The sequence below is a fragment of the Perognathus longimembris genome, chromosome 2 (assembly GCF_023159225.1).
Source record: "Perognathus longimembris pacificus isolate PPM17 chromosome 2, ASM2315922v1, whole genome shotgun sequence".
Classification (NCBI taxonomy): Eukaryota; Metazoa; Chordata; class Mammalia; order Rodentia; family Heteromyidae; genus Perognathus; species Perognathus longimembris.
Genome location: NC_063162.1, coordinates 88,328,398 through 88,382,127, shown reverse-complemented (window position 1 = coordinate 88,382,127; position 53,730 = coordinate 88,328,398). Strand labels below are relative to the sequence as shown.

The following is a 53,730-nucleotide window of genomic DNA, read 5'->3' as shown; positions in this document are numbered from 1 at the left end:
AATGAGACTCTACTCTTCCCCACTAAAGTACTCTGAAAGCTAAACACATGCTAAGATTCTAACTAACTTTCAACAATTTCTGACATGTGCAATTCAAAGACACATCTTGGGTTTCTGTTTTCATAGTTGGACCCTGGATCCCATTCCAAAAAAACCCCCAAAACTTAGAAATTCAAAGTTCCCATAATGAAACAGCACAAAGTAGCCTCTTGTAGGTGATATTCCAGTGAAACTGATGAATTACTTATGCTGCCCATCTATGGGAAATTTAGATTTATAAAGGCAGGGCATAATTTTAAATCCTTTATTTTGAAGAAAAATAGCAGATCTTGACTTATTAGAACTCATTTCTTCTTCAGTCCAGTTTACAGTCCAAGCCTTTCTAGCCTACTGATCTTGTTTTAAAGGGAGGCAGAAAACTAGATAAGGCTTTTTTTGTTTTGATTTTTTTCAGCTGAAATTCCTAAAGAATCTGGTACCACAGGTATAGAAGAAAAGTACAAAACCTAATCTGAAATCTAATACAATGAAAATTAGTCCTTCTAAAACATTTCTCTGAAAACATTTAGTCCTTTTTATATGTGTGTGTAACATTTTACAATGGCAAATTTCTCTACTACATTCATTTATATAGAGATATATCAAAGATTTAGTTATATAGCAAATGGCTTAAAAACATAAAAGTTGGTAGTATGTTTTGGTCCTTATTGCAACTAAATTTAGTAATTTTCTTTTTGTTTGTTTGTTCTGGTGGGTTGTTTGTTTGCTTCTTTGTTTTGAGAGTCTGTGTCAGGCAGGTTGACCTCAAACTCATGATTCTCCTGCCACAAGCCTCCCAAATGCTGGGATTACAAATGGTGTGTAATGATCAATTATTATTAAATTGAGAATGCTGTCTTCCTAAAGGCAAAATTTTGTTTGAACTGAACTGAGATTTAACTGAGTATCAAAACTCAAAACTGTTTTGTATTTTGATATTTTTATTAATTTTGTTTATTTGGAGATATTGTGTCAATCATTTAAAGAACCCTCTATTTTTGAAATAAATTTTCCTTAGGTGGAAAATTATTCATATCTTATTTGTAATCTATGATGTTCTTCCTAGCCCTTTCAAGATTTGGAGAATAATATATCTTACAAAATGAAAATGACTTAAAAGTAACTAAACCTTACTTTCCAGAATGAATAAAGATATGTGTAATTTTCCATGAATCAGTGTGACACATATGACTAGTGAGAACCCTCCATTTAGCTAAACAACTGTATGGTCTCTCTTTTATAAATAGTCTAATTCTAATCTAGCTATTCAAAATTTAATACATAAAAATAATACTGACAAAGTTAGTCATCAAAGTGAGGAAACAATACCAGTTTGGTGATATTAGAAACAGGTAAGTTGCTATCATATTGTTAATATTTTGTCATGGGACAATTAAATACAGAATGATGCCCCCAGATTTTGGTTTTGTGTGTTGAAAAGTGCCTAGAATTTTGCTTGTTGGCTTGATTTCTTTACTTTTTATATTTCTTTTCTTCCAAGATTCAAATGACATCTTCATTTGTCATTTAAATGAATGGCATATACAAAAGAACTCAACCAAATTAAAAAATAAATAAATCTTAGTGTGGCTACCCTATAGGTGTGTATCTCTGTCACCCGTAAAAATACATTCAAACTTTTCAAAACCTAGAGCTTATGCTGTGCCTTTTAAAAACACATTGCCTTGAATTTTGTTTTCAATGTTAATAAAACCCAAAACTAAATTGAGTGTTTTCATCTAATGAAATAGTCCTGTTGGTCAAAGGCAACATTACTGTTCCCTCAACAACAGCAAGCAGCAACAGATCTGGCAGTTGAGGGCAGTTTTGTCAGTATGGAATGCAGCCTGTGTGTGCAGTTGAACACTTGAATGTCTACACTTATTCCTGATGAGATTCCCTTTGTGGCAATTTGTTAAGCAGCAAAGCAAGCCAGAACTTGTGTCCAAATTCTGGAGTTGCAAGTTAAAACAAGCAAGGTGAAGCATGATTCTGAAAGGATTTTTTTTTCCTAACCATCAGAATTCTGCAATATGATGGCTTATTAAAGCTGGGAGATTAAGACTAACATTGTAGACTGAACTAGAAATTAATAAACTATCAGTACACCAACTTAGCATTTAAACCATGCAAATGTTTTGCAGTTTGAATCTTTCTGGAATTTATTTTCTATTACAAAAGATTACATGTTGTTACTGCTACATAGATAAAATATCCAACAATGTTATTAGAACATAAATGTAATTAACTTTAAAAAACTGGTCATCTACTACAAAAATGTTAAATTTATCTACAGAAATGTCATCAAAACCAACATTTCTGTTGGTTTGTTCCAGCACTTCTATTTGTGCATAGAAGGCATATGTGGATACTTTCATATGAGTCAACAGGATTATTTGAGAAAAAGTCCTTATGGAAGAAATAACCAAAGATATTTCCCACTGCTGTGAAAACATCATTTTTTTAAAGTAAATATAGAAAGGAAACTCAGATTTTCTAAATAAAAGGAATGTCCTGGTTTATCTTTATTGGAGGTTCAGGGAACATGGATTGCACTGTAATGTCTCTTAAGGGCAAGGTGTTTTAATTATTATAAATGAACAATGAAATTCAATCAAATAATAGCATGTTCCTGTAACTACTCTTGTAAAAAATCCTTTTCCTTTGACTATGAAATATTCCTAAATTATTTCATTACAAAAACAGAAGGAAAAGTCATACTTTATTAGGATAACAAATATTTTTAATACCTGGAGACTTTAAACAGACAAAATGACTTGCTTTTTAAATAAACAAAACTAATTTTGTTACAATAAGTGACACATTTATTTTGTCAGTGTTCTGTTAGTACCATAATGAGGTGAATTACTCTTCTGTGGGAATTGAGAGAAATACATTACCACCAAGAACAGAGAATGCATTTAAAATGAAGCAAAAAAAAATCAAAACTATCAGATTTATGAAACTCTTTCATCTTTTGACTAAGCTAAAATGTTAATTTCTTTTCAAAACCAAGTTTGTTGAACACACCTAGTCTTTATTGTTTAAAACCGCTAAGTTAATATTTTAATATGCAGTTAGTATTCTGAGAATTCTTTGTACTTTCATGTAGTATAAGTTAATGTGTGATTTAAAAGTACTTTATTTTTTGAACTTTTCCTATGCTTACCGTGAACTTAAAAGCATGCAAGTTAAGCTAAAGATTATTACTTTATAAAAATTTGTTATCTATGAGTTAATCTGTGAATGCTTAGAATATAACCTACTAAAAGCCAATATAGTTAATGGATTTATAAGCCCATAAAACAAACTTTGCTGATTTCTTTATTTAAAAATTTAACTGGAACATAAAAACAGAAATTGTATACAGAAATGGGGTAAACTGTGATGAGTTAATACATATGTGCACTGTGTAATATTTAAATCTAGTTAAGTGTACCTATCTCTTCAAACATGCTAACATTTCTTTATGATAAAAACATTGAGAATCTGTGTTCTGTATCTTTGAGATGTACAGTACACAATTGTTATCAACAACACTGTAGTATCACACAGCCCTTCTTCGTCCTGTGACGGTACTCTAGTGCCCCTCGAACAACTGATTGATCGAATTCTTTTTTTCTTTAAGCTTGCAGGTAATTTAAAGACATTCATTGGAGAATTCGGAGTCATGTATATTTAGCTTATTATGGGCTGGGAATTCAAACAAATTCATTTTGAAAGCAGACTCCTAGGAGATGACATTATATTTGGTATTATTAAAATAATTCTGCAAACTCTTGAGCCACCTGCCTCAAGCCCACCATGTCCTTGAATGACGTACTCTCTCTCTGTCTCTCTCTGTCTCTCTCTGTCTCTTTGTCTGTCTCTCTCTCTCTCTATATATATATATCAAATCCCTTGCTTTGCCATTTAAAGCAAAAAACATCTGCAATAGAATATGAAGTTGTAGATTCTGAATTTTGAATCCTGCTATGGATATAGCTTTATCATTTTTCTGTTCTCAAAAGTGCAAGTGAAATGCTAGCCAGTGAGGTCAATGTTAAAAACTCATCTCACAGGGAAAGGATGGTGAACCTAAAAGTATCAGAATTCAGTATAGTAAATAGTAAGTTACAATTTCCCTAAAATGTAGCATTTTGTGTGCTCTTAGCACTTTTTATTTAACATGAAGAGAAAGGTATTGTATACTGGATCATAGCACTAGAAGAAACCAAATGAAAAAATACATGTTCCAAACTATTGGATATGTTACATTTAAAGAAGCGGTTTATGCTAGGTACTGGTGGCTCACACCTATAACCCTTACTCAGGAGTCTGATATCTAAGGATTGCAGTTTGAAGCCAACCCAAGCAGAAGAGTCCCCGTGAGACTCTTATCTTCAATTAACCACTCAAAAAAAACCCACAAACAAAAACAAAACAGAAGTGGTTCTTGGGCTTGGCCATGAGGCTACTGTGTATGTTCTTGATACATTGTATATTGTATATATGTCTACCTGACCTAGAGAAGGGAAATAAAAACAGGGCGTAAGATATCACAAGAAATGTACACACTGCCCTACTATGTAACTGTACCCTTTTTTGCACAACACCCTGTCAAAAAAAATTGTGTTCAATTAATAAATAAATTAAATAAAAAAATAAAAAAAAACAGAAGTGGTGCTATGTCTCAAGTGGTAGAGTGCTAGGCTTGAGCACAAAGAGGCTCAGGAGTAATGCCCAGACCCTGAGTTCAAGTCCTACACCTGACAAGACAAAAAAGAAGCAGCATGTGCCAAGGGTAATCACCGTCATCCTAGTTACTCAGAAGCCTGAGATCTGAGGATGCTGGTTTGAAGCCAGCCTGGGAGGGAAAATGTGTTAGATTCAATTCCAGTTAACTAGCAAAAAGCTAGAAGTAGAGCTGTGGCTCAAGTGATAGAGAGCTAGCCTTGAGCAAAGAAGATTGGGGACAGTGTCCAAGCCCTGAGTTCAAGCCCCACAAATGTCACCAAAACAACAAAACAAAAAACAGCTTTTCAGGGCTGGGATGTAGCTCAGTGGTAAAGCGCCTGCCTAGCAAGTGCAGCTGAGTTTGATCCCCAGTACCAAAAAAGTAAAGCAATAAAAAAAAAAGTTTTTTGTTCAATATTGAATTACACAAGATATCTTCTCTTTAGTAAGACTTTCATTTGAACCCAGTTTATAAAATGGTTCTATCATTTGAAGGCAGGAAGAATGATTAGAGATGGACTAGCCACCCATTTCACAGCTGAGAAGAAGAGGCCAGAGGAGGTCTGGGCGGTTGGGGGGCATCCTACTGGATCAGGGGCAGGACTGAAGTGTGCACAGCTGATAATGTGTAAGGACCTGCGATGAGAGATAGATAGTAATAGCCTTTTATTTGCCTCTTTCTTGAAGCAAGAAAATAGACCAAAAGTTAAAGTTTGCTTAGACCCAACATCATTTCTTTTTATAATGAAACAAATGAAACAGAACATTTGTCTTGGCTAGAGAATCTTCCTTGTCATTGGAAGTCTACTTTTAGCTCAGTAATTTAGTTAGGATCTCATTTAAAATCTCCCCTAGGACCTGGGTGTATCTTGGAGGAAGCCTCTTAGTTCTGTCCCCAGTACCACAAAACAACCTCCAACAGGCAAAATCCTTTCAGTGTGATAGGCTGGTAGGAAAACACTCTCCTCCTCCTCCTCCCCTTTCCTCCTCCTTTTCTTCTTCCCCCCTCCCCCTCCCCCTCCTCCTCCTCCTCCTCCTCCTCCCTTCTTCTTTCTTCTTTTTTTGGTGCTGGTCCTGGGGTTTGAACTTAGGGCTCAGGAACTGTCCCTGGACATTTGTGCTCAAGGTTAGCACTCTACTTACTACTTTGAGTCATACCTCCACTTCTGGCTTTGGAGTAGTTAATTGAAGATAAGAGTCTCATGGACTATTCAGCTCAAATTAGCTTCAAACCACAATCCTCAGATCTCAGATTCCTGAGTAGCTAGGATTACAGCTACAAGCCACCAGCTCTTGGCTTCATTATTTCCTTAACCTGGGATCTCTTTCACATATCTCCAAAATCTTGATGTGGCCTTGAGTCCAAACACTACACTGCCTCTTCTCCCCTCCTCCCCCTCTAAAAAAGCTTGACAAATGGGTGGAGGGCAAGGATTATGCTCTACAGCCATTTCACTTGCCCTTAGCAGAAAGAGAAATTCCTCCTGAATCAACCTTGAAAAGTAATATGTTGATCTGTTCCTAACTAACAGTCAGTCAGACTGGATTTTATTTTTATTTTTACTTCTGCTCTAGTGAAAGGTGGTGGAGGTGGAACTGTGTAATTCTATTTACATACCTGTGAAGGAGAGCAAAGCTCTTCTTCTGCTCCTGTCTATGGAGAGTTGAAAGGTAGCTAGCAGAAATTGGGCCAGCCTGCCACCTGCTTGTCTAATAGGACGAGTGTTGCTGGCATCAACATACAATTAGACACATGCACTGAAAAGTAACGGGCCTACATGTAGGAGCTGAAAGCTCTTTTCTGTGTCTTGGAATTAGAAGTGTTCTTCCTGGGGCACCAATGGCTCATGCCTTAATCCAAGCTACTCGGGAGGATGAATCTGAGGATTGCAGTTCAAAGCTAGCCCTGACCAAAAAAAGTCCGTGAGAATCTTATCTCTAATGAACTACTCAGAAAAAGACAGAAGTGGTTCTGTGGCTCAAGTAGTAGAGCACTAATCTTGAGCTCAAAGAGGCCCAGGCCTGAGTTCAAGCCCCAGGACTTGGGGGGGGGGGGGCGGGGGAAGCAAGGGCTCTGAGTCTCTGAGTAGCCTTCAATAAATATTTGTGGAATTTAGTTTTCAGCAAACTGAGAATTAACTTATGACGGCTTCACTTCAAAGAAATTTTATAGAAAGTTCTCAGGATAGAGATTCTGAAAATGTTAGCTCTATTAAATTTTGAAACATCATAGGTGAAATCAGCAGACAATTTCTTTGTTTTGAGGAGGTCATTTTTGGCTTCCCCTCCAAAAAATTTTTAAAGTCCACTAACTGTATTCATCTTATTTTCATTTCATTCCATTTTATTATTTTATTTAGGGATAGTACTGGGGCTTGAGTTTAGAAACTTGTGCTCCTCCTTAGCTTTTTTGCTCAAGGCTAGAGCTCTGCCACTTGAGCTATATCTCCACTTCCAGTTTTTTGCTGGTTAATTAAAGAACCTCAGGGACTTAGCTGTTCAAGTTGGCTTTGAACCTGTATCCTCAGACCTCAGCTTCCTGAGTAGCTAGGATTTATAGGCATGAGCCACCATCACTGGATTCATTATTTTAAATAGATGAGAAAGAAAAATAGTTCCCAAATCATTCAGCTGCCTCTGGAAGATTTTTTTTCTGGGTAGACATTTCAAATGTCTCTTGCTATAAAATACAAGAGAAAAAGGAATTAAAATACCTCTTGGCTCTGGACAGAGAAGAAGGGAAGACCTAAGTAAATGCTATACAAAAGGAACAATTTGGAAGGAAAGAAGAGTAAGAACAGAAAAAGTTCCCTGTAAAGAAATCCCTAAACAATGCCAACACAAACCAACATCCTGGTCAAGAACTATAAGAAACTTGTCTCTGAGCAAAAGAGCTCAGGGACAATGTCCAGGCCCTGAGTTCAAGCCCTACAACTGATTTTCTAAAGTGTTCTAATTGCTTCTGTTAGATTCCTAAAGAATATATCTAGTTGGATATTTCTATCCTATAAAAATAAATTAAGTGGGGCACCAATGGCTCACGCCTGTAATCCTAGCTACTCAGGAGGCTGAGATCTGAGGATCACAGTTCAAAGCCAGCCCAGGTAGGAAAGTCCATGAGACTCTTGTCGCCAAATTAATCACCAGAAAACCTGAAGTGACGTTGTGGCTCAAGTGACAGAGCACTAGCTATGAGCTAAAGAGCTCAGGGATAGTGCCCAGAGCCAGAGTTCAAGCCCCATGACCACCACCAACAACAACAAAAAAGAGGGGCTGGGAATATGGCCTAGTGGTAAAGTGCTCGCCTCATATACATGAAGCCCTGGGTTTGATTCCTCAGCACCCCATATATAGAAAAAGCCAGAAGTGGCACTGTGGCTCAAGTGGTAGAGTGCTAGCCTTGAGCAAAAAGAAGCCAAGGACAGTGCTCAGGCCCTGAGTCCAAGCCCCAGGAATGGCAAAAAAAGAAAATAAGAAAGAAATTATATATAGTTAGAAGAAAGCCCAAGCCTATTGAGAACAATTGGAAGATATTTAGACCAAGCTAATAGAAAATAAATATACCAACAGATTTAGACTATATGTGTTGAACTTAACTTCAAGCACCCAATTAATAAAACAATGTTCACTATGATCCTTAGTGATTTCTAAGAATTGCTTAGCCAGGCACCAGTGGCTTATGCCTGTAATGCTAGCTACTCAGGAGGTTGAGATCTGAGGATCACAATTCCAAGTCAGGCCTGGCAGGAAAGTCTGTGAAACTTATCTCCAATTAACCACCAGAAAACTGGAAGAGACTCTGTCTCTCAAAATGGTAGACCTCTAGCCTTGATCAGAAGAGCTCAGGGACAGCACCAAAGCCCTGAGTCCAAGCTGTACAACTGACCAAAAAAAAAATCAGGAATATTTTCCAAAGAATTGAAGAATTTTTTAATTGCTTTTTTGTTATTTTAGAGGTGATATGCAGTGGGGTTACCTTTACATATATCAGGTGATACATACATTTCTGTCCTTTTGCTTAGGACCAGCTGTTCCCTTGTTCTCTCATTCCCTTTCTCCCATCTCTGCCCATGAGTTGCTTGGCTCACTTTCATCCATGTCCAGTGCAGCTGATGGGCTCCACTGTTGCACATTTCCACCCACTTTCCACTGATTCTGTACCATCCCCCACCTTCCCTCAGATGTGCACGTGTATACATCATATATGAGGTAAAGAATACAGACTCATCTAAAAATGATAAGACAAATTAAGAAAAGGTCTTTTGTTTCCTTATCTTTGGAGTTCGTTTCAGAATGTATGTTATTTTATATACATATGAAGAGGCGCTTGGGTATGACCACTTGGTGCTTTACTCCTAAGACTATCCTTTTTTGGTCTCACTGTAGATGGGTGACTAGAATCCTGTGTACTTTGTCATATCCCATTGCATTTTAAATCTAACTTCCACATATCAGAGAGAACATTCTCTTTCTCTCTATCTTGGCTTACCTTGCTCAGCCATTTCCCTGTGAAGGCCACAGCCTTTCTAATGGCTACGTAAAATTCCATTGTATATAGGTACCACATTTTTTTGGATCCATTCATCTATTCTGGGGCACCTGGGTTGTTTCCATATCTTCACTATTGTAAATAGTGCAGCAATGAACATGGATGTGGTGGTGTCCTTGTATCCTGGCTCATGCTGCTCAATGTAGATGCCTAGAAGTGGGATGGCTGTGTCATAGGGAGGAATTGAAGAATTTCAACATAGTTGCTCCTTCTTGCACAATAGCTTTTGCAGTAGTGTGTTTAAAAACACACTAATAAAATAATGGGAATACTGAGGGAGAGAGGGAAGAAAAGAGGGAGGAGGAGGAGAGAAAGAAAGTAGAAAAAGAAAGAAGGAAAGAAAGGAACAAAGAAAAAGAAAGGGTGTACCTTTACATATTCAAATTAAGTCCTATTATATTATGACTTTTGTACTCTATGAGTATATATGGGCATTTTGTTTGCTTAATTCTCATAAAATGATAGAGAGAGAAGTCTAACCAAGCAAGCCAAATTATTTAGGAACCCTTCTTTTTCACTTATTTAAAATACTATAAAGCCCAGAATGTAATAAATTGAAATTTATTCAAAGATTTAGCTGCTGGTGTCACCTATGGTCGTTTTCCTTTTTACAAAGACCAAAAATTTCAGAGTTTAAGCAAACTGAAGAGAAATTGTGCCAACATGTTTTGTGTGAAAGGAAGATCTTCAATGAAAAATTAACAGAAATGCTTATTTATCTTTTAGTTCTGTAAAAATGGTTATCAAAATAAAACTGTTATTGGGCACTGATGGATCACACCTATAATCATAGATGTTCAGGAGGCTGATATCTGAGGATCAAGTTCAAAGCCAGACCAAGTAGGAAAGTCCAGGAGACTCTTATTTCCAATTAACCACCAAAAGCCAGAAGTACACATGTGGCTCAATGGTAGAGTGTTAGCCTTCAATAGAAAAGCTCAGGGACAGTGCAGAAAAACTCAGAGACAGTGTCCAAGCCCTGAGTTCAAGCCCAGGACCAGCACAGGCACACACACACACACACACACACACACACACACACACACACACACACCAAAACTGCTTAGCCTGTCCCTTTTACTTCAGAGTTATGCAAGTATAGATTATTTTTTCTATAAACCTTTTATTCCACTTTAACAATTGAAATATGTTTATAATGAACAAAATCATTATGGATAAAACCAGAATTAATAAATTTAAAGATTCATTATTCTTCTTTATTAGCATACATTAGTTGTACAAGGGGAACTCATTGTGACTTTTTTTTGTCAGTCGTGGGGCTTGAGTTCAGACCCGGGCACTATCCCTGAGGTCTTTTGCTCAAGGCTAGCATTCTACCACTTGGAGCCACAAAGCCACTTCTGGTTTTCTGGTTTAATTGGAGATAAGAATCTCACGGACTTTCCTACCTCAACTGGATATTAGTAGTGAATGATATATAGAGGAATCCAAGGATTCCTCAGATCGCAGCCTCCTTGAGTCACCAGTGTCCAGCATTATTGTGACATTTCCATACATTCATACAATGTCTCCTGCTCAAACCCTCCCCTTCATCTTTTTCCTTCATCCTCTCTTTTAAAACAATTTCAGTCAATTTTGTTGTTCTGTTTTTCACACATGAATATAAAGGAAGAACTAATGATGTTTTGAAAACAAGAAAACCAAACATGTATCTATTCCTTTCATTTCTGAGCTATAAGTTTCTTATGTTGATAATTATTTGGAGCCATGAAACAGTCAGATGCCCACTTCAAATTTTACACTCACTTCCTTTTTCTTGTTTTTATCTTGTAATATAACTGAACAAGAAGTCATTTTGCACCAAATATTGAATAGTTTATACTTGTAGGCTGGTCTTAAGTGAGCCATTGTTTTCCATGAAGGTTTCTCTGATCCTCAAAGTAGAAATAACCTCTCCCACCCCTGATATCAGAATTTTAAAGTGTGACTGAATTTACCTAGCATTTGGTGCACTGTAAAACAGTTAAGAATTTTTTTCACACTTGTCTCCTCTGTTATGCTGAAGTTTAGAAACTGATTCAATTTTAAACTGATCAGCAACGTCTGATTTATCTAGGTATGAAGTAACCCCAGGAAGATAGGAATTCGCCCTTCCTTTCCTTTCATTCTCCCCACCCTCTCCTCTTCTCTCTTTCCCCTCTCCTCCTTTTCCCTTCCTTGACCTTCCCTTCCTTTTGCCTGACTTCCCACCCTTCCTTTCTTCTTTTCTCTGTTCATTCATTTGTTCCTCCCTCCTTTCCTTTCCTTCATTCCTTCCTCCTCTCCTCTCCTTTGTTCCTTTCTTCCTTTTCTTCCTTTCTTCTATGTGTTATTCACTACTAATATCTAAATACCTTAAGTTGTATATGTTTGCACAATGTATATATTCAACAAGTGTTTGTTGAATGAATGCAGGGTATTATTTTTTACATTTAGCTTTTTAGGCAGCAAGTTCTCAAAAAAAAAAGTGGTTGATGTTATTGCTAAGATTTGTATATGTGTGAAATGCATGTTCCATCTCATTACAGGCAGGAGCTACCAGCACCCAGCTCAATCAGTTTTTCAGGTGTGTTATTGTTTGTGCATGCACGCGCACGTGTGTGTGTGTGCGTGTGTATGTGTGTATGTTACATGCTGGTACTAGAGCTTGATCTCATGGTCTTGTTTGTGTGTGTGTGTGCCAGGCTTGAACTCTGTGCCTGGGTGCTGTCCCTGAGCTCTTGTGTTCATGGCTAACACTTCTGGCTTTTCTTTTCTTTCTTTCTTTTTGTAGTTATTTGGAGATAAGAGTAAAATGGACTTTGCTGCCCAGGCTGGTTTGGAACCGTGATGCTCAGATCCCAGCCTCCTGAATAGGTAGGTTACACATGTGAGCCCACAGTTGCCTGGCTTTTGCTTGGCTCTTTTTTTTTTTTTTTTTTTCAAACCTAAAGCTGGTGCACCATCACCTGAGCCACACCTCCACTTCAGCTTTTAGAGGTAAGAATCTCTCCAATTTCTCTGCCTGGGCCATCTTTGAATTTTGAACCTCAGATTTCAGCCTCCAGAGTAGCCAGTTACAGGCATGAGTGACGAGCACATGGCTACTACTCAGTGTTTTCTTTCATATTGAAAGTTTTGGAATTCACAGGGGTCATCTAATTTTTCCCATGGAAAAAGTCATCATATTTTCTGTGGAATATCCTGGCCGTCCTTTGTGCATGTCAGAATGCACATGTACCTTAGTCCCATTATGGGATTGATCTTTTGCTTAAATGACTACTAATTTTCTCCAGTGTAAAATTTAAAAGATTTTCCCTTCATACTACCTTATGAAAAGCCATTATTTTTCTTTCTTTCGATTTTTTTTTTTTTTTTTTTTTTTTTGCCAGTCCTGGGGTTTAGACTCAGGGCTTGAGCACTGGTCCCTGGCTTCATTTTGCTCAAGGCTAGCACTCTGCCACTTGAGCCACAGCACCACTTCTGGCTTTTTTCTATATATGTGATGCTGAGGAATCGAACCCAGGGCCTCATGTATATGAGGCAAGCACTCTTGCCACTAGGCCACATTCCCAGCCCTGGAGAGATATTCTAAGTGTGTGTTTCTTTGTCCCTATTAGTCTTTCTTCTGTCTACTAGTACTATCACTATAAAATGGTAATTATAGCTATTTCACTTTTAGATATCTAACTCATTTGTAATTTGTTTTATGGTATTGTATTATTATTAGGAATTTGTACAATGATTTTTACAAACATTTCATAAATAATACTTGAACTCGTTCTGGACAACCTTATTCTTCTAATTTTTTTTCTTTTTGGTGGGGCTTGAACTCAAGGCCTGGGCTGACCCTGAGGTCTTTTGCTCAAGGCTAGCACTCTACCACTTTGAGCCACAGCTCCACTTCCAGTTTTGAGTGGCTCATTACACATAAGAGTCTCACGGGGACTTTTCTGCCTGGGCTGGCTTTGAACTGTGTTCCTCAGATCTCAGCCTGCTGAGTAGCTAGGATTGCAGGCGTGAGCCTCCAGTGCCTGGCTATTTTTTATCTGTTGTACTGAGGAGGGTATTTGGGGTCTTGTGTAGGCAAGGCATGCACTCTCCCACTGAACTATGTCCTCAGCTTTTGCTTTATTTATTTATTTTTGTCAGTTCTGGGGCTTGAACTCAGGGCCTGAGCACTGTCCCTAGCTTCTTTTGCTCAAGGCTAACACTCTGCCACTTGAGCCACAGTGCCACTTATGGCTTTTTCTGTTTATATGGTAGTGAAGAATCAAACCCAGGGCTTCATGCATGCAAGGCAAGCACTCTACCACTAAGCCACATTTCCAGCCCAAGCTTTTGCTTTTTTTTTTCTTTTTTTTTTTTGCCAGTCCTGGGCCTTGGACTCAGGGCCTGAGCACTGTCCCTGGCTTCCTTTTGCTCAAGGCTAGCACTCTGCCGCTTGAGCCACAGTGCCACTTCTGGCCATTTTCTGTATATGTGGTGCTGGGAAATCGAACCCAGGGCCTCATGTATATGAGGCAAGCTCTCTTGCCACTAGGCCATATCCCCAGCCCTGCATTTTTTTTGAGACAGTGTCAACGTGTAGTTTAAGCCAACCTTGAATTCTCATTCCTCTTAATTAAGCCTCTCCAGTGCTGAGATTATAGGTATGAACTACAGTACCTGGCTTGTCTTGTGTGCATTTTTTCATATTATACCCTCACTCCCCTACCCCCGCAAAAAAAAAAAAACAAAAAAAACACCAACTTGAGATTAGTAAGCCATTAAAAGTCCTTCTCCATCTGCATGCAAATTTGGCTGCTTGTTCAATTTCTAGCTATGTCTTTGGCATTTCTGTAAATATATGTCAACTCTATTAAATTGATAAATTACATTGTAACTGGGTGAAACTAGAAGCATCTGATGGGATGTAACATTCTTTATGTGTTCCAGGAGCCTTAAAGATATAAGTGGTGGGACCTATTGCTGCCAAAGCTGGAGGAGTTCCTGCAACCTGATGTGGAGCTCATTGCCTCCTCATACCTGTGTAGTGTGTGAAAAGCTTACATTGGCCTCCTGTCCTTTATTTTCCTAAACATGTTAAATGGGGACTAATTGTATTTGTCCTCAATTGGGGCTTGAACTCAGGGCTTCATGCTGTTATTTAGATTTTCTTTCAAGGCAGAGTGCTCTACCACTTGAACTACAGCTCCACTTCAGGCTTTGTTTTGTTTTTGTTTTTGTTTTGCCAGTCCTGGGCCTTGGACTCAGGGCCTGAGCACTGTCCCTGGCTTCTTTTTGCTCAAGGCTAGCACTCTGCCACTTGAGCCACAGCGCCACTTCTGGCCATTTTCTGTATATGTGGTGCTGGGGAATCGAACCTAGGGCTTCATGTATAAGAGGCAAGCACTCTTGCCACTAGGCCATATCCCCAGCCCCCACTTCAGGCTTTATGCTGGCTAATTATGGGTGTCTCTAACATTTGGTCTCTGGGCCAACTTAGAACTAAGGTCTTCAGATCCCAGCCACCAGTAGCTAGATTTATAAGTGTGAGCCATCCTGGCTTGAATTTTTTTTTAATGGGGAGGTGGGGTGTGCTGGTACTGAGGCGCAAAGGGGGCAAAGGATACAGTGATTGTGAACATGTGCAAAGTACTGGGCTCAATCCCAGCAAAGCCTTTACCCACCTGGAAAAAAGAATATTAATCTTAAATTGAGAAACAAACTAAAAATTTTTGTTGTTTAATTACCAATGTAAGGTCTGGGACCAAGGTTCAAGTGGTAGACAAGTACAAGCCCCTTAGTTTTTTGGGCTTTTTTTTTTTTTGCCAGTCCTGAGGTTGAACTCAGGGTCTGAGCACTGTCCCTGTTTTTTGTTTTTTTCTTCAAATTTTTATTATCAAACTGATGTACAGAGAGGTTACAGTTTCATACGTTAGGCATTGGATACATTTCTTGAACTGTTTGTTATCTTGTCCCTCATAACCCCCCTCTTCCCCCTTTCCCTCCCCCCCCCCCCCGAGGTGTTCAATTCACTTACACCAAACAGTTTTGCAAGTATTGCTTTTGTAGTTGTTTGTCTTTTTTTACCCTGTGTCTCTCATGTCCCTGGCTTCTTTTTTTTGCTCAAGGCTAGCACTGTGCCAACTTGAGCCACAGCGCCACTTCTGGCCTTTTCTATATATGTGGTGCTGAGGAATCAAATTTAGGGCTTCATGTATATGATGAGGCAAGCACTCTTGCCACTAGGCCATATTCCCAGCCCCACAAGGTCCTTAGTTTAAATCTCTGCTACAAAAAAATAAATAAATAATAAAAAATAAAAATAAGTTACACACACACGTTTGTCTCTGCCTACACTGTTTTAAACTTTTTCCCCAGCATCAGTTGTAGGATTTGAACTCAGGGCCTGGGCACTGTCCTTGAGCTTTTCTAATTTTTTTTTTTTTGCTCGACTAGCACTCTACCACTAGAGCCATAGCTCTACTTCTGGTTTTCAAGTGGTTAATTGGAAATAAAGAGTCATATGGTTTTCTGGCCTAGGCTGGCTATGAACAATCCTCAGAACTCAGCCTCCTGAGTAGCTGAGATTGCAGGTGTGAGCCATTGGAGCACCCTACTCTTGCCTAAACTACTAAAGGAAATGTTAAACTTCAGTTAGAAGTTAATGAAAAATCAATGAATTTCAATGTCAATAATTAGGTTATACAATACTCAAAAATAAATTCATATTCCTTGTTAAATTTTAGAGAACATTTCCTGTGATGATCTCTCTGCACATCTTTTCTTATATCAAGTAAATGCTTCTTATCTGCCATAATCAGAGATCCTAGTGTTCTATATAAATGAATTTTCAAGGTGATTTAAGAACCAACACTTTTATGATTATTTTTAGCCAATGGATTGAAAGCCTCTCAACCCTTCAACACATTGAAAACACCTCAACCCTTCTTTAGGATCACTGTTAACTCCTTTTTCATACATACTCCCTTTGCCCTTCAGCTTTCTACACTGCCTTAATGAATGTGACAGAACATTCTAGATCATTACAAATAAAAATGTTAATAGCAATTAAGAGTAAATATAATGCCGGGCATCAGTGGTTCACACCTGTAATCCTAACTACTCAAGAAAGCTGAGATCTGAGGATCATGGTTTGAAGCCAGCCCTGGTAGGAGAAAGTCTGTGACTCCTTATCTCCAATAAACTACTCAGAAAACTGGAAATAGTGCTGTGGCTTCAAGCAGTAGAGCGCTTGCCTTGAGCAAAAGTGCAGGGATAGCACCCAGGACCAGAATTCAAGCTATAGTTTATTCTTGCCTTCTTTTCAGAGCTTATTCTGCCTTGAAGAGCTAGAGAATTTTTAAATGATCCCCAGAATTCTTCCCCCTCTGAAAATAGGTAAGTGGATGTTAAAAGTGGAAAGAACTGGGTGCAGTGGCTCACACAAGTAATCCTAGCTAAACAGGAGGCTAAGATATGAGGATCAAAGTGTGAGGCTAGTCCAGGCCAGGAAGAAGTCCATTAAAACTTATCTCCAATTAACCAGCAAAAAGCTGGAAGTGGAACTGTGGCTCAAGTGGCAGAATGCCCATCGAGCAAAAATAAAACTCAGTGACAGTGCTCAGGCTGAGTTGAAACCCCAGAACTGTCACACACACACACACACACACACACACACACACACACACACACACACACACACACTCTGTAAAAAAAAAAGTCATGGCTTCTCAGCTTTTTAGGGGCTTTGATTTTCAGGCAGGATTTTGCTTTTGTCTAGGGTTGTCATCTAAATGAAATCCAACCTACAGGGTGCATCATCCCAAATCTGGCATGTTGGTTGAGATGTCTCAACCTTTAACCTGGACTGGCCTCAAACCAAGTGCCTCCCAATCTCTGCCTTCCAAGTAATATTGATTATACATGTAAGCCTCCATGTCTGGTAGTATATTCTTATTTTTTTCCCCACAATTACTATTATCGCCAGAAAGTTTTAAAATCTCCTAATTGAAACCTGGAGAGCAAGGGAAGGGGTGACATTGTTCAAAAAGAATTTATACTTTTTTTAAAAGTCAGTCATGGGGCTTAAACTCAGGGCCTGGGCGCCCTCTCTGATCTCTTTTGCTCAAGGCTGGCACTCTACCACTTTGAGTCACAGCTCGCGCTTTGATTTCTGGTTTAGGTTGGTCAGTCTCAGGAACTTTCCTGCCTGGGCTGACTTTGAACAGTGATCCCCTCAGATCTCAGCCTGATCAGCTAGGATTACAGGCACGAGCCACCAGCACCCAGCTCAACATCCTAATTTTATCAAGGAAAAAAAAACGTGATTGTGTACTATAAATCTGCAAAACTTTTTGTGTTCAATTTTTTGTCAGTCATGGGGCTGGGCGCTGTCCCTGAGCTCTTCAGCTTGAGGCTAGTGCTCTACCACTTGAGCCAGAGCACCACTTCCGGTTTTCAGATGGTTAATTGGAGATAAGAGTTGCAGTGTCCTGCCTGGGCTTAGAACCGTGATCCTCAGATCTAAGCCTCCTGAGTAGCTAGGATTACAGGTGTGAGCCACCAGCGCCTGGCTGTGTTCAACTTTTCAAAGCCACTTTTCTGTGTCTAATAATGCCATTGATGGCACATTTCCAACATGGTATATTTTCAACCCATTTACCATTACTATCTGATGTGTTACATAGATTAGGGGGAAAATGCAGTTTTCAACCATCTGATTAATTTCAAATTAACTAGATGGGATAAAAATCCATATTCGGGACTGGGAATGTGGCTTAGTGGTAGACTGCTTGCCTAGCATGCATGAAGCACTGACTCCATTCCTCAGCACCACATAAACAGAAAAAGCCAGAAGTGGAGCTGTGGCTCAAGTGGTAGAGTGCTATCACCTGAGCAAAAGAAGCTCAGGGACAGTGCCCAGGGACTGAGTTCGAGCCAGGACTGGCCAAAAAAAAAAAATCATATTCAAATTAAAACAAAGCAGTGTCTGACATCAGATGGGCAAAGTCTATTTAAAATGAACAAACCTTTGCTTTAGCTGGGCATGTTGGCACACACCTGTAACCCCAGCTACTCAAAAGGTAGAGGTTGGCCAGGTTGGTCAAGTGTACAATCTATGAAAGAACTTGGGGGAGGGTGTGGCTCAATGGCAGAGGACCTGCCTGTCAAGTATTGGTTCCTAAAATTCAACCCCAAGAACTAAAAAAAACAGAACCCTTTAAGCATAAATGCTGAGCTGTTGTTACAACAACATAGCAACATTCAAAATTTGCGTTAATATCCAATATTTGTTTTATTCAGTTGCTTTCAATCTAGGAAGGTTATACAGAATCTGTATATAAAACTCTTCAATTCTTTTCAACTCCTCAGGTAATTATTCATCACTGGTATATTATACATCTTTTACACACAATTTACAATTTACCATTAATTGTATACAAATGTTTAACACGTGTACTTTTCCTTGAAAATAGATGGCAGTTTTCTCCCAGACTTTTAATGTCGCCATGTAGGAATCACTATGAAAAGGGGTTGAAAAACCAAGGCCCAAGTTTTTCATCCCTGAGAATTAAAAAGTCGTAAATATTATATGAACATTGCTGAATCTATGTCAGAGGGCAGTTTTCCTTATGCCAAGATCCTTAGATCTGCACCTTTTGAGTAGCTAGGATTACAGACATGAGCCATTGGTGTCCAAACTGCTACCTACCTCTTGGACACTGTACTTCCTGTAAATATAAACAAAGAAGTGGCATTGCTGGATCATATGGTACTTCTAATTTTTTGGAACCACCTTATCTTTTACAATGACTGTGTTAACATATATTTCTACCAACAGTAAGAATTTCTTTTCATACTTTGGGGGTGGGGGTGGACTGGACTTGGTGCTTGAACTGAGCTTTTGCTCAAAGCTAGCACTCTACCTTTAGAGCAACAAGTTCCACTCTGTTTTCTGATTAATAAGAAATAAAAAAAAAAAAGTCTCAGGGGCTAGTAATGTGGCCTAGTGGTAGAGTGCTTACCTAGCATGCAGGAAGCCCTGGGATCCATTCCTCAGCACCACATAAACAGAAAAAGCTACAAGTGGTGTTGTTGCTCAAGAAGTAGAGTGCTAGCCTTAAGCAAAAAGAAGCCAGGGACAGTGCTCAGGTCCCGAATCCAAGCCTCAGGACTGGGAAAGAAAAGTGTCATGGACTTTCCTGCCTGGGCTGGCTTTGAACCACAATCCTCAGATCTCATCCTCTAGAGTAGCTAGAATTACAAGCTCGTGGCCACCAAAACTTAGCCATATTTGTTATTCTGTTTCCCAATATATTAATGTCCCTCTTGATTCTCAGTGTTATTTATTGGTCAGTTCTGGGCCTTGAACTCAGGGCCTGAGCACTGTCCCTGGCTTCTTTTTGCTCAAGGCTAGCACTTTGCCACCTGAGCCACAGGGCCACTTCTGGCTGTTTTTTGATATGTGGTGCTGAGGAATCAAACCCAGGGCTTCATGTATATGAGGCAAGCACTCTTGCCACTAGGCCATATTCCCAGCCCTGCAGTGTTTTTAATAATCTTGGTTTTAAACAAAAAAACACTATATGACACATTTTTAAAACCTTTTGTTGTTGCCTGCCAGTCCTGGGCAAGCTCCAAGGCCTGGACAATGTTACAGAGCTTTAACTTTTGTTCAAAGTTACTGGTTTTCAGTAGTTAACTGCTTTGAACCATGGTCCTCAGACCTCAGCTAGAGTAGCCCGGCTTGAAAAGTATTACGATGTGTGACTCACATTCCCTTAAATTTGATTCAGGGAGTATTATAACTTTGTTACTGATACCTTAAAAAAAATAAAAGCAGGGAAGTCATATTAACTTTTGAAAAAGGTTCCTGAAACACCCTTCCCTTATATTGAAGTCAATGAAGTGTTTTTTTTTCTATTTATAATGAGCAATGATGTCAACTTATATTCATTAAAAAAGAATGGAAAAACACAGGATTAAAAAAAAATTAATTCAAGTGGTCATTCTTTAGTAGTCCAGGCAGATCCTCCTGTCTCTGCCTCCCAAGTACTGGAATTATAAGTGTATGCCTATCTTAAACCAAGGGTTTTTAAAGATCAAAGAGATGGAATTATACATTTAACCACAAGAAAAAAAGATAATATAATGGGGAGATATTAGGGAATTCAGAATGGGCAAAACTTTGTAAAATTACATACTGGGGAGAATGTGAGGAAAAAGAGTGGATTCCTAAATCAACCTAGTCATAATTTGTCACTGTATCCAAATAAAAGAGACAGTCCCATTTTCAAAGAAATTAACTTTTATTTGAATGGAGACTTTGTTTTCCTACATGTATCTTCTAAAGGCCCTATACTATACAACAGCCCACTTAACCAATGTCCCAATACTAAAATTTTGAAAAGCAAATTATACATTTACTCCAGGTAATAAATAAGGGTTGTCCTTCACTGATCAAGAGAATACTTCAACGTCAACAAACTTAACACAAACACACAACACAAAAAAAATCACACTTTAAGTTGTAAGGCTTAACAGATGTATTTCAAATATAACATGTTGAGTCTACAAGCTTTTCATCTAATTTTTTGGGTTCAAAATTTACATTCTTCAAAAGAAATGCCCAAGTGTTTTCCTCTATAGCTTCCAACTTCCTACACTCAACTATTTGACTACTCCATGCCATTGCAGACAAACCTGACGTGACTGAACTACTTCATGTGTGACTCTCTTCCTCAGAAGACAGTTTAAAGTCTGTCGAAAATACAGGTTTCTATTACAATGCCTACTACAATATCTGACACAAGTAATTTCTTTCCTCATGTGGTTAGCTAGGAGTTAATCTTTCATAAAGGCAAAGAAAAATCACAAAGCATGAATACTGGGTTCCCTTTTCAAGATGTTTGACTACACAAAATGACCACAATTACATCTTTAAGAGTATAACAGAAGTGGTGGGAAACAGCAACACAACTGACAAAGTGTAGATGCCAGTAAATCAGGATTTTTTTAAAGGAGTAGGAAAGATTTAGAAGCTTGGGGAAACCCAGGATTAAAAAAAAGAAAAGAAAGCAAAATAGCATCCTTAATTGCAATCATTCCATGATCAATAGCGTCCTGAAAGAGAAAGAAAAACAAAACAGTCAGAATGACGATTACCATCTGACGTACCTATTACCTTTCAACCTACTTACAACCCTCCCCTCACAGCCTAAAATAAGATATTAATTAGAAATGAGTTATTTTGTTGTTGCTGTGCTTTTTCTGCTGTACTTGTTTCCCTTTTAAGACAAAGGTCTATAGTCTAAGCTGACCTTCAAAATCACAGGCTGCCTCCCAAGTGCTAAGATTATATGTATATGCCTCATGATCCTTAAGAAACAAGATTTTAATCCTCTAAAAGCAAACTCACTTACTTGGGCTGTAAGAACGAGATCTTGATCGGGATCTGTATCGACTATAATAAGGAGAAGGTGATCTTCTTCTGTAAGAAATCAAAGACTGCTTAGCATAAAACATCACCACACTCAAATGCAAGTTAAACTCTATTCTGAAAACATCACATATATTTTATTTCATTTGGAAGGGCTGGGGATTGATTCCAGGGTTGAGTAATGCAAGGATGTTCTACCAGAGTGACACTCCTGGCCCTATTTATTTTAAACATCAAGTCTTGTTTGTCTTTTTAAAAGATGGGAGTCTATGTTGGGCACTAGGCTCAAGTGATTCCCTACCTCAGCTCCCTATAGCTGGGACTACTGCCACCTAGCAACGACCTAGTTAAATATAAAAGTATCAATAATACATGGGCCACCACCCAATTCAGAACAGAAATCTAAAAAACAAAATTACCTGTACCGATAATCATAATCTTCGTATCTGTCATACCCTCGATCATATCCTCTATCATAGTAAGAATCACGACGTCTGCCACCACCGCCACCTCCACCACCACCTCCACCGCCACCTCCACCACCGCTACTGTAGGAAAAAGAAAAGTTATACAGCAATGGAAATGACTAATGTTCCACCACTGCTACTGTAGGAAAAAGAAAAGTTATACAGCAATGGAAATGACTAATGTTCCAAGATTATTCAACTGAAAACAGAAGCAAAAAAGATAAAAACAACCCTTCATGACAAATGCACATCTTATTTTGCTGATTTCCATGATATTGTTTTTTAGTTGTGTATGTGTGTGTGCAAGTACTAGGGCTTGAACTCAGAGCCTGAGCACAGTCCTTGAGCTTCTTTGCTGAGACTAGCATTCTATACTACTTGAGCCACAGTTCCACTTCCAGATTTTTTGGTGGCTAACTGTAGATAAAGAGGCTCATGGACTTTTCTGCCCAGGCTGGCTTTGAATGGTGATCCTCAGATCTCAGCCTCCTGAGTAGTCAGGATAACAGGTGTAAGCCACCTGTACGTGGCATGCTTTGGTGTTAATTATGCCTATGAACAACTAAAAGGTAATTAAATATTAATAATAAAAAGTATAACTCTAAGTATTAAAGATGACTCACCCACCTTACATTGAGGTTCAGCACCAAAACTCCAAGGATCTGATATTCAAACCTCTGGAGTTGAATTTAAAACTTTGTTTGTGGGGCTCGGAATGTGGCCTAGTGGTAGAAAGAGTGCTTGCCTAGCATGCTCCAAGTCTGGGTTCCATTCCTCAGCACCACATAAACAGAAAAAGCCGAAAGTGGCACTGTGGCTCAAGTGGTAGAGTGCTAACCTTGAGCAAAAAGAAGCCAAGAACAGTGCTCAGGCCCCGAGTCCAAGCCCCAGGACTGGCAAAACAATCCCCTATCCCCTAAGCCTTTTTGTGTGGGCTGGTCCTGGGCTTGAACTCAGGGCATGGGTGCTGTTGTGCTCAAGTCTTACGCTCTACCACTTAAGCCACAGCTCCACTCTTGGTTTTTTAGTGGTTAAATGAAGAGTTTCATCAATTTTTCTGCCCAGGCTGGCTTTGAACCATCATGATCCTTAGATCTTAGCCTCCAGAGTAGTTAGGATTACAGGTGTGAGCCACCTGGCTGAATTTTTAAAAAGGCCTTCATTGGTGTTACTGCCTAACCACAAGGACACCATTTCCACTTTGTTTGCTGAAGGATCTTCTCATCTAAACCCATTTTCCTCAGAAAGGCTTCAACTAATATGAAAGCATTTATTCCATCTTTTGTTCTCAAATACTTGTTACAGTGTTTGGTTGTGTATTTGAAAGCATTTCTAGCCCCCATTTGTATTTTGCTCAATGTGAACACTGACAATTTCAAACATCAGAAAACACTCCCTGTTGCTGAGATGTGAGGATCGCAGTTGGAAGCCAGCCTGGGCAGGACAGTCCATGAGAGTCTCATCTCCAGTTAACCACCCAAAAAGCCAAAAGTGGAGCTGTGGCTCAAATGGTAGAGTGTTAGTCGTGAGCAAAAATAAACCAAAACTCTAAGGAACAGCACCTGAGCCCTGAGGTGAAGCCCAACGACTGGTACAAAAAAGAAAAAGAAAAAACAATCTTCCCTGCCTTACATACAGAGGACTCCAAAGTCATACAGGAACAAAAAACAGGTGAGAAAGCATGGTTCAAGTGACAGAGTTGCCTCGCAAGTACAAGACCTGAAGTTCAAAAGTAAAACAATACAAAGAATATATATAATTTAATTTAAATTTAATTTAAATATAATTTAATTAGCTTTTAAGTCTTACAGAAAAAAAAAATCATCGTCTGATTAACCACTGCCCCCCAGACCTGTGAAATTTGAAACCTTACTGAGTTGGTCTGCCCATGTAGATGCCTGGTGTAGGTGTATGTGCTCTCTTGGTGATAGAGTAATCCACGCGAATTCTTCTTCCATCCAGCTCCATTCCATTTGCTCTTTCCATAGCCTAGAAAAAAGATAAAGCCAGTTGCAACTCACTATCCTTAAAGTAACTATTAAAAACAAGCAAATCAGCTGGTCATTGTTGGCTCATGCCTATAATCTTAGCCACTCAAGAAGCTGAGCTCTGAGGATCAAGGTTCAAAGCCAGCCAGGGAAAAAAGTTCCTGTAAGACTCTCATTTCCAACTGTGGTTCAAAATGGTAGAGCATGGGGGCTGGGAATATGGCCTAGTGGCAAGAGTGCTTGCCTCATATACATGAAGCCCTGGGTTCCATTCCTCAGCATCACATATATAGAAAAACCCCGAAGTGGTGCTGTGGCTCAAGTGTAGAGTGCTAGCCTTGAGCAGAAAGAAGCCAGGGACAGTGCTCAGGCCCTGAGTGGAAGCCCCAGGACTGGCCAAAAAAAAAAAAAGCAAAAACAAAAACAAAAAAAACCTTACAGGTTTTATTCACAACCTTCTTCTATTCTTGTTCTTTAGTCCACAGTTCAATATGCTAGTAAGACACTATAAAGTAGCCAAGAAACGATAAACATGAATTTATGATAATACCCTTTCAGCTTCTTGCTGAAAATAAGTTAAAGATTCACAAATTTAATGTAATTCACAAAGACTTAATTTTTAAGCCCCCTAGGAGACTTCTGTTTTCTGTGTGGGAAGGAGATGGTTCTCTCACACCCCCAACCCCCAACCCCACCGGCAAATCTCTTCATTAACCCTGTCATACCAAAATGAGTCCATGCTTAAACTTAAAACCCAACAAATGACCCAAAAATCTCTAAAGCTGGGCATGGAGGGAGTATGCCTACAATCCCAACACTCTAGGAAGGAGTGCAAGATCAGACTGGACTAAATAGCAAAACTTTCAAAAGCAAGAAACAAGAAACCGTGAACACTGCCACCTAGTGAACTTCAAAAACAAAGGAATTTAACCTGCACACAAGTGCTTCTGTCTTTAACATGGAAATATGTGTATGTATATACACAGGATCTCTCAAGTGTAGTCTAACCTTGAACATGAGATCCTCATTCCTCAGTCTCCCGAGTTACTGGATTAAATGTTTCACAATAATGCCTGGCATGAAAAAGAGCTATCTGTACTTAATATATATCATTTTAGGACACATATCCCATTACTTCTAGATTTTATACTTACGTCCAAGTGCCTCTCTGTATTTATATTTATATAAAATAATATACATATTGAAGCAAACTCCACAATTTGGAGTTCTTTTTCTTTTTGCCAGTCCTGGGGGCTTGAACTAGGGCCTGAGCACTGTCCCTGGCTTCTTTTTCCTCAAGGCCAGCACTCTACCACTTGAGCCACAGTGCCACTTCTGGCCTTTTCTATACCTGTGGTACTGAGGAATCGAACCCAAGTGCTTCACGTATACGAGGCAAGTACTCTACCACTAGGTCATATTCCCAACCCCTTTTTTCCTGTTTTATAAAAAGGTTTTGATGATTCTGTTTTCTTTACTTGATGTATGGTATACCCAAACGTCTTTGGAAGGTTGAGGAGATGGAAAATGGGTGAAAACAGTGGAGCTCACTGGACACTGATGAAAGTGAACTATACAACTCATGGATGCAGATGGGAGGGTGGGACTGGGACAGAGTTAAGGGAACAGGAGACACTGTATGAAAGGAAATGTACTCATTACCTGACTCGTAACTGTAATTCCACTGTACATCATCGCTATAATAAAAAAGCAAAAAACACACACGCGCACAAAAAACAGTCTTGGGGCTTAAACAGGGCCTGGGTGCCATTCCTGAACTTTTGTGTTTAAGGCTAGTCCTCTACCACTTGAGCTACAACTGTACTTCCACCTTTGAAGATTAATTGGAGATGAGTCTCGTGGACTTTGTACCTCAGATCTTGGCCTCCTGAGTAGCTATGATTACAGGCATGAGCCACCAAATCCTAGCTCATCCAGGGTTTCTTAACCTTGGAAACTGATTCCATATTACAGGGGGCCATTCTGTGCATGATAGTAATCATGTTGCTGTGGGGATCTCACTGTTACCCAGGAGCCTCTTGATGATCTCACCTCAGCTTCCTGAGTAGTAGCGACTACAGGTATGCACAATACCAAGTGTACTATCAGATTATGGCATGTTCAGCAGCATTTCTGGTTTCTACCCACTCAATGCCAATACCTATTATTTTTAAACTAAATGCCAATTTTTATTATTGTTTATGTTGTACATATCAATGTATTATTTTCCAATTATAAAATAGATTGGTAAAACATAAGAACAAAGTTCTATATTTATAGATGGGTTCAGAACCAGTTGTAAGAATAAAACTTAATATAACACACACTTTACCTTTCCCATTAAAATAAACAGCTCTATTATTTATTATTTTGCCAGTCCTGGGGCTTCCACTCAGGGCTTGAGCACTGTCTCTGGCTTCTTTCTGCTCAAGGCCAGCACTCTACTACTTGAGCCACAGCGCCACTTCTGGGTTTTTCTATGTATGTGGTGCTGAGGAATCGAACCCAGGGCTTTATGTATGCGAGGCAAGCACTCTTAACACTAGGCCATATTCCCAGCCCTAAACAGCTATATTATGGCATAGCTTACTTTACAAAGAAGATTTCAATCAAGATAAAACTAAATCAAAAGAGCCTGCATTCTTAACACTTGAGAGACAGAGGATTGAGGACTCCAAGTTCTAGGCTAGCCTTGGCTGTATAATGAGGTTGTCTTCAAAACAAAACAAATTACATGTATGAAAATGGAACTAGCCAGGCTCTAGTGGCTCATGTTTATAACTCTCCTACCTACTCAGAAGGCTGAGAGTTGATGATAGCAGTTCAAAGCCAGCGGAGCAGGAAAGGGCATGAGATTCTTAGATTAACAACCAAAACCAAACCAGAACTGGGCATGTGGCTTAGTGGTAGAGTGCTTCCCTAGCTTGCACGAAGCCCTGGGTTCAATTCCTCAGTACCACATAAAGAGAAAAAGTCAGAAGTGGTGCTGTGGCTCAAGTGGTAGAGTGCTACCCTTGAGCAAAATAAGTTCAGGGACAATTAAGTTCAAGTCCTGGGATTGGTAAAAAAACAAAACAACAAACCAGAAGTGGAGCTGTGGCTCAAGTAGTAAAGTGCAAGCCTTGAGCACAAAAGCTCAAGGGCAGTACCTACTAGGCCTTGACTTCAAGCCCCAGAACTAACACAAAAACACATATACAAAGAAGGAATCAGCAGGGTTTTAAGAGGGGGGCGAGAATGATGTAAAGTGTGGCACTGATTTAGTCTTGCTGTATTCATAAACTGACATAAATTGAAGTCCTTTCCATGAGTAGCTAAAAAGATAAATTAAAAAACTGAAATAGAAACATAAGTGAAACTGGTCACTCTAACATTTTAACATTGATAGGTTAAGTTTAAATCAGGTTAAAGTTCTGTTATATTAGAACTAAATAGTACCACAATCCTACTATCATTCACTGAATAATCTTTCAAAATAAAAACAAACCTCCTTGGAGTCATCTATTCTCTCAAAATACACAAAAGCAAATCCACGTGATCGCCCAGTACGTTGATCATAAACCACATTGACACCACTCAATGGTCCGTATCGAGAAAATACTTCACGAAGATCTCTCTCTGTTGTGTACAAACTGAGGCCAAACACTCCCAGACAAGTGTTGGGATCTGGATTCGCCTATCAAATAAAGACAGTATTAAGTTTTAGTTAAAATCAAACTAAGACAACCTACATATAGAATATATTGTTTCCAGTCATTAAGAAACCTAAAGTAAGTAAACCTTATTATTTCATAATTCACAGGAACACCCAGACTTTCTTTGAAACATTTCATAGATACAACCTGAGCAAAAATGTTTCTAACCCAAGAATTTTAAGAATTTACTATTTATGCCCAATATGAGACTTATTTGGAGCCAATGACCTAGATATTTACACTTTCATTCTTTATCAACAATATTCTTTGAATGTTTCTGATTTTAAAATTAAACATAAATTATATTCTATTATGAAATATGACATACTCTACCATAGTTAAATGAGTGTTATCAGATAGGATAAGCAAAGAACTTTAGAATGACACATGCTCAAAGCTAGCACTCTACCACTTTGAGTCACAGCTCCACTTCTGGTTTTTCTGGTGGTTAAGTCAAGATAAAGTCTCATGGACTTCTCTGCCCAGGCTAGCTCTGATTCTAAATCTTCAGATCTCAGCCTCCACAGTAGCTAAGAGTACTGGTATGAGCCACTGGTACCCAGCTCCTAATTTTCTATAACATAACATCATAAAGATGCAAATTGTTAATATTTTTTTTTGGTGCCAGTCCTAAGGCTTGAAGTCTGGTCGCTGCCCTATCCCTGAGCTTTTTAAAATTTTTGCTACTCATGGGCTAGAACTCTGGGCGGTTTGGGTGCTGTTCCCTGGGCTCCTTCTTGCTAACAGCTAGTTCTCTACTATTTGAGCTACAGTGTCACTTCTGGCTTTTCCTGTGATTAACTGGAAGATAAGTCTCTCAAACTTTCTTTCCAAGGCTGGCTTTGAACTGTGATCCTCAGATCTCAGTCTCCTGTGTAGCTAGTATTATAAGTGTAAGCCACTGGCACCCTGTTCCTGAGCTTTTTTTTTTTGACCAGTCCTGGGGACTGGACTCAGGGCCTGAGCACTGTCCCCGGCTTCTTTTTGCTCAAGGCTAGCACTCTGCCACTTGAGCCACAGCGCCACTTCTGGCCGTTTTCTGTATATGTGGTGCTGGGGAATTGAACCCAGGGCCTCATATATACGAGGCAAGCACTCTTGCCACTAGGCCATATCCCCAGCCCTGTTCCTGAGCTTTTTTTGTTCAATACTAGTGCTCTACCTTGAGCCACAGCTCCACCTCTGGATTTATTTATTTATTTATTTTGGTGGCCAATTAGAAATAGTCTCTCCAACATTCCTGCCTGGGCTGGCTTTGAACTGGGGATCTCAGATCTCCAGCCTCCTGAGTAGCTAGGATTTAGCCACTGGTACCAAGCTTCATTTCTTTTAAACCATTCAGAAGTAAAGAAAATATAATCCCTTTGTAGCAGCTATCATGAAGTATGCAGGCTTGCTAAAACAATGGCATTTCCTTTATGGCACATCTCATGTTTATTTGGAAATCTAAAACAGCTAATTAAGGGTGTTTCTTGAGTACTACCTTCAACAACAATGGTCTAGCCAGGCACTGGTGGCTCACACCTATAATCCCAGCTACTCAGAGGCTGAGATCTGAAGATACTGTTCAAAGCCAGAGTGGCAGAACACCAGCTAGCTGTGAGCAAGCAAACTAAGCAAGAGGTTCTGCTCAAGCCTCAGAATCCACAAGCAAACATAAAAGCAATGATCTTGTTTGCATTTTAAATAAAAGGGGGAAAAAAGAAAGATATTAAGCCATAACTACACAAGAAAAAAAAAAGGTGGCATTAACCTTTATACCACATACCCTGCTGCCTGTATGTCTTCTCCGATTAGACATTGGAGAGTGACTTCGGCTCCTCCGTCGCCGGTATTCTGGTGTATAGGACCTACTTCGAGATCTTCTCCTGTGAGAGTGAGACCTGGATCGAGTGTATCGTCTATGAGAATGCCTCCTTGACCTTGACCTTTGATGGAAATAATTCAAGTAAAAAATATTGGAATAACCTATCATTTTTCTCTTCCAAGATTATATACATAGACCCCCAACTATTCTCAATTTTGTTTTTTTCTTTTTTGTCATAATGGAGATCAACAACATTCTACTAAGTTACACACTTAGTCTTGCCTTTGGCCTTTCTGGGAAAAAAAAAATCTCTCTTCAATCACTGTAACCTCTCCCTATTCCTATTCTGTCTAATCCCTTCCATGCTCACTCCATTTACATTACCTTCAAACACATTAAAAGCTTTACTTTCCTTAAAAAGGAAAACAAGGGCTGGGGATATGGCCTAGTGGAAAGAGTGCTTGCCTCATATACATGAAAGCCCTGGGTTCAATTCCCCAGCACTACATATACAGAAAATGGCTAGAAGTGGCACTGTGGCTCAAGTGGCAGAGTGCTAGCCTTGAGCAAAAAGAAACCAGGGGCAGTGCTCAGGCCCTGAGTCCAAGCCCCAGGACTGACAAAAAAACAAAAAACAAAAAGAACACACAGTCATTACCTCTACAGTAAAATTCTAATCACAATCTTCATATAGTTTTCTATGTGCTTTGTGGTTACGTTATCTTTTTTCAATTTTTCTTTGGCATGCTGAAAATCTAGTTATCTGCTTAATTTATAAAATCTAACTATTTTAGTACATTTCTAAATAAATTTTTTTGATGCTTTCTTCACCTTCCCACCCATTAATGTTTACTGCTGCTTCCCATTTCCTATCGCATACAACAATGGGCACGGTATAGCACAGCAGATAGGCCCAAGAATGTTAAAGCTAAGTAGGGAGCTTTAAGTGAAACCTGTCCCTACCCAATCCTGCTAAATTAATGAAAAAATTATTTATCTCATCATTTATGTGACTTATCTTTAAGGTTACCCAAACAAGTAATGTCGGTCATACTAAACAATTTACAGGGCTGGGAATGTGGCTTAGCGTTAGAGTGCTTGCCTACCATGCATGAAGCCTTGGGTTTGATTCCTCAGTACGACATTAAACAGAAAAAGCCAGAAGTGGTGCTGTGGCTCAAGTGATAGAGAACTAGCCTTGAGCAAAAGAAGCTCAGGGACAGTGCCTAGGCCCTGAGTTCAGGCCCCAGAACTGGGGGGGGGGGGGGGGGGAGGGGGGGAGTGTCTCATGGACTTTCCTGCCCCAGCTGGCTTTGAACCATGATCCCCAGACCCCAGCCTTCTGAGTAGCTTAGGAACTGATTATTAAAAGTAAAATTATTCGCTTCTAAATGCTACAGTCTGAGAAAAATTACTTCATGATTCTGAGCCTATGGTGAAGCTTATGTTAAAAAAATGGAGCCTTGGGGCTGGGTATATGGCCTAGTGGCAAGAGAGCTTGCCTCGTATACATGAGGCCCTGGGTTCAATTCCCCAGCACCACATATACAGAAAATGGCCAGAAGAGGTGCTGTGGCTCAAGTGGCAGAGTGCTAGCCTTGAGCAAAAGGAAGCCAGGGACAGTGCTCAGGCCCTGAGTCCAAGGCCCACTCCCCCCCCCCCCCGCCAAAAAAACGTTTTTTTTAAAAAAAATGGAGCCAATAGAGGGATGTGGTTAAACTTTACTGTGAAAAACTCTTGGAAAGCATTTTCAGTATGATTTCAAACTTACCTGGATTTTGATCTTGATCGAGAATGGGATTCAGAGTGTTTGGAAACCCTTGATGGACTACGAGATCCTGACCTGCTCTCCGATTTTACACGAGCAGGAGTACCCGTTGGAGATTTTGACTGAGAGCGAGACTCCTAACAAAGAAGACAGTATTACAAATGGCACTGGTCATATAGATGCCTAACACCTAACATTTAAAGTACCGTAATTATTTATATTGATTGCTCCTGAAAAACAAATGGTTAGGCAATACCCTCCAGAAAAAAATTTCAGCTCATTAATAGCCCATTGTTAATACTGCTAACTGTCCTCAGTAATTCCCTACTTGAACCAGATCACCAATTTTCTATTAACTAAGTAATCATGCAAATTCATCTACAACTTGATCATACAGACACTGGAACATAAACCATACATTTACTTAACCTAGGACCCATTCATTCTTCCAGATCTTTTAATTCTACTTCACTCTTGCTTTCTACTTCTCTTCATTCTTCATTGAGTTTTTCATTTTTCATACTTCGTGTATTCTTCCCCAATTCAAACAATTCAAAATAGCCTTAAAAATATTCAAGTGCTTCTATCTGACCAATCTTCTGTTCAAATTTTTCCCCCATTCAATTTTAATTTTCTGATCTTTAATACTTTTCATTAGCCTTCTTTTATCTTGATTTATCTTCCACATTCTTGGAAAAAACTCTTCAATTTCTTCACGAACATTAACCTTAATGGAAAAAGAACATTTAGTATATTTAAGCACGTGGGGATTATAAAACTCTGCTGGAGTTTAGAATGTTATCTACCAAATGGAAAGGCCAGCAGGTAAAGTGCAAATAACTAATTTATTAAAAAAAAAAACAATTTTATAGTCTTTAAAATTGATCAATGTGTAGTTTCTAACAGAATTCACTGAATTTCTCTAAATGAGGCTTTTGACCATACTTTTTTACCCTCCTCCCCTTTCACGCTCCATTCCTGTTCCTAAAAAGTAAGCAATTTTAATATAAATATTAAACTCAAATAGAAATCTAACAAACTGTACTTCCCCACTCCCACCTAAATACTGTTTTCCCACTGTTTTATAACCTGAAGATTCTTACTGATCTTAGAACAAACTTTCAATAAGTCATGCTAAGAATCAATATGTAATTAAAGCATAGCATCTCAGGCCAAAACCTTTGTATGCAACTATCTCAACCCATACATCATAGTACACATGCCAAGAATCAAAGTAAAAAAAATTAACAAAATTACTAACACCTCTCTTTCCAATTTTGACTATATTATCTTTGCTTATCCTGACTTAACCACAATGCTCTGAAGGCAAATATACTATAAAAGCTAAGGGGAAAGTGGAAGCACAATTCCTAAAATGTGCATCTTTGCCACTGTATCATTTTAAAATACTATACTGCCTGGGAATATCATAATGTATATGAAGTTACAAAATTTGTATCATGACCTCCGTCTTGATCCTACCTCTTTCATGCATGTATTAAAAAGTAATGTATTTATATGCACTTTTACTTTTTTCAGTGTATACTTCATCTGTGTGTACACTTCAGTGAACAAGTGTACATCTCCATGCCAAAGTTTACTGGTTTCTACAAATTTCAGATGCACATCAAAACTCTCCAAATAAAGAAACATAACTTCTTGTAAGTTTCTTTAATTTGACAGATAAAAGGCCCTCCTGACCAAATTGAACCAACTTTGGTTTTTCTATTCACTTATTACTTGATTATAAAAGTAATCGCCTCAAGTTCATAAATGCAATTTCACAGTAATTTTCATTTATACCATAAGACTATCATACAGCCTTCGTATAACAGCATCCTTAAAACCTTCCTTTCAAGTTTAATGTCAAAAGAATTATCAAGAACTGTATAATGCTAGTCTCTTCTGCAACTAAACTAAAATACCTTTCCCTCTATGGACTTCTCTTCTATAAAATAGATGCTCTGGCTTAACATTCAGCAGTGACTGGAACAATATGAAAATCACCAGACTTTGTTATGTAGATACAGCAGAAGGCTTTGCTCTGAGACACTAACACTTTTAACTTTAACTTACCAGGACAGAAATAAAAACTGAAATGGCTAGAGTTATTTTTGAATGTTTATACAACACTTTCTAATATGACAAAAGTTTAACAGTCCAAACACATGTTATTTCTAAATGTGCTATTTCTTATTAAAGTCTGCTCTCATGGACATAACTTGAATAGTTGCTAGAAACAACCACTTCTGAGTAATTAAACTAACTTGGTATTATCTTTTTTTTTTTTTTTTTTGGCCAGTCCTGGGGCTTGGACTCAGGGCCTGAGCACTGTCCCTGGCTTCTTTTTGCTCAAGGCTAGCACTCTACCACTTGAGCCACAGCGCCACTTCTGGCCATTTTCTGTATACGTGGTGCTGGGGAATTGAACCCAGGGCCTCATGTATACAAGGCAACACCTAACTCCTTTGTTACCCTTCTTTTTCGCATATCCAGGAAATCTAAATCTGCTTAACTTTTCTTCATGGAATCACCAATCATCAGATATCAAGGAGTTTTCTTATCCCAAATTCTTATTATCTTACAACTGTAAGTAAGCTTAGTTAACCTAAAGAACTACAAATATGAAGTAAACTTATTCTTCAGAAATACCTAACAATATCAAAATACTACTATAAGAACTGTGGTTGTCTTTACACAATGATCATACTAATATTAATCATTTTAAAGTAGCTTATTTCTTCTCAAACACTGTCATCAAATAAATGCCATTTTTCACTAAACTCTGCAGTAGAAATCCCAGATAATCCTATTTTCTTTGGCCTGCCTCTATTATGAAGCAAATTCAACATTTAATATTTTATTTTTGGCACCCGTCCTGGGCCTTGAACTCTGACTAGGTGTAGTCTCTTGAGTTTTTGTGCTCAAGGATATCATTGTCACTTGAGCCACAGCCCTATACTTCTGGTTTTCTTGTGGTTAATTACAAATGAGTCTCAAGGACTTTCCTGCCTAGACTGGCTTCAAACTATGATCCTCAGATTCCAGTCTCCCAAATAGCTAGGATTATAGGCACAAGCTATTTATTTTATGATGTTTATGAGGTGGACTCTCCCTTAAGTTGCCTACTCTCAAACTTGTGGGCTCAAGTGATCCTCCTGTCTCAGGCTCCTAAACAGCTGGGACATTACAGGCACATGTGATCACAGCTGGCTAATATTTTTTTTCTTTTTGTGGTGAGGAGGGCTGGCAATACTGGGGGTTGCACTCAGGGCCTGTAGTTTATTTGGCTGGCTTGATGCTCTGACTTGAGCCAAGCCTCCAGCCCAGCTTTGCACTGGTTATTTTTGGAGACTAGTGTCTTATGGACTTTTCTGCCCCAGGTGGCTTTTAACTGCAATACTCCACTTTCCTGCCTGAGTAGGTAGAATTACAAGTGTGCACAAGCCACTCTCCATTTTTTTTTTTTGGGCAGCATGGGAGCACTGATGGGAGCACTGTGTGTATCTGAACTCTAGCTCTCAGCCTTGCTAGGCAGGCACTGAATCAATCCACTGAGTCACATACCTCCAGTCAATTTACATGTGTGTGCACATGCACACATGCCAATACTAAGGCTTGGGTGTTGTCCTTTAGTGTTGTGCTAAAGGCTAATGTTCTACCACTTGAGCTATGGCTCCCCACTTCCAGCTTTTTGGTGGTTAACAGGAGGTAAGAGTCTCATAAACTTTCCTGCCTGGGCTTGCTTTTAACTGATTCTCAGATCTTACCCCCCTGCTAGCTAGCCTCCTGAGTTGCTAGTATAGTACAGGCCTGAGCCACTGTTAACCAGCTCCACTTGACTTTTTAAAACTAAGCCACTTAGTTAAAATGGGCAGATTAATGACTTATCATCAGCTACATCACAGATTGTACCTGGTGATATTTGGGACTGAATCCATGGTCCCTTTTATATTTTAACTTTTAACAGAAATTGTAAATAGGCTTCCAATCTACCTCACATACTATAACCAGAATAAACCAGGTAAAAAAGTTAGTTCTCAAAGCACAACTTGCTCTTTGTTTTGTAATTTACTACAGGCACAAGTTACTGCAGAACATGACTGATTCTTACCACAAGCAGTAACAGCAGTCTTTAATGCATCATAAAAAAATCCAAAACATGGAATTTTAATACTACAAATAAACACAAATATAAACACTATAACCCTTTTAATATTAAGGTCACATAAATGTATGCCAAATGTACTATGACTGTTTCCTACTACTTCATAAAACTGGAGATTCCTTTGACAGAGGGTGTGAGGTTGATTAGAATATATCATTTACGTGTGTTAAAGTGTCACAATGAAATCTCTTATACTACTAATTTATGTCAATAAAAAAAAATCAAAGAGATTCCTATAAAAATACACTAGTGAATTTAAACTGTATGTCCCAAAGACAGCATATTTAAGATTATCCCAAAACTTTACAAACCCTAAAGAATGAAACAACCTTTTCTATTTTCTCCATTTTTCAGCCTATAAAAGTAACAGTTCCATCTTTATTGTCTCAGGTAAAGCAGATACTTCTTTAACAAAAGCTAAGCTGATAAAAGAAATACTTCATCTCTAAACAACAATTTAAGATCACATGTGGCTGCTAAATAAAGAGTAATATAGTCTACATTTGCAAAGTGTCACAGATATCCTAACATTGTATGGCTGTATACCTCTAAAACTTAAGAGTAACTCTCCAAGCTTTTTAAAAAAATCATAAGTGACTTAGTAACTGGCATTCACAATCTTTTTTCTTTTTGTGTGTCAATAGCTGACTTAACTCAGGGGGTTGATGTTTTCTGCTCACAGCTCTCTTGAGATTTTTGTACTAGTTAATTAAAAATCTCTCAAGACTTTTCTGCCCAGACTAGCTTTGAATTCAACCTTCAGATCTCAAGCTCCTTAGTAACTAAGATTACAGGTATGAGCCACCAGCACCTGGATATATTAAAATTGAAACCAATGCCATAATGGTGAAGTTACCTGTAAAACTTCATCAGCTTTTGTACAAATTTTAAATGTGGCCCACAAGCTTGCCAGCTTATAACAAACCATCATATTGAAAAAGTTTCATGTACAAGTGGCAATAGTGGCTCAAACTAAACTATTAATAACCAATCATACCTCTGTCTACTAATGTTCCAGTGCATTGGAATATCATGAATTTTGTGTAAATCAGATGACAGGACTCCTGGTTTCAAAAAGACAAAAAACAAAAAAACCCAACCCTAACTTCTTTTTGGCAAGCCAGACCTGAACCACACCTTTGATGAGTATTCACAACTTCAGGGAGGGAAGAAAAACTTTACTTCCTTTCATCATTCTCAATTTAGTATTTACAAACCTCTGTGATTGCTACAATCTTCTTTCTTCTATTTGTCTTATTCAATCTGTTAGGACATATGAGAATACACAACTTTTACTAAGTCCCTGGGTCAATTCTGACTGCTGGGCCACTGCTGAGGTTTTCAGTAAGTCAGGTTCTAGGAAAACTACCAGGCTAATTATTCACACTAAATTATAAAAAGTAACTCTTACCTCTTACAAAATTAAATCCATATATAGGTTTATCATTAAAAAAATTATTCATCCCAAGATATTTAAATCCCTTCTTTCAGTTCAACTCTTTTCCCTCATTTTAGGAATGGGTCAAAGTATAAACATCTTGGACAAATCTATAAAATTCTAGCTGTACACTGTGGATATAATTGCACTACTTCTTTTCAAAAGTCTCCTTTTACTTTTAGTGAACAAATTAGCACCTCAATGTAGTAATACAAAATATAAGCTTTAGGATTTTTTTTTTTTTGGCCAGTCCTGAGGCTTGAACTCATGGCCCGAGCACTGTCCCTGCCAATTTGAGCCACACCACCACTTCTGGCTTTTTCTATATATGTGGTGCTTCATGTACATGAGGCAAGCACTCTTGCCACTAGGCCATATTCCCAGCCCAGCTTTAGGATTCTTTTTTTTTTTTTTTTTTGGCCAGTCCTAGGCCGTGAACTCAGGGCCCGAGCGCTGTCCCTGGCTTCTTTTTTGCTCAAGGCTAGCACTCTGCCACTTGAGCCATAGCGCCCCTTCTGGCCATTTTCTGTATATGTGGTGCTGAGGAATCGAACCCAGGGCCTCATGTATACTAGGCAAGCACTCTTGCCACTAGGCCATATTCCCAGCCAGCTTTAGGATTCTTTAAGCTTGCAAATTATTTCCTTGGATGGAGCAGTGGAGAAAGAACAAAACACTAAACTGGCTAAATGATAAGAGCTTAAAACTTTAAACCCAAGTCAAAAATAGAACTGATACTATCCCAACTACAAGAACAGCTCCCTCCCTTCTTTCAATAGGCCGATTTGAAAATGTATAAAATCAAACTGCTGGAGCTAAACTAAGTCTTTTTTTTTTAAAGCTATATAAATGTATTACATTTCTCCATTTATTAATATTTAAGGGGGTCCTGCAGCTTGAACTCAGGGCCTGAATTTCAGCCTCGTGAGTAGCCAAACAGTCATGAGCCACTGGTACTGGGTTCCAGCATTTTTTCCGGACTTAAACTCAGGGCCTCTTGTTCTCCCCCTTGGTGTTCTACCACCTGGGCTACACCCCTACCTCTTGCATTTCGGCTGATTAATTGGAGTAAGAGTTTCTTGGATTTGTTTGCTTTAGCTGGCTTTATTCTAAGATTACAGCCTCTTACTAGGATTTTATAAGTTGTGAGCAGCCAGTACCCAGCTAAATTAACACTTTTGATTCCACTTAGTACAAATAAATTCGTATTCCTTTTCACTTTGGGGGGGGGGGGGTGTCTGCCAATCTTGGAGTTTGAACTCAATGCTGGGTGCAGTCTGAGCTTTTTTTTTTAATTACTCAAGGCTAACACTATCACTTGGCGCCACAGATTCATTTCTGGTTTTGGGGCTGTTAATTGGAGATAAAAGTCTCAGGGACTTTCTTGTCAGGCTGGCTTTGAACCACAATCCTCAGACCTCAGCCTCCTGAGTAGCTGGGATTACAGATGTGAGTCACTGGCACAAGCTCTCCTTTTCACTTCTATCATCCAATCATCTCCACTCTTGCCTCTAGGCCATATTCCCAGCCCTCATCTCCTATTTTAAAAGGAGTAAGAACTCTAGGATCATTTAAAAATACTTCAGTTCTTCAAGGCAGAACAAGCTATGAAAAGGAAGCAAGAATAAACTGTATAGACAAACATTTTAATTGTGTGGGAAGCTGTATGTAGTAAACAGTTCATTCCTTTTTGAGAAGGCATGAAAAACATCACAGCCAACCTCATTCCTAGTTCCAAAAGGGCATTCCACTTAATGTTTTTTAGCTTCATAAATATGTTCTAAGGAAATTGTTTTAAGGTCCTATTTACCTCAATGGCACCATCACTCCCCTGGATCCCTTGAAAATGGTCTCTCTCTCTCTCTGGTTGATTGTGGGGCTTGAACTCAGGGCCTAAGCTAGCACTCTACCACTTTGAGCCACAGCTCCACTTCTGGTTTTCTGGTGGTTAGTTGGAGCTAGGAGCCTCATGGACTTTCCTGCCCTGGCTGGCTTTTACACCTGGCTGGTATGAGCTGGTGCCCAGCTTCCATTACTCATATGGCTATATTGTTTAGAGCAGAGTTTTCCCAAATATTTCAGAACTGTTTCCTGTTGCTAATACCTCAGTACCAATTCTTTACTGAACTCCTTTCATTATTCCCCTCCAAAATTAAGAGTTCAGATGGCTCCTTACTGGTTATTCCAAATTCCTAAATCTAGAATTCAAAAGCCTCCGTAGTCTGACTGCATATTTAGTCAAATGTATCCTTGGCTATTTCAATACAAGTTCCTGTCATGTCACAAGCATACACAACATTGCCTTATGTAATAAAAAAAAAATCCTAAGTTTTCCAATTCCTTAGCTCAGATTCAATTTCTGAATTCCTTACAAAACATAGCACATAGCACTCCATTAAATACTTTTTGCTGGTCCTGGGGCTTGAACTTAGGGCCCAGACTGGGGTCCTGTTTCTGAGCTTTTTGCTCAAGGCTAGTGCTCTATAACTTGAGCAACAGCTCCTCCCAGCCTTTTCTTTTTCAAAGTTAATTTTATTGGAGATAAAAGTCTTAACAAACTTTCCTGCCCAGGATGGCTTCAAACTGAGATCTAAGTTAACAATCTAAGTAGCTAGGATTATAGGCATGAGCTATCAGTGCCTGGCAGTACTCCATTAAATTCTTTTATCAAGATGTGAACTATCAGCAAATTATACTGCAAGTTTTCTTTCTCTCAAGAAGCCCTTACTAATAGAGAAGCAGATGCTCTATCAAGGAATTTCACCTCAGGTTACTTAAAATAGAATTTAGCACATGATCTTTTCTGAAGTTCTTTTACTCAATCTAAAACAGCGTATTAAGCTTCAGTAAACTGCTTTTAGCAATTTTTTTTTAGCCAGTCCTGGGGCTTGGACTCAGGGCCTGAGCACTGTCCCTGGCTTCTTTTTGCTCAAGGTTAGCACTCTGCCACTTGAGCCACAGTACCACCTCTGGCCTTTTCTATGTATGTGGTGCTGGGGAATCGAACCCAGGGCTTCATGTATATGAGGCAAGCACTCTTGCCACTAGGCCATATTCCCAGCCCTTTTAGCAATTTTTTAAACAGTGGTTCTAAAACAATAAAATACAATGTGCTCTTCAAACAAGCCAAAATATACAGTACAGTGCATGTATATAATGTGCATAGGACTGAACTTGTGTCAGAAACTTAGTTGTACGTGGCCTTCTGGATTTTAGCATTCCCCCCCCCCCCCCATTTGGTGCCAGTCCTGGGGCTTGAACACAGAGCCTGGGCCCTGTCTGAGCTCTTTTGCTCAAGGCGAGGGGTCTACCACTTAAGCCACAGCTCTACTTCTGGCCTTTTTTAGTGATTAATTGTAGATAAAAGTTTCAGACTTTCTTGCCCAGGCTGGCTTTGAACTCCAATTCTCAGATCTCAGCCTCCTGAGTAGCTAGAATTATAGGCATGAGCACTGGCAGGACTCAGCTTTTAAGTTCTAAAATACTAACATTACTCCAGCCCTTGCAAATCAGCATGGTTGGTAAGTCAGAAGACGTATGAAAGATGGGGAAGTTCCTAAGATACCTTAAAAATAGTCAATACTAGTGTAGTCCTCTTCCTTCAATGGGTTCAGTAGCCTCTAGATAGTTTTCATTTAATTCTAAGTACCATTTTATTAAGTTGGGATTAGTACATAGATTCTGGCTTAGTGGTAGAGTGCTTGCCTAGCATGCATGAAGCCCTGGGTTCAATTCCACATAAACAGAAAAAAACGGATGTGGAGCTGTGGCTCAAGTGGTAGAGTGCTAGCCTTGAGTAAAGAAGCTCAAGGACAGTGCCCAGGGACTGAGTTCAAACCCCAGGAGTGGCAACAAAAAAAAAGAAAGAACTTGCACTTATTATTACACGCATGTACTCTCCACCTGGCCTACAAGTAGTCTTGTACATTAAAGAATTCCTTCATAAGGGAAAACTTTAATCCTCAAGTTAAATTAAGAATGTTCAAAAACATTTCTGCATCTCTAATATCTAATACAGGTAATGACCTACCAATACTTTGCCTAATCTTAGTAAGAAAACAAACTCCACAAAACTTTGAATCCTAAGTACCACTTAACCTTTTTTTTGCCAGTCCTGGGCCTTGGACTCACTCAGGGCCTGAGCACTGTCCCTGGCTTCTTTCTGCTCAAGGCTAGCTAGCACTCTGCCACTTGAGCCAAAGTGCCCCTTTTGGCGTTTTCTATATATGTGGTGCTGGGGAATCGAACCCAGGGCTTCATGTATACGAGGCAAGCACTCTACCATTAGGCCATACCCCCAGCCCCAATTGCCATCGTTTTAAATAACTTGTTTGAATTTAGATACCTTTTAGATATAAAGGTAAGGAGATAGCAGTGTGTACACATTTTTACTTCTGGTAATCAGCAAAAGGTCACTACTTAAAAATAAAACACACTACAGAATATTAAACTGCTAGGGATATCTGGGGGTTAGAGTGCTTATCTAGCATGCTCAAAGCCCTGGGTTTGATCCCAATACTGCAAAAAAAATATATATATATATATGAAAAGCTGAGCAACGTGGCTCAAACCTGTAATCCTAGCTATTTGGGAAGCAGAGATAAAGGATCATAGGTGAGGCTGGTCCAAGCATCTCAACCAAGCCAGAGGTGAAGGCAAGCCAGTCATCCCAGTGACTAAGGTAAACACAAGTAGGAGAATCATAGCCCAGGCTGGCCTGGGCATAAAGTGAGACTGTACCTCCAAAACAATGCAAAAAGGGACTGGAGGTCCGTAGCTCAAGTGACAGTGCCCTCACAGCAAGCTTAAGGCTTGGAGTTCAAACCAAAACAACAACCAGGTATACTTCTGAGAAGCTTCTAACATCCTTCTGATTCTTCAACAAATTACTAAGACAACTATCTCAAAAAACTATCAGCCTGGAAGTACTGATCTTAATTTATACTAAGATACATTGGTTACTACTGGTGAAAAATATTTCTTACAATAAAGATAGAAAGGGAAATGGGTAAAAAAAAATACCCAATCTATCAATGCCTGAATACATTCTAGCCTAAAAACAAGTATTCTCCCCAAATAACTTTTTTTTGGCCAGTCCTGGGGCTAGGGCCTGAGCACCGTCCCTGGTTTCCTTTTTTGCTCAAGGCTAGCACTCTGACACATGAGCCACCACTTCTGGCGTTTTCTGCATATGTGGTGCTGGGGAATTGAACCCAGGGCTTCATGTATACCACAAAGCACTCTTGCCACTAGGCCATATCTTAACCAGGCCCCAAATAACTATTTTTGTCAATTGCTTCCAAGTTCAATCTTAGACAATTAATTGTAGTTTTGTTCCTGAATACTTTACATCTTTAAACAACAAAAGCCTCAACAGACACTCTAGATTTGACTTCAAAAAGTCAAATTTATTCCTTCTAGCACAATCCTCAGCTGTTGTGTTTCCGGTTTCCCTAGTGACTAAAATAAATACCAACAGAACTGACAGAAATGTGTTGCCTGAGGCTTTTTTGTTTTCTTGTTAGGGTTCCACACTCACTTCCATCCATTTCTATTACTAGGGTAACTTCAAAATCAAAACTCGAAAGACAAACGTCCTAGCATATTTTAACCTGAGGATATTTTTGTGTGTGATTTATTGGATCTCAACTAATGAAACCTTCTGAGCCCTCTTCCCTGGAGAGGGGCGAGAGTAAATTGGGAAGGGCTTATCATTTTCAGGTAACCTTTTAAAGAAATACTAAAGGATGCCTAGCTATTTAAAAATAGTGAGCCAGTGAATTCGTTTCAGTTATGTAAGCTTAAAGACAGAATGGTTCTAATTTTTTTTTACCGTAAAAACCTGTAAAGGAGTGATCTTTTTTATTTTAACGAGAAAAGCATTAGAAGTTGAGAGAGAAAAAAAAACAATAACAACCCAACATCAAGGAACGAGAGGGAAAAAAAGAGGCGTTATCGTTTCTCCATAGTCCTTTTGATGTGAAAATTAAAAAAAAAAAAAAAGGTGGAGGAACATGAAGGGAAAAGGCTCCTGGCGTCGTTTTCCCCTCACGGCTGTGGTCTTAAGAACGCTTAAGGAAGGGTCGGTGCGATCGTTGACTAACCACTTCATTAGGCTCTCGTCCCACCTCCAACCTCAAGGCTTTTCGCCCTTTATAGACGCAACGCCGCCGGTTCCGACAGAGACGCGGCCGCTCACTGCAATAGAGAGCCAAGGAGACACAGGCCCCAGCTAGTCCCGCGCCAGCGGCTCCCGCCCGGTCCTCAGCCCCACACACCTCCGGCCCCGACCCCGACCCCCTCGACACGGAGCTCGCTCGGGGGACGCCAGCGGCGCCGCCACGGGAAGCGCCTGGAGAGCCTCCCGGCAGGCGGCCGCCGCCACCCGCCCCACCGAGCTCGGGACCGCGAAGGAAGCCTCGGGCGGGGAAGGGAGGAGAGCGTCGGGGGGGGGGGGTGCAGAGGTGAGGGGTGACCAGTTCAGGTACCGGTCGAGAGAGACAGAGAGCGCGCGGGAGAGAGTGAGCGCCAGCCAGAGGAGGGGCACGGGCTCTCCGGAGTGTCAGGGAGAAGGTGGAACCCAGAAGCCATCTTGGGACGGGACGAGCAATCGCGACGGCTCGAGGCCGCTCCCGCGGGGGAACTCCCCGCAACCTGGCCCGACCGCGCTCGTCCCCAGTGAAACCCCGAGCGTCGGGCCGCCGCCGAAGACGGCTCCCGCGGCTTTGTACTCACTCTGCCCTCGAAGTTGTTCTCCTCTACATCACTCATGTCGGCCAGGCGCTCCACAGAACTAACTAAGAGACAAGTCTCGGCGCGAGGGCCGACGGCCTAAGTCAACTTGGCTGTCTGGACCGTGGGAAAGGGGAGAGAGCCCGTAACAACAAGCTGGGGACTCGCTCCACTCCCACTGGGTCGCAAGCTCCGGCAAAATGGCGCCGGCGCCGCCAGAACCCTCCTGGCGTATCCACTGCGCGACGTAAGAGGGCGGGAGCCGCGGTGACGTCACGAGGCCCCGCCTCCCGCGGGGCTTTGTGTGCAGCCGGGCGGGGCGAGCCGGGAGCCGCACGTGTCCCGCTGGCACGTGGCCTGAGGTTGGAGCCGGGATGCCGGGTTACCGCCAGCTTCAGATTGAGCCCGGTGCCGGTACAACTCAACCATCTCGGAAGATTTTCAGTCCAATTATACTTTCAGTTACCTTAGTTTCTTTAAATATTGCCCATGAGAATTCCTTGTGGCTTTTTTGTTTCTTGTTTTGGGGGTCCCCCTTGAGGCTTAAACTCAGCAAAGGAGCACCGTCCCTGAGCTCTTCTGCTCAAGGCCAGAGCTCTACCACCCTGAGCCACAGCTCCACTTCCGGTTTTCTGGTGTTTAATTGGAGATAAGAGTCTCCCACTTTCTTGCCTGGGCTAGCTTCTAACCATGATCTTCAGATTTCAGCCTCCTGACTAGCTAGGATTACAGGGGTGAGCCACCAGTGCCTGGTTTTATAATTCCTGATAGGACTTACTATTGTTTGTGTAACACAATTTTTAAAAAATCTCTTACAGGTTTGTAATAAACAGGATGACTTGAACCTTCAACTATAATTCTGTTAGGAAAATTAATGTATTAGTATTGTTAAGATTGCTGCTCCTGACACAGTTTCAACACTTGACCTGTCTGTTATTGATTCACCTAAACATAACATCTGGAGATAGACAGCTAGATAGGTACATACATACATACAAGATACAGAGATAGACACATAGGTATCTACACTTACATTTTTGTTGTTCGTGGGGCTTGAACTCTGGGCCTGGATGTTGTCCCTGAGCTCGTCCACTAAAGGCTAGGTCTCTACCACTCAAGCCACAGTGCCACTTCCAGTGAAGTGCCAGACTTTGAAGTCAGGTTCCACTTTACCACGTGAACCTGAGATAAGCAGGCCCTGTGAGCAAACCCAGGACAAGCTTATTAGGGCCCAGTCGGTCAAGAACTCTAACCACTGGGAATGCTTAACTCTAACCACCCCCAGAGTGCCTCGAGCCCTGAGCCAATCAGACTTGTACCTGTATCCTAATCTTGCTTGAACACCTGATTGTTGTAACTTTTTTTTTTTTTTTTGCCTTTATAAGCCCTGTGTAATCACAGCTCGGGGCTCCCTCCTAACCTCCGCTGTGTCGGTGGGTAGGACGAGGCCAGAGTTGCAGCTCGCTTAAATAAAGCCTTGCCTTGCTTTTGCATTTCGGAATGCCTGAGTCTCGGTGGTCTTCTTGGTGGTGGTTTCGCGACTTGACACAACACCAGTTTTCTGGTGGTTAATTGGAGATGAGTCTCATGGACTTTCCTGCCAGGGCTGCCTTTGAACCATGATACCCAGATCTCAGCCTCCTGAGTAGCTAGGATCAACAGGTGTGAGCCACCAGCACCCAGCCACATACATTTTTTGGCAGTACTTTGTTTTGAACTCAGAGCCTTGCACTTCTTAGCCAGCATTTTACAATGAGTTAGTTTTTGTATAGGTCCTCCTGTTTTTGCCTGGGTCAGCCTAGAACCTACCTATGTTTCTTATGTATCTGGATTTGGATTTAGAGTTCAAGCCCCACAATGGACCAAAAAAAAAAACAATAAACAAAAACCCTGAATACAGAAGGATAGAAAATAAGTAAACACATTCAAACAGTTTCAGATAGGAAAAGATCATTTAGTGGGGCAAAAGGTGAGAACTTATTAGAAAAATATCAAAAGCACAAAGGGCCAGAGGCATGGCTCAAATGGTAGAGTGCCTGCCAAATAAGCACAAAGCCCTAAATTCAAACCACAATACCATTAAACATGACATATTTCATCATAATGTGATACAATAGAAAATTCTCAGTGACTCCTGTTGAGTGTTCTTTCTCTTTTATGTTTGAAGTACTGGGATTTGAACGCAGTGGCTAGGCTGATATTCTCCCACTGGAACCATGACTCCAGCCCTTTTACTCTGCTCATTTGTGTGTGTGTGTGGGGGGGGCAGTCCTGGGGCTTGAACTCAGGGCCTGGGCACTGTCCCTGAGCTTCTTTTTGCTTAAGGCTATACTACTGGAGCCACATAGGACAACTATGCTCAGTCCATATGAAGCTTTTGTGTGGGGGGGGGGCGGTGAGGGGTAGGGCCTTATGCTTGCTATGTACTCAACCACTGAACCATACCTCCAGCTCTTTTTCATTCTGATTATTTTTTAAGATTAGGGTCTCACTTCCTGCCCAGGCCTACACCTGGACATGATCCACTGGTTTTTCACTTCCAACTACAGCCTGGGACTGAGGTCTTGTTCTTAGCCTCCCACATAGCTAGAGTTACATCACACCCAGCTTCTCTATCTCTCTAATTAAACACAAAGGTATTTAAATTGAGATTGCCAGGTGCTGGTGGCCCATGCCTGTAATCCTAGATTCTCTGAGATTCGTGGTTCAAAGATAGCCCAGGTAGGTAAGAAAGTCTGTGAGACTCCCCCCGCCCCCACGGTCTTTTTTTTCTTGCCAGTCCTGGGGCTTTGAACTCAGGGCCTGGGCTCTGTCAGTAAGCCTCTTTGTGTTCAAAACTAGCACTCTACCACTTGAGCCACAGTGCCACTTCCAGATTTTTCTGTTTATGTGGTACTGAGGAATAGAACCCAGGGCTTTATGCATGCTAGGCAAGCAATCTACCACTAGGCCACATTTCCAGCCCTGTGAGACTCATATTTCCAATTAACTACCAGAAAATTGCAAGTGGAGCTGTGGCTCAAAGTGGTAGAGCAGTAGCCTTGAGCAAAAAAGAACTCAGGGACAGTGCCCAGGCCCCTAGTTCAAGCCCCTGTGATCCACAGAGAGAGAAAGAGAGAGAGAGAGAGAGAGAGACTTAAATTTAACAGTATTATAAAAAGAAACACCAAAAGGAACTAGTCAGCTTCCACAGCACAGATTACCTGATTTCTTCACCTGATTAAAATCAAGGTCAGGACTGGGGTGGACAATGGGCTAAACAGGCCTTAAAATATATAATTAAAACATATCTTATGATCTTGATTCAAACAAACTCAGTGAGCAAAATGTAAATAAGAACTCCAAAATTCAATTATACTTGGTACTTTTCAATTTTATTAGCTGTGCTAATGGTATGGTGGATGTATTTACAGAAAAAATCTTTACCAAGAAATCATGTTTTTTTAAAGATTTACTCCATAAATCTAGGAAATGAATAAATATTATAAATATGGGGAAAATAGTAATTCCTTCCTTCCTTTCTGTTTTGTGCGTGTGTGTGTGTCTGTGTGCCAGTCCTAGAGTTTGAATTCAGCTTGAGTGTTGTCCCTGAGCTTCTTTGCTCAAGGCTAGCACTCTACCACTTTATCTACAGTTCTACTTCTGACTTTTTGGTTGTTAATTTTAGGTAAGAGTCTCACTGATATTCCTATCCTGACTAGCTTTGAACCACAACCCTCAGATATCAACCTCCTGAGTAGCTGGGATTATAGGTGTGAGTCACCAGTGCCTGGTACCAGTTGTTATTATTTAAAACTGGCTAAGGCTAATTTTTGTGTGTTTGGAACTCATAATATATTTTTTAGAAAACACATTACATCAAGAAACTCCTTGTGTCCTATCAAACTGGTATTAAAAGTATTCTAGGGGGCTGGGGATATAGCCTAGTGGCAAGAGTGCCTGCCTCGGATACATGAGGCCCTAGGTTCGATTCCCCAGCACCACATATACAGAAAACGGCCAGAAGCGGCGCTGTGGCTCAAGTGGCAGAGTGCTAGCCTTGAGCGGGAAGAAGCCAGGGACAGTGCTCAGGCCCTGAAGTCCAAGGCCCAGGACTGGCCAAAAAAAAAAAAAAAAAGTATTTTAAAAAAATAAAAATCAAGCTGGCGTGGGTGGCTCATGCCAGTAGTCCTACCTACTGAGGAGGTTGATATCTGAGGATCTTGGAACAAAGCCAGCCTGTGCAGGAAATTCCACAAGACTCAAATCTCCAATAAACTACTCAAAAAAATGGGAAGTGGCACTGTGGCTCAAGTGGTAGAGAGCTCTCCTTGAGCAAAAGAAGCTCAGGGACAGCACCCAGGCCCAGAGTTCAAGCTCCAGGACCAGCAAAAAAAAAAAAAAAAAAAGAAAAAAAGAAGGTCAAGCTTGGCACTGATGACTCATGCTTGTAATCCTAGATACTCAGGAGCCTGAGATCTAAGGATCACAGTCCCAAGCCAACCAAGGCAGGAAAGTTCGTGAGACTCATCTCCACTTAACCACCAGAAAAACTGGAAATGGTTCTGTAGCTCAAAGTGGTATATAGTGCTAGCCTTGAGCAAAAGAGTTCAGGGACAGTGCCAAGCCCCCAAGTTCAAGCCCCATGACCAACAGAAACAAAAAAAGGTCAAAATCAGCTACAACTTTACAATAAATAATATTCAAGATATAGTACTTTGAAGTAAATGATTATTTGAATTGACAAGTTGAATTTTTTTCATTTTCAAATAATTTCAGACCTAGTTTAATAATTCATTTGATTATGTGCATGTGATTATATAAAATTAAATTTATCAACATGAACTCCAAGAAATAGAAACAAGTTTTTTTTAACTTTGCTACTATTCTTGTTTTCTTTTCTTTTTGTCTTGTTCATTTATATGTCATTGGGAGGGTAACGGGGTGCACAGAAATTGAGGGACAAGTATGAACAAATGCAGCAGACACTAGACACTGTTGAATATAAACTATAACTTGTGGATGGGATGGGAGGGAAAAACTGCAAGTGAAGAAAGGGGTGATATTGTCCAAAAAGAAACGTACTCTTCACCTGACATATGTAAGTGTAACCCCTTTGTATATCACCTTTATAATAACAATAAGAAAGGCACTTGAGATGGCTTGGTCATTCATGTCTGTAATCATAGCATTTGGGGGCTGATCTTAAGTTTGAGGTCAGCTTGGCCTCTTAAAAATACCCAGTCTAGGGGCTGGGGATATAGCCTAGTGGCAAGAGCGCTTGCCTCGTATACATGAAGCCCTGGGCTCGATTCCCCAGCACCACATATACAGAAAATGGCCAGAAGTGGCGCTGTGACTCAAGTGGCAGAGTGCTAGCCTTGAGCAAATAGAAGCCAGGGACAGTGCTCAGGCCCTGAGTCCAAGGCCCAGGACTGGCAAAAAAAAAAAAAAAAACCCAGTCTAAGCAGCAAAACTCTGTCTCAAAAAAAAAAAGCTTAAGGGCTGGGGATATAGCCTAGTGGCAAGAGTGCCTGCCTCAGATACACAAGGCCCTAGGTTCGATTCCCCAGCACCACATATACAGAAAACGGCTAGAAGCGGCGCTGTGGCTCAAGTGGCAGAGTGCTAGCCTTGAGCAAAAAGAAGCCAGGGACAGTGCTCAGGCCCTGAGTCCAAGGCCCAGGACTGGCCAAAAAAAAAAAAAAAAAAAAAAAAAAGCTTAAAAAGCTGTATTTCTATACAATCTTCCTTCTTAGGGAATGATCTATGCTCAGCTTCTCCAATTATCATCATTAATATCGGCATCATTGATTTTTTTAGTGAAAATTATAGGAAAGTTTATGAAGAAAGGAATACACTGGGGCTGGAAATATGGCCTAGTGGCAAGAGTGCTTGCTTCATATACATGAAGCCCTGGGTTCAATTCCCCAGCACCACATATATAGGAAACGGCCAGAAGTGGCGCTGTGGCTCAAGTGGCAGAGGGCTAGCCTTGAGCAAAAACAAGCCAGGGACAGTACTCAGGCCCTGAGTCCAAGGCCCAGGACTGGCCAAAAAAAAAAAAAAGAAAAAGAGAAAAGAACGGAATACACTGTCCATAGACAAAGTGGGCCCTCTCTAGAGAGAGAAGGACAATGATATTTGCTCCAGCACAAGTTTTTATTAAAATGCAAGGGGTTAGAACATTAAGTTCCTCCCAAGACTAGAGCATAGGATAGAGTTGCTGTCCCAAGGTAGAGGAGGTTTAGTTTTCTTTCCTTTTTTAGGTCAACACTGGAACTCAAACTCAGTGCCTACTGCTTTCAGTCACTGGCTAGCACTCTAGCAACTGAGCCATGCCTCCAACCCCAGAGTGGGAGAGGGTTACTGAATTGCATTTCATCTCCATGGCATGGTTTACTGGACTGGGTAGGTAGGTTAAAGGTCTGTTATTCCAGAAACTATTCACTGACCCACTTTGGGCTGGAATGAGGCCTTTTGTTAATCCTTAGGTGGGTGTGCTACTCAAAATCAAAACAAGGTATTGTTTGTTTTTGCTTTTTGTTTTGTTTGTACTTTCTGTCTCGTGGGCAGCAGGAAGAAGCACAGAGATGGAAGGAGGAAGAATGAACAAATGTAGGCATGGTACACAGTAGATACTATGCAACTTGTGGGCAGGGATGGGAGGGGAAAACTGGAGGAAAGCAAAGGAAGGGATGACATTGTCCCCAAAGAAATAAACATACTACCTGACTGATGAGATAACTCCACTGTATAACACCTTAATAATAACAATAAAATCATATTTAGAAACCCAACCAGAACAAAACTTGTAGCCTTCTATATAGAGAGAATAGTAGGTACATAGGCTACTCATTTGCAAGCCTAAAAGTTTATTTATTTATTTATTTATTGTACTAGCTTTAGGGCTTGAACTCAGGGCCTAGATTCTGTCTCTCTTAGATATTTTTGAGCTCAAGGCTGACTCTCTGCCACTTAAGCCACAGCTAGAGCTCTACTTCTGGCTTTTTTGGTAGTTAACTGTAGAGTCTCACAGATTTCCCTGTCAGGGCTGGCTTCAAATTGTCATCCTTAGATCTCAGCCTCCTGCATAGCTAGGATTACAGATGTGAGCCATAGATGCTAGGAAGTTTCTAAATGAAATTCCTTTGTCTACTTTGTTAACATTTTGCCTCTTCACACATCAGAAGGACAAAGAGTAGAGTTCCTGTTGAGAAAGCAAGGTGGTTTGTCATCTTGGTGTAATGCTTGATAAATCTGGGGCAGAAAAGGAAGACACATAGGCAAGGCTTCCTCCTCCTGGGGTGAGGCATCCACTGGGTTTCTCATGTCTGTTGGCCTGGTGTCCTTGCCCAAATGGACTCATGTGAAACCCTGATCTCAGCCTCTCCTTTGTTACTATGTCCTTGGAGAACATTATTAGTTTCCTTTGTATCTTCCCATTGCTTATGGCTAACTGCTACCTCTCATTCTCCACTCAAGAATTCAAGACCCTGATATCTAGAGAACATGAAGTTGAAGTCAGTCTTTGGCTGATACAGATGGGATGTAGGCCTAGGCCAGGAGCCTCTTACCCTTTCTTTTTGTCAATGTGGATAGCTGGGCAGCTCAAACGGCCAGAATCCTAAGTCTTGGGTGATTCAGGGAGCCCCTGAACTAGAGGATACATGCGCACCTACTTTGGAAATCATAATCAGTGGTAGTTGTATTTAATATGGAGGAGCCATGCTTTGGAAACACTGAGAACAGGAGGTCAGGACCAGTGAGATACAGCAGTACATATAACAATAATTTTCTATAGATAACCATAATCAAAATTAATAGCAAAACACTATTGCTGCCTTTCATTCTTTGAATCCAGAGGACCAACATGATTGGAGATTCCCAAAGTTTGTAGTAAATTCAGATAGCTATGTTGTCAGTTATATCAAGAGTATCAGTCCAGTTAGCCCTTAAATCGTATCATTTGTATAACCTAGAGATGAGAAGAAAGAAAGTTGCTTAAAGTGTCAACAAAATTGCCTAAAACATTACCAATGTAAGGTCCAGTATGGTAGAATAGCATCTAGATTTCTCCTGGATCTACAGAAATAGAGATAAGAAGACAAGAGGTAACCATGTTTATGAACCATTAGAAAACAAAAGAAACCTCTAAATTTTAGTTCTCTCTCTCTCTCTCTCTCTCTCTCTGTGTGTGTGTGTGTGTGTGTGTGTGTGTGTGTGTGTGTGTGTGTGCTTGAATTCAGGGCCTGCACTATCCCTGAGCCAGTGCTCTACCACTTGAGCCACAGCTCCACTTCCAGCCTTTTGGTAATCAATTGGAGATAAAAGTCTCTCAGAGGGCTGGGAATATGGCCTAGTGGCAAGAGTGCTTGCCTCCAACACATGAAGCTCTCTGTTCGATTCCCCAGCACCACATATATGGAAAACGGCCAGAAGGGGTGCTGTGGCTCAGGTGGCAGAGTGCTAGCCTTGAGCGGGAAGAAGCCAGGGACAGTGCTCAGGCCCTGAGTCCAAGGGCCAGGACTGGCCAAAAAAAAAAGTCTCTCCGATCTCTCAGATTTGTCTGCCCTGATGGACTTTGAACCTTGATCCTCAGGTCTCATCCTTCTGATAGGATTTACAGGTATGAGCCACCAACACCTGGTTTTAAGTTTTCTTTGGAAGGATGGGCACAAGCGACTATATTTGCATCCTGACAATATTCTCTGATGTCTAAGCAGTTATTATTGTTATTGTTCTCTCTCTCTCTCTGTCTTTTTTCTTTGTATGTGTCTTATCACAAAGGTAAACTTTGTTCCAGCTGGGTTTTGGCCTTTCCTCATTGCTGGAATGAGATGTTCTTCCTTGGTCTGATCTTCTGTTGGAGGGAAGTGACATCAGGTGGGAATCTATGCCAACAAGACTGCTTTGGGCCAAATTTAAGTGACAAGGAGATTTCAAAGAAGTTCTTAAGCGGTGCAAACTCAAACTCAAGTTTTCAAAGAATTTGTAAGAATTATTCTCTATGGATCTGAATGTAAATGTTCCAGCGAAGGAGCAAACCAGCAATGGCAAAAAGCTTAAAATGGCCATGGATAAAAATTTGGAAAATAATTTAGCAATTGGCAGAATAATTAGTTATTCCCATTGCATATGACATTCTAGAATAATTAAGATTGACAGCAATGTTAGGTCCATTAAGCTCTCCTGGTTACAATTAGGAATGCACACAAAGCCTGCAAAGGGTTAGTGTTATTATGAATTTTAATTAGAAGATACCTGCTTTACTAAGTGGTGCTTTTTTCCTCAAAGTTTTGTAAGTTAGAAGGCTTATATAAGGTGGTCATTTAAGCAACCTTGACATACACAGACACTCAAATCAACTTCAACGCACTTGAAACTTGACAAGATCAACAACTATAGCAATTATTTTGGTAAAAGTATTCCCTTTAAAGCCATTCTTTTGGGAGTTGGGGGAGATGTCACTAAAAACAGAACAATATCATAAGACATAGAATGAACTGTTTTACATAAGTTTATCAAATCTTTTGTGTGTGTGTGTGTGTGTGTGTGTGTGTGTGTGTGTGTGTATGTATGTCTTGGTACTGAGGCTAGACTCAGGATGAAAGTTTCTGAAACTTCTTAGCTTTTTTACTCAAGACTAGCAGTCTGCCACTTGAGCCTCTACTTATAGCCTTCTGCTGGCTAATTGGAGATAAGAGTCTTATGAACTTTAATGCACAGGCTGACTTCACATCATGATCCTCAGCTCTCAGCCTCCTGATTAGTTAGGATACAGGCATGAGCCATCAGTGCCTGACTAGCATATTAAGTCTTTTTGTTTTGGTTTAGTTTTTTTGTTGTCAGTCATGGGGCTTGAACTCAGGGCCTGGGCACTGTCCCTGAACTTCTTTTGCTCAAGAACAGTGCTCTACCACTTGAGCCACAGATCCACTTCCTGCTTTTTGGTAGTTTCACAAACTTTACTACATG

The 53,730-nt window shown here is 40.2% G+C and overlaps 1 protein-coding gene across 4 annotated transcripts; it reads right to left on the bottom strand.

The window, feature by feature from the left end:
- Positions 1 to 21,289: 21,289 nt before the first annotated feature.
- Tra2a (transformer 2 alpha homolog) lies at positions 21,290 to 43,993 on the bottom strand. Of its 4 annotated transcripts, none has more exons than XM_048339686.1 (9): positions 43,777 to 43,993; positions 43,146 to 43,239; positions 31,439 to 32,162; positions 29,629 to 29,788; positions 27,653 to 27,841; positions 24,051 to 24,166; positions 22,130 to 22,258; positions 21,694 to 21,761; positions 21,290 to 21,394 (listed from the first exon to the last, which is right to left on the bottom strand). In XM_048339686.1, exons 4-9 carry the CDS (start codon positions 29,659 to 29,661, stop codon positions 21,384 to 21,386), a joined length of 546 nt encoding a protein of 181 aa, XP_048195643.1. In that variant the 5' UTR covers positions 29,662 to 29,788; positions 31,439 to 32,162; positions 43,146 to 43,239; positions 43,777 to 43,993; the 3' UTR covers positions 21,290 to 21,383. The 4 variants fall into 4 exon arrangements, with proteins under 4 accessions (XP_048195643.1, XP_048195644.1, XP_048195641.1 ...); XM_048339687.1 differs by lacking the exon at positions 43,146 to 43,239 and having other exon boundaries at positions 31,439 to 31,572; positions 31,854 to 32,162; XM_048339684.1 differs by lacking the exon at positions 43,146 to 43,239 and having other exon boundaries at positions 31,439 to 31,572.
- Positions 43,994 to 53,730: the final 9,737 nt, after the last annotated feature.

Bases quoted from the DNA above. Each gene is read 5' to 3' on its own strand.
- Tra2a (XM_048339684.1), bottom strand. From the start codon at position 43,812: ATGAGTGATGTAGAGGAGAACAACTTCGAGGGCAGA. The intron at 27,842-29,628 runs GTATGTGGTATA...TTTATTTGATAG, and splicing joins GAAGACATACAGGCAGCAGG to GCGAATCCAGATCCCAACAC. The intron at 22,259-24,050 runs GTAAGGTTTCAA...TTTTTCCTACAG, and splicing joins TACATGGGCAGACCAACTCA to TAGCGGTGGTGGAGGTGGCG.